General features: G+C 37.4%; 6 protein-coding genes across 10 annotated transcripts; 3 read left to right on the top strand and 3 right to left on the bottom strand.

The window, feature by feature from the left end:
* Positions 1-17888: 17888 nt before the first annotated feature.
* LOC307155088 (beta-galactoside-binding lectin-like) lies at positions 17889-22713 on the bottom strand. The gene is made up of 4 exons (XM_079865451.1): positions 22406-22713; positions 20123-20202; positions 19871-20042; positions 17889-18388 (listed from the first exon to the last, which is right to left on the bottom strand). Exons 1-4 carry the CDS (start codon positions 22409-22411, stop codon positions 18242-18244), a joined length of 405 nt encoding a protein of 134 aa, XP_079721577.1. The 5' UTR covers positions 22412-22713; the 3' UTR covers positions 17889-18241.
* Positions 22714-30228: 7515 nt separating this feature from the next.
* Positions 30229-33320, top strand: eef2kmt (eukaryotic elongation factor 2 lysine methyltransferase). Of its 2 annotated transcripts, XM_079865238.1 has the most exons (8): positions 30229-30440; positions 30545-30607; positions 30675-30755; positions 30855-30956; positions 31460-31593; positions 32496-32743; positions 32934-33083; positions 33187-33320. In XM_079865238.1, exons 1-8 carry the CDS (start codon positions 30354-30356, stop codon positions 33285-33287), a joined length of 966 nt encoding a protein of 321 aa, XP_079721364.1. In that variant the 5' UTR covers positions 30229-30353; the 3' UTR covers positions 33288-33320. The 2 variants fall into 2 exon arrangements, with proteins under 2 accessions (XP_079721364.1, XP_079721365.1); XM_079865239.1 differs by lacking the exon at positions 30675-30755.
* Positions 33321-33322: 2 nt separating this feature from the next.
* On the bottom strand, positions 33323-36663 carry alg1 (ALG1 chitobiosyldiphosphodolichol beta-mannosyltransferase). The gene is made up of 13 exons (XM_079865228.1): positions 36359-36663; positions 36091-36168; positions 35891-35994; positions 35642-35790; positions 35464-35553; positions 35231-35341; positions 34971-35092; positions 34840-34878; positions 34338-34397; positions 34148-34258; positions 33901-34015; positions 33739-33814; positions 33323-33660 (listed from the first exon to the last, which is right to left on the bottom strand). Exons 1-13 carry the CDS (start codon positions 36630-36632, stop codon positions 33523-33525), a joined length of 1467 nt encoding a protein of 488 aa, XP_079721354.1. The 5' UTR covers positions 36633-36663; the 3' UTR covers positions 33323-33522.
* Positions 36664-37373: 710 nt separating this feature from the next.
* Positions 37374-40158, top strand: cUnh16orf89 (chromosome Un C16orf89 homolog). Of its 2 annotated transcripts, XM_079889293.1 has the most exons (8): positions 37374-37614; positions 38254-38406; positions 38488-38638; positions 38728-38845; positions 39255-39417; positions 39504-39608; positions 39714-39791; positions 39879-40158. In XM_079889293.1, the coding sequence occupies exons 1-8, from the start codon at positions 37446-37448 to the stop codon at positions 39980-39982; spliced, it is 1041 nt and encodes a 346-aa protein (XP_079745419.1). In that variant the 5' UTR covers positions 37374-37445; the 3' UTR covers positions 39983-40158. The 2 variants fall into 2 exon arrangements, with proteins under 2 accessions (XP_079745419.1, XP_079745418.1); XM_079889292.1 differs by having other exon boundaries at positions 39504-39791; positions 39879-40006.
* Positions 40159-40162: 4 nt separating this feature from the next.
* Positions 40163-50158, bottom strand: ift70 (intraflagellar transport 70). Its single transcript, XM_079889282.1, has 19 exons — positions 49960-50158; positions 49737-49802; positions 49370-49579; positions 48791-48847; positions 48514-48649; positions 48115-48219; positions 47910-48038; positions 47574-47623; positions 45570-45722; positions 45369-45434; positions 45027-45080; positions 44866-44931; positions 44640-44716; positions 44245-44455; positions 43471-43542; positions 43231-43334; positions 42734-42812; positions 42094-42223; positions 40163-40771 (listed from the first exon to the last, which is right to left on the bottom strand). Exons 1-19 carry the CDS (start codon positions 50011-50013, stop codon positions 40635-40637), a joined length of 1956 nt encoding a protein of 651 aa, XP_079745408.1. The 5' UTR covers positions 50014-50158; the 3' UTR covers positions 40163-40634.
* LOC307168988 (uncharacterized protein) lies at positions 49505-52907 on the top strand. Of its 3 annotated transcripts, XM_079889311.1 has the most exons (5): positions 49505-49654; positions 50713-50815; positions 51303-51436; positions 51631-51760; positions 52082-52907. In XM_079889311.1, the coding sequence occupies exons 3-5, from the start codon at positions 51334-51336 to the stop codon at positions 52281-52283; spliced, it is 435 nt and encodes a 144-aa protein (XP_079745437.1). In that variant the 5' UTR covers positions 49505-49654; positions 50713-50815; positions 51303-51333; the 3' UTR covers positions 52284-52907. The 3 variants fall into 3 exon arrangements, with proteins under 3 accessions (XP_079745437.1, XP_079745435.1, XP_079745436.1); XM_079889309.1 differs by lacking the exon at positions 49505-49654 and having other exon boundaries at positions 50667-50815; XM_079889310.1 differs by lacking the exon at positions 49505-49654 and having other exon boundaries at positions 50736-50815; positions 51316-51436.
* Positions 52908-70727: the final 17820 nt, after the last annotated feature.

The following is a 70727-nucleotide window of genomic DNA, read 5'->3' on the forward strand; positions in this document are numbered from 1 at the left end:
TAGCCTGTATGTCACCTTACCATATGATAGATAATGACACACTACTGTTCAAAAGTGTGGGGTCAGTTAGATTTTTGTTTTTTATAATTATTATTTTCCTTTTAAGAATTTTCTGAAAAGTTATTTTAATGTTATTTATTCAAATAAATGGCGTTATTTTGAGCTTTCCATTAAAAGAATCCTTAAAAAGGATCATGGTTTACAAAAAATATTAAGCAGCACACCTGTTTTCAACATTGATAATAACAAGAAATGTTTTTGAACACCAAATGAACATATTAGAATGATATCTGAAGGATCATGTGACACTGGAAAATCTTAATTGTCAGCAGCCATTACTCCAGTCTTAAAAGTAACAAATTACATTTATCTTAAAATAAATTAAAAACAATTATTTTAAATTGTAATAATATAATATTACTGTAATAAAATGACTATTTTAGTGTATTTCTGATCAAATAAATGCAGCCTTGGTGTGACTAAAAAACATTTAAAAAATGTAAAATTTAAAGATAATATTGTACGTATAATTTGACTGGGAAGAAATTATAAATGTTTTTTAGAAGTCAAACTGAAACAGATTTAAATAAACGTATAGGCTATAACTAATATATGAAGAACATTTATATTACTTTTTTTTTTTAATTATGCTTGAGTATGAATTGTCTTAAAATGCTGGAAATTCCTTCTTAAATTTTTCATATAGTAAGTAGGCTACATTAAGTAAATTTTACATAAATGCTACCCCATGTGTGAAAATGACAAAAAGCATTTAGAAATATCAGTCATTGTTTTTAAAGCCAGTGTGATATAAACTCATACACACCAGTATAATCTACGCTTACACAGTCTCCTATGCTCTTAATCAAAACACTCACCAATCACAACACAGCAACAATCTTATAAACACCAACAAAGCACTGAGCTTCACCAGCCTGATAAATAATGACAAAGTATTATAGATACTCAACAGACTCATATACAGCAACGCAAAGCAAAGCAGCAGTCCAATACACATGTATCTACAACAAAGCAGCATATAGCTATATTATAGCCTGATACAGCCAGGCAAAAGCATTCCGACTGCAGTTTGTGCATGAGGAACACTGAGGCCCACACGCATATCAATGTGGTCGATCACTCTGGTGCAGAAATCTGAAGTCACGCTGTCTAAATATAGAGCTAGAGTTTATGTAAGTCTAGGTGAATAACTCCTTTCCACAGATTCCTTCTCACACACCCGCCCTCTCTTTTTCACTCTGTACCTCAAATCACATCTCAATAACCTATGGTTGTTAAAAATACAATCAAACAGAAAGTACAATATAGATTTCAATCATATCTGAATAGTACTTAATATACAAGCGTGTTGTTTTTGGCTTTAATAAACAGGACGTTTTTATTCATTTTTTATCATTTCTAGCTCTTATAGCACACAAACATTCACTGACATGCTCACTCCTGTGCTGTGTAATCTCCTCTATATTCAGCGATGTGGGAAATTGCTCTTAGTAAGGGTGGGTGATAGGGTGTAATATCTATAATGACATACTGTGGCATCACTGCTGTCAAACATATTAACCTGATTACACTCACACTAGCCTCATCAAACAGGAATGGCAAAATCTTTGCCATCTGTTGAATGATAAAGCAGGAGCACATAGCGTTGAAGAGAAGTAGAAGTGCTACTTGAGTTGAATATATAAAAAATATTCAGACTTTATTAATACCTGCTCATGTGAGATAATAACAGAGACTTTATGTTTATGTTAAACTAAATTACATTTCTGTGCCCTCTGCTCCTTTGTGAAAATGTTTACTTTCCTCAGTCGGAATCTATCCAACCTGATTTCAGATTCTAAAATTATGTTTATATGAACCCTAAATGTTGCACTCCGCTTCACATATTTGTTTATATGTGCATTACATGTATTCTAAACAAAACTTCGGCGCATGCACCAAGATGTCACCAGAGCTACAGTCACATTTTTGCCTTGGTGGCATGTCTAAAACATAAGCTGACATATACGTCAGAAGAGCTTTTTTATCAAATATTTAGGAAACATTCAGTCTCCTCCACTGACCTGTTTGTAAAATGTAAATAAACAAGCGCATTTGTTAGAAGTACATTTCATGTAAACATACGCAATCACAACACTGTGCATGTGAGCAAGGTATTTTTGAATCCGATTGAGAATAGTCTGATTTAAGCGTTTACATTAGGGCTGCACAATATATAGAAATATAGCAAATGTACATATCGTGTCATGCATATCGCAGCGGCTTGCAATATCTGAATGATTTTAATAGGCTAATTCAAAATGTCGCGAAAAGTCAAAGTTTTAGGTCGTCGCATATAGCAGAGAATAGACTGGGCACGAGACTGTAGCTTACGTGTGACTCGCTTGATGTTAAAGAGTTATTAAGCTGCAGAAAACATCTCACTGTGGTACTCATGCTGTCTGACACACACCTGAAGCATGCGCACAGAAAGCCACCTCTCGGACAGCGTGCAATACAGAAATTCAGTTCTCTTTTGCAGCTTATTGCACTCCAAAGGTCAAATACACACACAGTTATATTTATGTGAAGACCATGCAGTGTTTCATTTTTACATTTGATTATTCAAGTTTCTATTGTTTCTTACTTGAATTATTCCTGTTAAATATATCTAATGTAGGCATACCCGAAAGACTTAGGCCTAAAGTCCCTGTAAAGTCAAAATGAAGTATGTGTTCTGAGTTTGTCACACCACAGAAAAATGTGTTATTAGCCACCCAGCCAAATTTGAATGACAAAAAAAGCCGCCAAGTAAATAAAATAAGATATCAAAATCTTGAAAAAATGAGCAGTATTCTCTGCTCTCAAACCCTGGGGGCGTGTCTGCTGGCTGCGCTGAAACCATGCCCACTCGCGGGAAGCAGCTTAATTGGATTTACAAAGCCATACATGTTTGACCCTCCAGAGCCAGAATAAAAAAGTTTATAAAACTGTGTAAAATGATCACTACAGAGGCGGGTGTTGGTGGTGATCCTCAGCTCTTCACAAAATTAATCCACCTCATTTTGATCGATCTGTTTTGTAAGTGATCGCATCCAGGTAATACGCATTTCCGTGACGAAGGCATAGCTAGCTAGCAAACTGTAGGCTGTAGTAACTAAGGCCTCGTTTACACTGTCAGTGAAATGTGACCCAATTCCGATTTTTAGCTCATATGTGACACAGATCGGATGTGTTCTATGACCGTGTAAACTGGAAAAAAACGCATGCATTCGGATATTTCGAGATCGGTTTCAGGCCTCATTCATATGTGGAAATAAATCGGATATGTGCCAATGCGACTGTCATGTAAACAGGCAGATCGGATTTTCTGAGGCATTAGGCAACGTCTCCGCGGTTTAATGACGAGAGAAACCCCGACGCACATCTGCAAAGGGACGGATGGCCCAACAAAACGTTGTGTCATCGTAGGAGAGGAATGTGGACAGGGGCACGGGAAGTGTTTTCACAGGATTGTAAATGTAACGAAAATTTGAGTACATTTACATTTATTCATTTTAAGCATTTAGTAATTTATTTGTAATAAACACTTTAAGTGGGCTATTTAAAAAGTGTTAGGACTATTTACATGTTCAATTATATTTTTAAAACATACGCGCAGAGTGTGACGTCATATTGTGTGTGCATAGAAAGAATTCGTCCGCAGCCGCTCAAAAAAGAAAAAGAAAATCATCCACAGCTGCTCTACTCCTGAGCACAACTCCACTGTCAGTGTTGTGTAAGTACAGGCTCTAGGCAGTTTTTTGTGTTCATTTCTATTTCCTGTCACTGTGCAGGCTCTTTATTGTATGACAGTGAACAGCCCAATAACGCCTTTATTTTAAGGCTTAATTTATGTCCCGTAGATCGGTCCGTTGCCTTACGAATGAAAGCAGTATCAATAATGTCAAATATGTGATGTGCAGTCAAGTTCGGGTGTGTGTATGCTGTTTTAACGAGTGTTCTCACCGATACGCTTGTGATTCGTGGAGTTTTAACGAGTTTTATAGGCAAAGTGGTGTTTGGCAACTTCGCATATCGCAGAGCATGAAGCATATTTCGTGTTCGTCCATATGTGCAAGAGAATTTAACCCTTTAAGCATGCGTGATATGTTTCAGATAGTAGCCTATGGCAAGTGTAAACACATGAATCGGATATAGGCAACAGATCAGAATTGGGCATCAAGACCTGCAGTGTAAACGAGGCCTAATAGGACAGTACTCGCGATTGAGCGGTGAACTGATGCGAATGTGCTCTAGTTATATTGCTAGGGCCGGGGCCAGGAGTTCAGTGGCTCCAGTGCGTCATCGAGCCACCGTTTTAGCCCCGCCCAAAAAATCCTGAACACAACAATGGTGAAAAACTGTTTATCGATCTAACCCCACAATTCAGTTCTTCACAGTTAACAGTCTTTGTAATGTGTTTTAGCAATACATTTCTAACATTTATAATGTGTTTAAAAAATTGTTTTTAGAAATGCCTTTACAGGGACTTTAAAGCACGTCTTATTTCATTTGTATATATTTGTTTTATTGTATTTGTCCTATTGTTTTTAATTTGCCTTTTTGTTCTTTTTTTTTAATAATGAAGATAAGTTTAAATAAAAATAACTAACCATCCACCCCTAATTTCATGTGCTTTTGTTTACCTGGATGTTCTTGATGTTCTAGTGTCTGTGAATATTAAACCGCAAAAAGACTATTTAAATATGAATGCTGCATGTTCTGTGTGTCTCTGCGTGAATGAATGGCACAGACGCGCGGTTTCATTTACCACACACACTGAAGCATGCGTGACACTGGCTGTATTTTCAGATCTTCAGAACTTCATCTCCACAGCATTTTACCATTTAATTTTAGAAAAACTATTGTCATATCATAAACACAGAAACTCAAAGGTCTTCATGGCAACCTGTCAAAATAAAAGTTTGGTTTAACTTGAAGATAGAAATATATTACTGTTGTACAGTAGAATTTAGCTATGTCTCAATGTAATAATAATACTAGCATTAATAATAATTATTCCATGTTTTAATTTTAACAGTAAAGCTCTGTTGTGCAGCACTTTGTTTAACAAAAAAAAAAGTTTAATTTCATATGATTAAAAGCTAAATTAAATTAATGTTTTATGCTTTCATTTGATTGCCAGAAAAAATTAAATACACAATGCAGATTTTCTGAAAAAAACAAAGCATTTCATAGAAATGAATTTATTTTATTAATAAATTGTTGTTTTTATTAATTCAATTAATTAGACATGCATTTTGATTATTAAAATTTAATGAAATCATTCCAATTGAATCCAGAAAACTTAAAACAGAAAACAATGAATTTGGTAAACAAAACGCAATTAGATTTTTATTTTATTTTATTTTTTTACGCATTTCATAGGGCCCTAAAAATGTGTTATTTTTTTTTATAAATTGCTGTTAAATTGTATAAGTTTTATGATTTCAATTAATTAGACATGCTTTTTGATTACTAAAATTTAATTTAACCATTAAAGGAGCTGTATGTAAGATTGTGGCCAAAACTGGTACTGCAATCACTTTCAAATTACTGTAGAGCGGTGTATCCCCTCCCCCTCCCCCTGACTCGAGGTTGCCAGATAGGCTGCAGGATCCAGCACAAACGTTTATAGCTGCAGCTGTGGTAACTAGAGCAGAGCTGGCAACCCGGATGCCGAAACACAACTGACTTCGTGATTGGTAGATAGGTGGAGGGTGGGGCATCAGGCCAAAACACAACATGACAACATCAACATCAGTTGAGGGCTGCAACTTCACTTTTAAATGACAATATCCTGGCCGGACTACTGTTGTCAGTGATATAAGTATTTGAAATGAACATGATTTCTTAATGTCTAGTGACATATCAGGGCCATTTTATGATTAATTGAAATACATTTCTTACATACAGCTCCTTTAAAATGGAGTCTGAAAAAAATTAAACGAAAAAGAAAACGGAATCTAGAAAGATTTAAACAGAACGACTGAATTTGGAACAAAATAAAACAGATTTCATAGGGCCCTATAAATATAATTTAAATTGATCTCATACACTTAAAGAAATACCGCATCGCATATCGCATTATTTAACAAGTTATCGCATTTCAAATTTTTCTTTAATATCATGCAGCCCTGATATTATTTTAGGTTTCAACCCGAAAATTTCATTTGGATCAAGTTCAATCAAATCAACTGAAGTGTAGCTTTACAAGAAGGCTTTTCAGTGCACTTGAACCATCAATCTGATAATAAATGTATCTTATGAAAGCATTTGAGTGGTCAGCTTTTAAAAGGTCGAACTGATGAGAATTAAATAACGCTAATCATGTCTTAATGAGAGTGATTAGGCAGGTGGGCTTTTCAAAGCAAAACGCTACTCCAACTGATGAATTCAATCTTCACTCACTCTTATTGTCACTCTCTTGCTGTCACTCAAGGCATGCACACAGATAAGTAGATAAACACATATCCGAGTGGGAAAGGGGAGGAGGTGAGGACAGGGCCGAGGAAGAGAGGAGAAACACGAAGGAAAAGAGAGGTCTTAAGACAGGGCTAAAAATATCTGGTTGCTGAACTCAATGCGTTCACGCTTTCATGGAGCTCTCACACACACACACACACAAAGACAGACAGAGACCCAAACAAAAAAAAAAACAGTTGTCTATTCTGAAAATTTCTCTCTGACATATAAAACAAGGTGAGTTACAAACATCTTCATCTCACTGATACAACACACACCCACACAATCCCTATACTAGTACATACACCTGCACAGAGCTAAACAGAGGAATTTAGTGAAGCATGGAACAGAAAAAAGAAAGTAGATATGCACGTCTTGAAAGAAAAAACAGAGCTTTGCAAGGCAGCAATATAAACATGTTAAAGATGCCTTTAAGTTTTAGCTTTCTTTAGTTATGGAAATGTTGCCTGTCTTGTTTTCAGTCGCCTGTATATGATTTTCATGGAGACCCTTGAAGTGACATTGTGATGAAAAACAGTCAATGCTTTTGCGTTCTCACGCAAATGTTTGCGTTCCTCCGTGAAACTTTGTGTATCCTCGCAAAACATTAGTTAGTTTTGAGCGAACGCAAAGAAAAAAACTAAAACAAAAAAAGTCCTATCACTCATTGCAGGTGGTTAGAACAAAAACATGGATCTACTTGAAAATATCTCTTATTGCTTGTTGCTTTACTGCATGCTGTCTAGTTAGGAAAAAGTGTAAAGGGGTGTGGTCACATTTAAAATTTTCACAGGTGAAATAGTCATTTAAATAGGAATCCATGTGACCCGGACCATGTCACCTAGGCCAAAAGATTTCCCCATGCAGATATTGCAAGTTCAAGATTAGTCACGTTGAGCAACAGAAAGCTTGTTTTCAAAGTGACTGCTGTGTGAGCTACACTAATCACTACAACATTGACAACAGAAAACTGACCTTTTTTTTTGTCAGCACCTTAAACTATCTACAAAAGGACTTTGATACACTGGGTTTGTACCAATTTTCAAAATTATGTTTTTCTAGGCAAAGCAACATTTCCACAAGCAAAAGACAAAGGTGCAAACGACAGGGAGGAGAAAGGCAATGAGTGGGAGAAACATGGGATTTATAGTACGATAGGGAGAACAAGAAAGCAGTGAAATGGGTCGTCATGGCATCCAAACCCTGCACTTTCCCAGGGAGATGACCTATGACCTTAGTGAGCTGATTACCATGCACACACCTGAGACAAAAAAACAAACACTCCATTCACACACACACACACACACACACATACCATATGTCTGTCTCCATCACACTGTTTCTCATGAGTAATCATACACAACACAAAGTAACAGACAGCAGTCTCTCTGTGTATGTGTGTGGCTTCTCTTGAGTTATGAGAAGAGACTGCTGGGACAGAATTTCAAGCTGGAGAAACAAAAATCGCATTTATTGCATGTTGGGGACCAGCATCTAAAACACAACATGGCTGTGCTTAATCTGGTCCTTTCAGCAGGGCAAAATAGCAGACCTACAGCTCCCGGAATAAATTCTTAATGCCGTTCAGATCTCAACAAGACATACTGTAGACCTGGTGGAAGCCTGCGTACTTCATTGTCAAAGGGGTCAGGATTTCATATAAAGCACAAAAAAGCATAATGTATTTGCTTAGTTGCAAATGAGTCCTGTTTGTCTTCCCACTCCATTTGTTTGCATTATCTTACATCAGATTACATGATTACGAGCCAGACACAGACATAAGCCTTATTCGGACGGGATTAACTTTACAAGAGTAGATGGAGTAATGTAATTTTACCACAGGATGTCTGTAATATTAATGGCCAATTCGCACGGGATAAGATATCTCAGTAAAACTAGCAGAAGTGGGAGGGGTAACTCGATTTGCGCATCACCGTCACCCTCCTGTCGTCATGTGCGTATTACGTTGCTTCCTGATATCACGTGCACAAACACACATAACCTATTATGTCTGGTCGAACGATGTATTAATTAACTTCAGATTGGATTGTGTTGATAATAGGCACTTACCTAACGCTAAAAGATGTTTCGTGCCTCTAACAAGTGCTTTCAATCTTCTTTCTGATCTGAATGTTATGTGGAAAACACTTTTTTGCCACAGACTCATCCCAGCGTCTAGAACGCAACTGAATGCTTTTTCAAGCGTCTCCATACTTGAAAAAACACAGAAAACTACTTTTAAACAGGAAATGAAGAAATATTTACGTACATATTTACAGCGGGTCTATTCGCACGGGATTAGTATCACCTGAGGTAATTTTTCCAGACTTTTTTACTGAAGGTAAAAGTCGCCGCAATCTTTACTGACATTGTCCGTAATGATTACTGAGATGGCACATTTGGACGGGACAAAAATCACAGAGAAGCTCTGGTAATTATTACTTTACCCCACCTCTCCATGTTAAACTAGTCCCGTTCGAATAGGGCTCTACAGTACATTGGTGATACTGCAGTAAATTACAGCCACCGAGGTCTAGTGACAAGATCTGATGAGGCCGAGTCAAGTGCATCGGGACGTGAAAGACAGACTGCAATAGGGAGATGCAGAGAGGAAGGAGGATGGAACCGAGAAAAAAAAAAGGCATTGAAAAAAAGAAAGCTTGATCCAGAAAAGGTGGAATAGTAAAGAGATTTAAGAGCATACAAAAAGGTTGATGATAACACGAAGAGAGAAGAGAGAACCAGAAAGGCCAGCAGCTCTTAATTACTATGGACAGAACACCCCGTATCGCTGAAACAAACAGCTCTTCTTATCAGCCAGCAAAGCAGCACATCAAGCTAGGAGCCTTAGGCAGCACCACCCAGGAAAAATTCCTCTCTCCATCCCACCACTGCAGCCTGAGTCCAGCGGCTACAACCACCATGGCAGGTCATGGACTAGCTTCTCTCTGCCTTCCAGCTTTGCACTGAATAAATGAGTCAATTACAGGCTTTTGATCAAAGCTAAGGGCAACAAGGCACTCCCGCTCTATATACTGTAACACGACAGGCATGTGGATGTCCTCAGAGTCTGACTACTGCTTAAAATAACACTCGTGTCATTCCAAAGCCATAAGGCTTTCGTTCATTTACAAAACAAAACTGCATGCTTGAGCTTCTGTTTAACATATATGAGTGCGCTATGTATGTTTGCTGATCAATGTTTATGAGAGTAAAAGTATAAATTAAGTTAAACTAAATTAAATCATATAGCAAGGTGATTGTGTCTCTTCAGAAGACTTGATTCATATGGATTTCTTTTGCAATCGATTTATGAACGTTTTGAAGTATCAGAGTTTGAGTAAATAGACTTGTAATGGAGGGACAGAAATGTATCACATTTCATTAAAAATATCTAAATGATGAACAATAGTGAACAAAGTTTTATAAGTTTGACTTCGGGCCAACATGAGGGTGAGTAATTGATGACAGAATTTTCATTTTGGGGTGAACTAACCCTTTAAACACACACCTCGCCTTGATAAAGGCACACTCCTCTCCGATAGACTTGGCTGAGTGGGTCTGTGTAGGACTTAGACCTCCCGAGCTTCAGTGGGGTATGAACACACAGTCATCCATCTCACTTAGACTCAACCCCACACCCATGCACCGACGTAACGGATGGGTCCCATTATCGCCTTACTCTCTCACTGCCACTAAACACATTTCTCTGCACTGGTTACTTATTCTATTTATTTTTCCTGTCAGGACTCTGACATTGTCACTCCATCCGTTTAAATGGATAATGCATATGCAGTCTTTTTGCGTGGCTGTGGAAGAGAAAAAGAAAGAGGCAGACTTAAATGATTTTTGATTTGTTAAAATAAGAATTCAGTGTTCGGATTATGTTGCGTGAGGACATAGACAGAAACCACAGTGATGATGAGACACGAGACAGGTAAACGAGAACGTAATTGTACAGATCAGATCATAGACTTTTGTAAAGGGTATAACCATATTATTTTTTTACAGGAATGAAATGAGGCAGTAAGGAGGGATAGAAGTGCAGTGTGCTCAATGGATTGTACTGTCAACATATCAAAAAGTAAACAGTTTTCTAAAATATTTCAGTAGAAAAATTCCATAAAACAGTTATGAAAATCACAAGTAATCTAGGACCTTTAAAGCCTCATCCCTCACAGCCTCATTTTCAGCTGAGTAAAATTCAATATGACATCTACCCCAACTAAGGCCTATGACACTGCACAAAAGGTACACCCTGAGAAATAGGAATGAAAAAAAAAAACAATGTCACACAATATACAAATGGCCAAAAGGAAAAGAACTATGCAAAGACCATTGATGCAAATATTGTAACTTGTTCTTGGTTTCCTAGTGGCATCTAGTGGTTTTTCGAAACTGTATTTTATGTCAAGAGGTAGAATTTTTTATTTTCACAATTAACATCAACAGCATAGGCAATGGACATAAAAGGAACTGGTGAGGATAGAAAATTCCTCTTTTTATGGGATGTGAGAGAAATTTGTATCACTTCAGCAATAAATAAACTAAAATAAATTCTAAGTACTAAGGCCAGCCCATTCCTCAAGCTGGCTGCAATCTGATTCATCATAGTAGTTAAGAGAGCGTAAAATGAAGAAATCATCGCAATGATTGCCCCATTAACTTGATTTTCTGCTCCTTAATTATAATAATTAGTATAATCTTACAGTATATACAGTATCTCACAAAAGTGAGTACACCCCTCACATTTCAGCAAACATTTTAGTATATCTTCTCAAGGGAAAATACTATAGAAATGAAACTTGGATATATTTTAGAGTAGTCAATGTGCTGCTTGTATAGCAGTATATATTTACTGTCCTCTGAAAATAACTCAACATACAGCCATTATTGTCAAAATAGCTGGCAACAAAAGTGAGTACACCCTAAGTGATAATAGCTGTACGTCGTTTAACCATGCAAAGCCACATGTCCTATTCGTCATGTTCATGTTTTTGTCTGCTTGACAGGACCATACAAATTGTCACAGTACATGTTGGAATCCATGTTTCCCTCAATGAAGCACAGCTCCCCAGTACCAGGAGCACTCATGCAGCCCCAGACCATGATGCTACCACCACCATACTCGACTGTAGGCAAGGCACATTTCTCTTGGTTCTCCAAACCAGGGCATCGCCACACATGCTGGACACCATCTGAGCCAAACAACTTTATCTTAGTCTCATCAGACCACAGGACATGGTTCCAGTAATTCATGCTTCAGAAGAGGCTTCCTTCTGGGACGACGGCCATGCAAACCGACTTGTTGCAGTGTGTGGCGTATGGTCTTAGCACTGACAAGCTGACCTTCCGCTTCTGCAACCTCTAAAGCAATGCTGGCAGCACTCATGCGTCTGTTTTTTTAAACCAGCTTCTGAACCTGACGCACAGCTCGAGGACTCATCTTCTTTGATGGACCCTTGCAAAGCCAGTCTTGGAAAACCTCTATATGACCCTGGCCTGCACTGTAACTCAGTTTCAAGGTGTTACCAATCTTCTTATAGCTTAGGTCAACGTTGTGGAGAGCAACAATTCTAATTCTCAAATTCTTAGAAAGTTCTTTGCCAAGAGGTGCCATGTTGAACATCCAGTGGTCAGTATGAGAGAACTGTACTCAAAGCACAAATTTGAAATGCTCTTATACAAGATACACATCAAGCAGACAAAAACATGAACATGATGAACAGGACATGTGGCTTTGCATGGTTAAACGACGTACAGCTATTATCACTTAGGGTGTACTCACTTTTGTTGCCAGCTATTTTGACAATAATGGCTGTATGTTGAGTTATTTTCAGAGGACAGTAAATATATACTGCTATACAAGCAGCACATTGACTACTCTAAAATATATCCAAGTTTCATTTCTGTAGTATTTTTTCCCTTGAGAAGATATACTAAAATGTTTGCTGAAATGTGAGGGGTGTACTCACTTTCGTGAGATACTGTATGCTTTGATCAACTGGTCAAAATTATATAGTTCATTTTAGAATGACATACACTCCATTGCTTAGACTTAAAAAATAACTATATAAAAAATTATTTAGTTCCACAACAAAGACTTTCTTCAAGCGTCACACATCACAGTATCTCTTTCACAAGAGTGAGTATTATTTCATTTATGTGATAACACGTTCAGACAGCTAATCTCTTGTCTTGCCCCTTGCCTGTACTGCTGTGGCTGGCATTGCAGACGATGATTTAGGGTAAATGCCACCGTCTGACCTCAGTGAATGTTAAAACATGCTAATAACCACTGCACATCTCTGCGCACATGCCCAGGACAGACCGTCCTTCCCGATTATGCATGTCCACTTTCAACACTCAGAATGTCAGCTCTCCATGGAAACCAGACCCCTGAATTGCATCCAGTCAATGACAGAAGACATTCCATGGCAATGAATTAACATCCAGTAGAACAAAGTGATCAAAGGAAATACAAAAACAGAGACAGGGGAGTCCCAGTATTTGTGAATTTGCTATTATGAAACTGTAACAGAATGAATACTTTTCTGAAGCAGTAATGTTAGCTATTCTTTTTGGAGAGAAATGCACATTCCTGAATTAATCCTTAAAAAAACTTTGTCTGACATTATTATAAACATAGGGTCAGATATTCAAATAAAATGACTCTTTCTTCTGCTTTACATGGACAGTTTGCAAATTAAAAATGTTCTAAGTTTCCTATGGTGCAAAAATCCAGAGAGGCAGAGAAAGTGAGTGAAATCACTAAAATAATTATAATAATTAATAATTCGTTACATTTATACAGCACTTTCTTGGCACTCAAAGCGCTCTACATAGAAGGGGGGAATCTCCTCAACCACCACCAATGTGCAGCATCCACCTGCATGATGGACGGCAGTCATAGTGCACCAGAACGCCCAGAACACACCAGCTTATTGGCGGAGAGGAGACAGAGTGATGAAGCCAATCAGTATGGGGATGATTAGGAAGGCACTTTACTATACTGTTAAAAAGACAAGATATCGCAGTGGACATTCAGTATAGTGTCCCTGTCACTATACTGGGGCGTTAGGACCCACACAGACCACAGGTTGAGCACCCCTGCTGGCCTCACTAACACCTCTTCCAGCAGCAACCTAGTTTTCCCAGGAGGTCTCCCATCCAGGTACTAACCAGCCTCAACCCTGCTTAGCTTCAGTGGGCAACCAGTCTTGGGCTACAGGGTGATATGGCTGCTGGCATATATAGTACGAGTATAGTATATAATATATAATGTAGTATGAAAAAGTATGAGTATGACAAAGTACGAGTATGAATATGTGACACTGTGACAGGCACAAGTTAATCATAGCATTTCCAATCAACATGATCATGTTATTCCAGCAAGAACAGAAATCACTTACCAGCCAGGGTTATATCATAGCTTACTATCGCTCAATACCTGTCAGGTAGCTGATGCTGAAGCTGTGCACATAGCTCTGTTGATGAATACGTAAAACAGCAGAGAAATCTTCTGTCATGGTTCATCAGTACTAAAAACAAAAACAATGTATAGTGATACAAACTGTAATGATTTGTAATGAAAGCTGCAATTGAACAAAAAGCACAAGAACATACCATAATATCTTAAGTCTGAATATTTGCAGATCAAATACATTAAACTAAAATAACCCAAAACATCTTACTACTTAACGTACTAAGTAACGTACTATATTAACATTAGCAGCCAGAATTAGTCAGAATTAATGCTGCGTTCTATTATTTATCCGTGTCGGAGTTCCGACTAGAAAGACAGACGTTGCCTAGCAACACGCACCAACACGCCCCCTTTCCTCGGATTTTGCCGCTCGGAAGTTTGGACAACCGTGAGGACACCGAGCAAGAATTCCGAGACGGAATCCAAGATGGCTGCGCCCTGTGTGACTTGTTTTCATTGTTTGTGTACCGCTTTGGTTGTTTAAATGACGTTGTTTAAATTTTAATCACTCGTCTACTGCGTCCGTGTCACTGCCTGTGGGTGTGGGAATCGGTCTTGTTGTGAGTGCAATATTGAATGAAGCCTTGTTTCAAACAGGTGTTACTAACGTGGCAAGCGTTGCTAACAGAAGGTAAACTAGTTACTAGGTGAAGCACATAGTGCTACTTATTTTGGAGCGCCTGGTACTCGGCCAGAGCTACATAGCAACAGCTTTCCGGGTGGCGTCCATGTTTTTCTCCGACTCGGACGCGCAAAACATACCAGAAGCGTTGAAGTGACGTCATATCCGAGGTCCGAGTCGGTTCGTTGACAATAATAGAACGCACCATAACCCATTTATAAAACGGTAAACAGTTCCAGTTCTTAATTCTGATTGGTCAATAGCTGTGTTTTATTCACGATAAAAACAGATGACAGCTTCACCCAACGGTTCTGTGCACACCGTTGGGTGAAGCAACGTAAAGTTAAACATTTGTTCTCATTGATATTGTTCATTGAGGCTTACTGTATTTATGTAGAGTAGTAGAGTATTGTGTGTGAGAGAGTGAGTGTATTACCTGCATTTATAGCATTTTCTTTCAGGTCAGTCCTATGTTCATAATAAAAAAATCCGTTTGAATGTCCACTGCGATATCTTGTATTTTTAACAGGTAACGTTAAGTTAATGTGTTTTCCCGTGTCCTGACACAGCGCTAGGTGTTATATTTTTTTATTTTTGACACAGCGCTAGTCAAAGCGTCTTTCTCCGTCTTCAAAACAAGTTTTAGTCCTTTCAATATAAAAGTCTTCTACTGACTGACTCGCTCATAAAGACAGTCTTTGCTGCCATCTAATGGCGTAATAATGTAATATAATAATGTTGCTGTTCAGGGTCAGGGACTATTTTTTCCAGCGGAAGGAAGACTTTTAGTGATTTTACTTCATGAAATTAGCATTGATACATATTTGTTGGCTTTAATATTTGTATTTTGTGGTAATTGTTTTATAAAAGCACTTACCAAAGTGCTTTTATAAAACGGTTACCACCACAAAATACACATATTAAGGCTTGAGGCTTATAGTGCTGTATCGTGAATAAGTCACGGCTGAAGGGGTTGCATGATACACGATCATCTCGTAACGTTACCTTATTGCTTAAGTTACATATCTGTTTTCCAGTGTCAAAATAGTTTAATGTCTTTCATGTAAACAACTAGACTAAGCTAATATTAATTCTTACCACTGGAACACCACTGCTTCTCTCCATTTTTTTTAGCTTCCAATGAACATCCATCGTATTCATATTTCCTTTCATTATCCTCTTTAGTAAGATTGTTGTCCTATAACTTCAGTCAGAGCCGTTTATATTTGAATTGTACTAACGTGCGCGTATTTCTAAAGGGTTAAGGTTCTTGTCATGTTCGCGCGCAAAATTATGGGACAAATAGCAGAACAAGCGGGGAAAACAGCTTTTTTACAAGTTGACGTCACAGTCGTTATCTTGCAGTCGCCCAGTGGTTTTTCGCCTCTCATTTGGCGCTTTTTAAATTAGGCCTATAATTTATTTTATTTTCATTTATTTAAATTGAAAGGCTATGTATGTTTGTTCTCTCATATTTGTTACATGTGAACGTTTTTGTTGCTGCTCTTTAATGTTCTCCTGCACTGTAAAAAAAAAAAAAATCTAACTTGCCAAATGTTCTTCTAACAAATGTGAAAAAAAGAAGCAGTGATGATCGAGTCAGTTCATCAGAGTGAACTAAACAAGAATAGGCCTACTTTAATAACAAAAGTTGTTTTGTTGACCTTATTCCCAAATATTTGCCCAAAATTGAGTTATATGAGCAAAAAATGTACGTTCAACAATGCTGTGTCAGTACCCAGCATGCATTTCAGCTTGAAAAAAACTGATGTGGTAACCATTATTTTAAAATAATCATTGCTTTGCATTTACTGGCTTCATTATGCTGCTGCTGTTGTCGCTTATATGGTTCAGAGTTCATATTTTTACTGAATTAACATGTTGATCATCACCATGTTTATATCACTGCAACTTTTGTGTTCAATATATTTAACAGGGTTAAATGTTGTCCCCTAGTTTTAAGGGGCAAATAATGTTAATAATATCATGTTAGTTTTAAAGATGAAAGGCCAATGACTGTAGCCCCTTGTGTTACTAAATGCAAAACAATGACAAGAATTGTTAACTGGAGTGAATTAGTTGAATTAACATAAGTTGAATGTGATGGGTAGATTTTTTTTGTAGTTAGGTCAACTTTTATTTTTTTACAATGGGTGCATTATAATTTCTGTTTCTTTAAAAAAAAGACAAGTTGTATAATTGGGGCTCTGAATACATAATGTACATTCTTGTAATAGTGGTACATGTGTTTAATTTATTGACTATAACTACACTTTTAACTGTGATATACTTTAGCTTTCCTACAGTGTGTTTCATGCAGTCTAAAATGTAAGTGGGAAAAAATACCAGTTGACACTTCAAAGGTTAAAATCAAGGTACTGAACAGTTTACCCTTGGCCAAGACTGAATTTGAGGCATACAATATGTCCGATTTACATAAGAGATTCTGTGAAGGCTATTCATCTCCCAAAGCCAAGAGGTGTTGCGATCTGAAGTGTGTATATTTTAAAAGATTTCTTTAGCAGTACAGGAAATATGCAGGTCATTGGCTTCTTCCTTTTGAAGAGATAGTATACAATATCATTGCCATTGAATGGATCGATTGATAGTTTTCTCTCCTTTGCAGTAGTTCAGGTTTTCTTTACTTTCACAAGCCAGAACAAAGCCAAAGTTAATTTCTTGGCATATGATTAAAACAAAAACAATTGAATCTTATGGAAATCATTGATATACAGGTGGAAAAAACATTTGAACTTCTATGAAAAACATATTGGAAGTTATAATGATACTCATTTACAATACATTGCACTCACTAACTTCACTAACTGTTAGTAATGGTACATTTTCAACCAATACTTAATCACATACCATTGAAATATAACACTTCACATAAGCAACAGTTTATGTCTTTTTTACTATTCCCCATAAATAGTTTGATGTATCCAAGTATGACTAAACTGAAGACTTTTTAAGATAATAATTTATGCCATGATTCTGTTGTTTCTAACCACAGAAGAAAAAAAAAAGCCAACTTCACAAAACCCTTGAATTGTGCTGTTTAGTTTCTCATGCACTGAATATTTAATTCATGTCATGAATGACCTATTTTAAACTGGCAGTGGGACTTCCTATTTCTGTTTGTATGATAAGCACCTGATGGAATTAAAGCTTTTGATTCATTCTCAATCTTCTCCATCTGTTTGTTTAACAACAACATGAAAAATTAATTTCTGCTTGAACACATTAAACAGACAAAAAGACCAAGAGGCGTAGTTTATTGGTGAAAACAGGATATTATTTTTATTTATATCTGCCAACAGCTATAGATTGTGAATTTGTTTTAGTTACAAACCAGATTTAAGAACATGATACTGTATCATATAAAAGCAGTTGATAATCTCTAATAATGGTTTACAAGTAGGCCTAACTCTAAAGCTCATGGAAATTTATTGTAGTTGCGCTCCCTCTAGTGGTTAAGATAGACAGTGCCACAGCAAAATTAGAATGCTGATTTGGCATAGAAATAATAAGATTGTGATTGAGAGACTGGATAAGTGACAAAATAAGGCAAAGAATCATTTAGCATTCAGGATACAACAGTGAGCCTTCTTTTTATTTTGATTAATCTACTTGATCTCAACCCCATGGATCCTGGCTTCGCCTTCAAAGTGCATGTACTTGTACTTCTCAGCACCATGACGGTTAGGGAAGTGCATTTGAGAACCATCAGAAAAAGTCACCAGGAAATCCTCATTGGTGAATGTGATTTTTATCTAAAGGAAGAAAAGAAACAAGAGAGTATGCTTGTTAAAGAGGACCTATTATGCCCTTTTACAAAAGCCCTCGTTCATGTTTTTTGAACATTTAAGTATGAAAACCTATTCTAGTAGAGCCCAAAAACAAAATCATGTTGACATTACTGACAGACTGGGAAGAGAGATGCTGCAACATTCTGTTTAGTTCCTGTCTCTATGAAGCGCCCTTTCTCTTAAAGGACAAGTTCGGTATTTTACACTTAAAGCCCTGTTTACAGATCATTTCTGATGAAATAGGATGGTTAAAATTAAAATTTGGACAGATGCTGCTGTCCCGAGAATTTTAGGTTTCTTTCGCTTTCCCCCAAACCTCCAGAATGGGTGTATAGGTGCACTGGAACAATCCTTCCTAATACGCATTAAACTTTCGTTTACAAAGACGTGAAACTCACCGAGTGGTCAGGGGTGTTCACTGATATGCTCACACAAAAATCGCTGCAAAATATGCTTTCCAACAGGTTTTATCGTAGTTTTTGTCTCCTCCATTGACTTGTATTGGATGTGATGTGAGGCATGGTATTACTCCGCGCGGAAACTGAAATGGGGTTGTTTTCTTCTTCTTCTTCTTGTGTTTTTTTTTTTACGGCGGATCGCAAACTGAAATGCCAGTGGTTTGCTTGCAAAGGTGCATTATCGCCACCAACTGGGCTGGAGTGTCTATTATTCAAGCTCTCAACGGAAGAATGTACGGGTGTGAGACGTTTGGAAAAATAGGTCCACAGTTTTACAACGAATGGTAAAACACCTGTTGGAAAGCATATTTTGCAGCGATTTTTGTGAACATATCAGTGAACACCCCTGACCACTCGGTGAGTTTCACGTCTTTGTAAACGAAAGTTTAATGTGTATTAGGAAGGATTGTTCGAGTGCACCTATACACCCATTCTGGAGGTTTTGGGGAACGCGAAAGAAACCTAAAATTCTCGGGACAGCAGCATTTGTCCAAATTTTAATCTTAACCGTTCTATTTCACCAGAAACGATCTGTAAACAGGGCTTTAAGTGTAAAATACCGAACTTGTCCTTTAAAGCACAATGTGCTCTGATTGGTCAACCGCTTCAAGTGTGTTATGGAAATGTCGCGATCCTTACCATAATGGTGAGTTTGAACACACTTCTAACGCAATTCAACCAGGCCACCCTTCAATCAGGAATTATTTAAATGAGGAATATTGTGACGTGTTTGTTCCCAGAAAAAAACTCAAGACTACAATTGAGTCGTTTCAGGGAGTCAATTTGAGCTTTGTAACTTTGCAGACCTTTTCCATGCTCAAACAGAAACAGTAAACACTACTAAAGAAAGTTGAAAATTTAACAAAGCATAGGTCGCACAATATAAGGAGCCATTACATTTCATCCACAGCCCATTTTATCATCATTATCTTTATGTTTAAACTCAAACAGCAGTTTCATTAAGATATATGAAAGTCTTGTGTCTTGCCTGGAAATCCTCATTCTGATTAAATGGAAAGTTGCTCTCCCTTAGCTCCTCGCACCAGCTGCCGTTCTGGAATGAATTGCACACTATAGTGCGCTGGTCACCATGGGCATCAAAACGAGGGTTTACGTGTAGAGCGATGTCCTCGGCACTGTGACCAATGTTAATGGCAAAACTGCAATAGAGCAAATGAGAGACATAACTCCTGTTGCTGTTAACATCCTAAATTCGAAAAGTTACTTTGCGGTGGCTTACTTTGTAGAATCAGCCTTGGGGACTCCTGTAATTGTCAAAGTCTGTCCCACCTTGAAGGACATATTCTTCACAAGCACACCCTGTTAGACAGAGTGAGAGCTCATGTTACTCTTTATTCTAAGAGTAATTTGATTTTTGTATATCTCACCGACTGTTTTATTTGGGATATACACTATTAGTATGAATAGCAGAACATGTGTATCCACTTAAATTTGAGTTGTACAGCTGGGCACTGTGCCTGGTTTTCCCTAGAGACCAAAGAGAGACTGCAGCTGTAATGATGGAGTGCACAGAATCAGCCTCACAAAAGCAATGCTGTCAAATTTTCCAATGCGTTGAAAGGAAAATCCTGGTCCAATGGTAAATGGCAAAGAGCCAGACTTGAACTTTCAAAAAACTGCAGATGTGGCATGGTTGCTCTATTGGAAAACCTCTGTTCTACAAGATGGATATAAGAAGAGCTGTATCTTAAAGTCACCCTGAAATTAAAATGGTCAATTCTTACTTCTTTTATGGAATATTTGCAGTATTCATTATGAATGATTTATCTGTGCACAACATTATTTCTATAAAATTCATGTGCCTTCGTAATCTTCAATCAAAATAACTTGCCCTCCCTCTTGCAGTGACATCTCTTCTCTGAAGACGTGTTTACTGGCGTGAAGGCGGGATCAACCTGTCACTCACATGACATCACAGCAATAGCAAACCACAATGATCCAATCAACTTCCGATGGACAAAATCACCCCCCTACATTTGTTCTTGTTCAAGAAGCCGTTTCACTTGGATATATGTCACAATAGGGAAGAAAAGACCATTGCAACTTCCGTTTCATGACGACTTTAATCATTCAATCTTTGAAAACTAGTGGCCATGCCATCTCTGTGCAGATCTGGTGTAAGTTGAGAAGCCATATTGGGTCAGCAGCTGCAAAATCACAAGCTGAATTATACAAGGGGTCTATTGTGATTAACAGCTGCCAAGGAAAGTAGATTTTTATAGCTGTAGCTGGCTGAATAGTGGAGAGGAAAGATGGTCAAAAGAGAGATAGGAGGAGGAAAAGAAGGGAAAAGGGTACTTAGACTGAGAATGTAAAAAGATAGATGTGTAACAGAGGTGAATTCTTTCCACATTAGTAACTGTAAACCAGCTCTCAGACAGAAGCTATGCTGCAGAACGACACTCTCAGAGCAGTGCGATATGCCTCACTCTTTCATTCTCTACTTTCTAAACTGCTTACTTTAACTGCAAAAGGGAAGCTGGCTGGTGAAGTTCAGTCTTAGCATTGCATTGCTGAGTCACACTAATTTCTCTGAGCTAAGAGTGAGAGTGAGCTAAAGGGTCTCCTTTTCAATGTCCCTGCGTCTGTATGGTTTCAGACCATAGTTGGGCTTGAATTGGCCAGTCTTGCATCATCTGTAGAAATGCCAGAGGATTGAACATGTTAAGGTATGATGAATTACCCTAAAATGCAGAAGGGTTACATACTACATTGCAAACCCAATAGCCTAAGGCTATGAAGCTAACCTCTGTCCTAAACTTAGCATAATTCTATTTCTATTATTTGATTATGGCTGCATTGCTCAATGAAAAGGCTCACATATAAAGCTAAATTCAATGACTCTAAATAAAATTAAAAAAATTGTAAAAAAAATCTGTATGAATTTCTTTCTTCTGCTGAACACAAAGGAAGATATTTTGAATGTGGTAGATAGTTGATGTACCCCATTGACTTCCATGGTATTTTTTCCCTACTATGGAAGTCAATGTGGTACATCAACTGTCTGGTTACCCACATTCTTCAAAATATCTTCCTTTGTGTTCAGCAGAAGAAAGAAACTCATACAGGTTTGAAAAAAACTGACAGAATTTTCATTTTTAAATGAAATATTCATTCAACTGAGGTAACTCAGCTTTTATGAATTGCATTTCCTATTATTTATTAAATATAAACGTAATGTCACTGACCAGAACAACATTATGATAGAAATGGATCTGATGATGGAACTATATGAGCATTTGAGATGTGAGTTCACACCCATTAACAATGCACGTGAGGGCGCTTCACACACTATGCACCATACAGACAAAAAACACCAATATACATATCAGCTGCTATACAAGTAGGCTAAATACGTTCATAAGTACTGTATAATTTGATGCAACTTATAAAATGGAGCATGCATTCTGACGCTCTCTTGCCTACAAACAAATACAGACAATTTGACAAAATATAGGCCAATATGAATAATGAAGCGACGATGCGTTCTAAGATTACTCACGTCCATTTTGACTTCCTTTGAGACCCACAATGAAGTGAAATGAAGTGTCTGGGAGAAAGTTTCGCTGTGTGGAGGGCTTCTTATGACCACTGCGAACTAGGAGTGTTCAGATCTTCAGATGACCGATCTTTATTCTGCCCAATTGCAATTCTTTGTCTGCTCTACCTCGACCAATCGCAAAAGAGGCATGCGGAGTTACTTTATGCAGTCTATTTCTAGGCATACCCTGGTAATACGCTATAAATACATGTAACTAATTAAAACAAGCGACTTTAACCACAATGAATGCTGGTGTACGTTGCGAGTAGATCATAATTAATGTAATTATACGCCTGGCTGTAGCCCATAACTAATCTACTTAAGCTTTATTAAAATAATTGGCTTCAGTTTCCAAGGCGATTAAACACGTAATAGGCTACAATTGACAGGCTTATGAAGAGATTGAAAAATGTCACACGTTGTAAAATATATTGATCATATTGACAATTAGTAATGATGAGCTGGTATCGTAGGTGATGTATTTGTGGTGTGAGTGCTGGAATACCCAGTATTTTGGATCTGATGACATAAGGGTGTGGCACTGACCATTTGCGCTGCTTTGCGAAACTGACTAGCATTTTCACATGATCGTGTCATTTGCTTATTAATCTAAACAGTACAACCAAGAATTTCAGCATATTAGCAGCAGGTTTGTTTTGAAAGTAAGCCTAACAGCAAAAACAAAACAAAGAAGGCTCCAGGATGTGACTTCAGTGTCACAAGATAGACTGACCGCAAAATGAGGAAATGCTTTGGAGAAGCAGACCCCCAAAGGGCTATATGCAATTTAGTGCTGCACGATTAATCATCGCAATCGCGATGTCAAGCCTACGCGATTATATGACGCAAAATGCTGCGATTTTATATGAAATAAACAAATTAGGGCTGTTAATGCAATTATTGTTATTGCAATTATTAACAGCATCTGTTAATTTTTGTCATCCTTTGGCTAGTGTTACATGATCCCGCTCTTATTCATGCAAATGCTTTTAATTTAAACCATTCATGCGCGACAAGACAAAAAAGAGCGCGCTGCCTGTGAATATCCTGACTAGCCGCGTTTCCATTACAGATTTGCGCAAATGTTTTGCGCTATTATCTAAATATCGATAAAAAACTATTGCGAAATGACGGCGTTTCCATTAACCGATGTTATGCGACTAAAACGTCATTTTTTCTCTCGTGATAAGTCATTCCAAAAATCACGGCAACTGACGTTGGTTTATATAATATCACAGCCACCGCATTAGACATTATTATTATTAATGGAACATTATTATTAACACGTGGCGTGTTATCCAAGCATTAATGGCAGGGAAAGACCCTTATAATGCGAACGACATGGAGTTTCTGGGTGTTTCGCCCTCATTTCTGCTCCGAGGTTTTGATTGTGGCATTTCTTTGAGATTTAGAATCCAGAATTCCTATAGTCTAATTATTTATTTTTTTAATGAATTTAATAAAGAACTCTGTCTCGTATTCTGTCCAAACGATCCATACGGGATATTTTGTGTCCATTCGTTTTTCCTTTTTTAACCCGTAATTGAAAAACGAAAATGAACGGTTGTTGTCTTTTTAAAACGCAAAGTTGAGCACCAAAATTTTAATTTGAACTGGCTACACCAACTGCTGCACAAAAAAGTAAATATCGACGAATTTTCAGATTTTTGTTTATGACTTTTTGCCCCTTAACATTTAAAATAGTCACAAATTAATATGGAAAACATGTCGATTTTACTGGTTTTCTAAGACCAAATTAGAACCTGGAATTGATGTTTTCCCGCAGTGCTGAATGAGAAGAGCCATTAATATTAGGCTATTAATAAACTGTTTTTCTTGGCTAAAATCACATCTCCATCTCCGCTCCGCTGTTAAGCAGATGCGCTTTTAGAGAGAAATGCACCTTTCATACGAATTACAAAATCAGAAGGTATTAGCTTTCGATTCGAATTTGTTCGTTTTAAAGTGAACATTTCAAGCTTTAGCCTATATTTTGTTTCAGTTCTCGCGCTCCAGTTTACGGAGATCATGAAAGTGCGTCTGATTGTTTTCTTTTACTTTACAAAAGCACAACGTTTTATTTTGTTATTGTGAGTTTACACAAATAAAAGTGGTTGAGAATAATGTATTATTATTTTCTGTATGACCAGAAATGATAGAGTATTTTTAAGTTGTTTCCACTGTTGATAGGAAAATGCAAGTGCTCACGCCCGCGCCTCCGTGCCATGCAGTGCGCGCTCCACACTCAGCTTTGTTCTTTTTTTGCATAAAAGCGTCTTCTAAATATAGCCTATTAAATGTTAAAATAAAATAATATAAAATAATTATTAGGCCTATTTGCGTAGCTATACATAGACCTCAAACACACCGCGTCTTCTAAGTCAGGTGACTGTAAATGCGCAAAAACTGTTTCCATTGCAGTTTTGCGAAATATTCCTTTTTCGAATTGCCTGAAAAACCACCTCATGAGAGCGTAAAAACTTTTTTGCGATAAATGGGAGTTTTTGCGAAATTGACGTGTTTCCATGTGCGTATTTTCAATTCGCAATTTCAATTTGCGCAATTTGAAGGGTAATGGAAACGCGGCTATCAGTAGCAATGGAAACAGTTTTTGCGCATTTACAGTCACCTGACTTAGAAGACGCGGTGTGTTTGAGGTCCATGTATCTACGCAAATAATAATAATTTTATATTATTTTATTATAACATTTAATAGGCTATATTTAGAAGATGCTTTTATGCAAAAAGGAACCAAGCTGAGTGTGGAGCGCGCACTGCATGACACGGAGGCGCGAGCGCGAACACTTGCATTTTCCTATCAACAGTGGAAACAACTTAAAATACTCTATCATTTCTGGTCATACAGAAAATAATAATACATTATTCTCAACTACTTTTATTTGTGTAAACTCACAATAACAAGAAAACGTTGTGCTTTTGTAAAATAAAAGAAAACAATCAGACGCACTTTCATGATCTCCGTAAACTGGAGCGCGAGAACTGAAACAAAATATAGCCTGTGTAGGCTAAAGCTTGAAATGTCCACTTTAAAACGAACAAATTCGAATCAAAGGGTAATACCTTCTGATTGTGTAATCCGTCTGCTTAGCAGCGGAGATGGAGATGTGATTTTAGCCAAAACAATAGTTTATTAATAATATTAATGGCTCTTCTCACTGCGGGAAAAACATTTTTCACTGCGGGAAAAACATCAATTCCAAGTTCTAATTTGGCCTTAGAAAACCAGTAAAATCGACATGTTTTCCATATTAATTTGTGAATATTTTAAATGTTTAATAAAGGGGCAAAAAGTCATAAACAAAAATCTGAAAATTCGTCGATATTTACTTTTTTGCGCAGCAGTTGTAGCCAGTTCAAATTAAAATTTTGGTGTTCAACTTTGCATTTTAAAAAGACAACAACCGTTTATTTTTCGTTTTTCAATTACGGGTTAAAAAAGGAAAAAACGAATGGATACAAAAGTAGCCTACATGGATCGTTTGGACAGAATACGAGACAGAGTTCTTTATTAAATTAATAAAAGAAACAATAATTAGCCTAGGAATACTGGATTCTAAATCTCAAAGAAATGCCACAATCAAAACCTCGGAGCAGAAATGAGGGCAAAAACACCCAGAAACTCCTTAGGCTTTATGTGTCGTTCGCAGTATAAGGGTCTTTCCCTGCCATTAATGCTTGGATAACACGCCACATTTCCTTCCATTAATAATAATAATGTCTAATGCGGTGGCTGTGATATTATATAAACCAACGTCCGTTGCCTTGATTTTTGGAATGACTTATCGCGAGAGAAAAAAGGACGTTTAGTCGCATAACATCGGTTAATGGAAACGCCGTCATTTCGCAATAGTTTTTTATCGATATTTAGATAATAGCGCAAAACATTTGCGCAAATCTGTAATGGAAACGCGGCTACGACACACAGAAAGACTCGCGCTATAGTGCGTGCGCACAAGACAGCACGCCCTACTCTTTCGCGCTTGAACGAACAATTATGCCAAAATGTCTTTTTGTCGATCTTCATAACAAGAGCAGTCTTATGAACGTGAAGAGTTGTGACTCGTTGAGGCGCGTGTGAGATCCGCGTCTCTGTCAGCAGCGGCTGGTCTTAAAGGGACAGTACACAGTAGCCACTACCCAGATAGCAAGGTGACATTGATTAAATGTTGAAATTCCATCAGAATCATCATTTTGGTTGAGGTTGAAAATACAATGCTAAATAATATTGGATCAATGTTGAAAAATCAATGCTAAAATAATATTGGAACAATGTTGAAAATTCAATGTTAAAATAATATTGAATCAATGTTGATAATTCAATGTTTTTCGGTGTTGAAAAGACAAACATTGAATCAATGTTGATAATTCAATGTTTTTCAGTGTTGAAAAGACAAACATTGAATCAATGTTGATTTTTGGTCAGCTTAAATTTCTCCACTGGTTGCCTAGACAATCCTAACATTGGTTGCCAACCGCCAATCAGATCGAAGCGTGGATAACAGTCAACAGAATTCAAACGCGGCTAACAGATTTCAAGCGCGAAACAGACAGACGAAGCATTCGGGCAACGACAGAGTGATTTTTAGAGGTAAGTTAATCTTAAATCTCTAATCTTTCATTTCTCATTTTTATGTATCTATATTTCTTACAACTTATTTGCTTTTCCTGGGTGAGTCGGAATGAACTGCTATGTTAAATTTATTAATAACATGAACAAACCAACGGCCGGGATTTTCCCATATTGAATTTCAATTTGTCTTTTACCAAACGTCATCGTGGGTAAAACTAACAGTGGGTAAATTGTTAATTTTCATTCTTGTGTGAACTAACCCTTAAGTCAAAAAAGGCGCAATTAAGCGTGAGTTCATAACGTTAGTTGGACGTTAATGGAGACAAATGGGAGACGACGGGCACGACAGCTAATATAATTTTTGTATTCCAATAATAGCTAGCTATTTATTTATTTTTATCCATGATGATATAGCGTTTCCAGAACTTCCAAAAATGGGTAAAAAATATAGAAATAACAGCTGTAATAGGGTCTATACTAAAATTAATTAAATAGTAAAATAAATTCAAATGATTTTGAATTCAGGGTATTTTTCAAAATTTCAAGTTTCACTTAATTTTGTAGTACATTTGTCATTTATAATTAGTCATATTTCCAAATATTTTCTAATTGTGTTTTGTTTTGTTTAGATGCCTTACAACAGCAGGCGGCAGAGGAAAAAGGAGGCCTCAGAGCCTCAGAGTTTATTTTTTTCTGTTTCGGTACAAAGATGGCTCCGTTACGCCCCTGAACGGCTTGGGGGTATTGCTCTTGGTGGAAACCCCTGAGTTCATTAGAATTACAGTATGGTATTTTACCCAAGTAACGTTAGAGGTAAGTGTGCATTTGCCTATTAGAGCAGCCCCTTCTCTGCCTAACGTTACGTTTTAATTGTTTTAAAACCTACCTATTTTATTTAGTATATTGATTATTTTCTTTGGTTGGTGTTATTAATTTATATCTGAGTTCTGATTTCTGTTCTAGTTCTTTTTTTATGGTAGCTATGTTGTTCTTATTTTTGTTTTATTTTATAATGCATGTTATATCTTTTTTTTATAGAATGCATGCTATATTGTTTAATGTTGTTCTTCTGTAAAGTACTTTGGTCTGTTCTAAATGTGATACATAAATAAAATTGAACTTTAAATATTTATCAGAGTAATGTTTTATTCTTTCTTACCGTAGTAACTTACTGCACTGTCTTTGTCACCACAAAATGCATTTTTTTTCTGAATGTGAAATTTCATGTTCAGTTTTGGGGGCATAAATAAATACATTTGCTTGTAAACTGAAGGATGTAGTTTACTTTGAATGACATTTTGATTAAAAAACATATTTAATTGCAACCCAACTGTTACTCCATAACACCTACATGGTTTCTGTCTGAAAGGAGTCATTTAAAAATGCACAGTACAAGCATGATAAACTAGCATAGAATCTTGCTGTACATGAAGTGAGATTGATTTTATGTTGATTCAATGTTAAATAAGTGATTTAATTATGGTTGAAATAATATTGATTTTATGACCATATTGATTGATTTTTCATCGTTGATATAACATTATTTCAGGGTGCAAACCTGATGAAAAATCAATGTTAAATTTCAACATTGATTCAATGATCTTTTGGTTAATGCATTAACATTGATTCAATGTAGATTCAATGTTGGTCTGCTATCTGGGTAATGATCTCTGTTGTTAAAGTTGATCAAATAACAAAGGGAACAGAGAAAAACACTCACTGCTCTTGACTGAAGAACTTTTGTAACTTTAATAAGGATTAGTCTATATATAATTTATAATTAATGCAGCGCAGACTTTGATGTTATATTTTTGAAGCCTGAAGGGCCCTACACACCGGGACGAATATCGGCGCGCGTTATTCGCCAGCGTTTTTCAACGCGTTTTTTGTGTTCACACCCAAGCGATTTTCGCTGACGATGAGCCGAGTGAACATGCAAATTCATTCCCTGACATTAGATGGCGCTTAATGTAAAACAGAAACCACTCCATAACAGTTCTCTTTTATCAAGATTTTTGTAGTCGCTGTCGCGTTTGTCATATAGTTCTTTATGTTCCGACACCAACGAGACCAGCAGCTCTACATTCATCTAGCCTTGCATCTTCCTCGTCTTATTTCTTCCAGGCAGTGTAGACGCTACTTGGTGTATATCTTCTTCGCCATTACGTATGTGCTCGGAAAAACCGTTTTGTGTTTGAGCGCCCCCAAGTTGTGTTTTACTGTAACTTCAGAAGCTCCAGATACATTGAACAAAAGCGCCAATCTCATTGGTCGGATAGTTTTTGACGCGGCGCGTCAAACCAAAAAAACGAACCCGAGGCGTTTTTTAAAAAATGACGCTTTTACGCGTGGCGTTTTTCGCGCCGGTGTGCACACTCACATTGGCGCCCTTTGTTTAGTCGAGGCGTTAAACGTCGGCGAATATCGCGCGCGAAATTCGTCCCGGTGTGAACAGGCCTTTATGTTTAAAAAATATAGCTTTTCAATTGTAATGACGGAATTACTGTTGGATGGCTATAATAATGTTTAAAATTGTGTGTGTGTGTGTGTGTGTGTGTGTGTGTGTGTGTGTGTGTGTGTGTGTTCGATGTACACGAATACATCGAGAAATACACATTTCAGCATCTGTGTGCATTTTCCTTGTTGACTCATGAAATATGACATTTCCCCCAAATCGTGCAGCCCTAATGCAGTTTGAAAGAAACAATGTCAGTTTACACAGTCAATTTTTCAGTTTTATTGAGTTTTAAACAGTGATTTATTTATGCCATTTTTTCCCCAATCGAAAACACTGATTAACTATAGGGTAAAAAAAACAACAACAAAAAAAAAAAAAACAACTGAACAACGGAGAAAATGAAAAATAATAGCCTAACTGATCTCAGGATTTCGGTTTTGTTATCTGGTCAGTCAGAGAATATATTTAGAACGTATTATACAATTATGCACAAGCAATAAAATGTTTTGGCAGCAGCAGCCTCAGATAATTGCATGCCCATCTTAATCATCATCATTATCATGCCAGATGTAGAACACTTTCTAATAAATGGTTCAACATTAATAGGCTTACATTTATAAGACACTTTTAGAAAATAACAGAAAACTACTTGCTGAGATTCACGTGGGCGAGGCACATTATTCTGCTGCACAACCAACCCGACGGTGGCGCTCGAACCACAACATTTTTGGACTCACACACACGAAGAAATTCACCATGGAATCGCACATGCATCTTCCGCATACCTGCTCATTCTCTAGTAATATCAGTAGCCAGCATATTTGGGTGTTTTAAAGAGATTAGCTATATAAGAGGAAGGAATGGGCCACAAAACTAGAAAAGACGTCATACATTCCTTTCAAGTGAACTTCTTCGCTATGGGTCTTTTAAATACATTTCCATGGGATGTAAGTAGCACATTGACTTGCCACATCAGTGTATTAAACATTACTTACGATTGTTTTTTTTATGTCTTCTTTTGTTCCATGATTAACGCAATATGTTTTTGTAGTCTTTAGACAAAGAACTTGAAACTTCAAAAACTTCAGACATCATAATGGACATTCTTCAGGAGGTAAAGAAGCTACTGTGAAAGTGAACGAATGAGTCTATTAATACAATTAAAGTAACTTTTTTTGCAGACATGTTTGCATCCCATTTGTCTCAAGAATCCCCCCTCTTTAAAATACAGAAGACGCTTCCTAACAGAATTGATAAAAAGGGTTGGCTTTGTTTCTTTACATAACTTATAAAACATGTTTTACACTTTTTCTACTGATTTTGAGATACTGCTTGTTTAATTTGAAGAATTATTTTTGTAGCATGAGATGATAGCTGCTGAACCTCTGGATGAACTGTATGAAGCGCTTGGCAAGCTCATGTGTGCTCAGGAGGAGGATGTATGCTACAAAACCTACTTTCTGGTAAGTTAGATCATATTAGAACTGGACCTTATTCCTTAACAGTTACAATATGTGACCGTGGACCACAAAACCAGTCACATGGGTCAATTTTCTGAAATTGAGATTTATACATCATATGATATCTGAATAAATAAGCTTTCCATTGATGTATGGTTTGTTAGAATAGGACAATATTTGGCACTATCGGAAAATCTGGAATCTGAGGGTGCAGAAAAATCAAAACATTGAGAAAATCACCTTTAAAGTTGTCCATTTATGTTCGCAATTGTGCTGCATTCACTCACAAAAATAAACGTTTTATATATTTACAGTAGGAAACTTACAAAATATCTTCATGGAACATGATCTTTACTTAATATCCTAATGATTTTTGGCATAAAAGAAAAATCAATAATTTTGACCCATACAATGTATTGTTGGCTATTGCCACAAATATACCCGTGCTACTTGTGACTGGTTTTGTGATCCAGGGACACATATCAGAAAGTGTTCTATCTCAAAAGCCAACAGGAGATGCAGTTAGTCTAGCAGAGAACGTGGCCCTCATCGCTCAGGGCACCACAGGTCTGGTTACCTGGGAGGCCGCCCTGTACCTGGCTGAATGGGCTCTGGAAAATACACACATCTTCAAAAGCAAGCAAGTCTGACACTTCACAGCTCTCTGGTTGATTACATTTGTTGTTTCTTTATGTTATATCATTTTATGTTATACAGTGGATATACATCCAAAAATCTGAGACAACACTGAAAATCTGGGATTACCGCCATTTAATGTAATATGTGATATTTTAGAGTTTTGAGGGGGGGGGGGGGAAGAAATGTGTAATACAATTAATTAGAAATACTATTGCTCGGTCATTAATCAAGTAAAAAAAAAAAAAAGTCACTTAAATTGATAATATAATTAGTAATTTAAAATTGTATTTAATTATATATACACTACTGTTCAAAGGTTTGGGGTCAGAAAGTTTTTGGTTGGATACATTAAATTGATCAAAAGTGACTCACTGACTTTTACATTTTACAATACAAAATGTATTCCCAATGAATACTGTTATTTTGAACATTATATTCAAAGAATCTTTAAAGAAATGTATCATGGTTTCTACACACACACGAAAAAAATTAGGCAGCACAACTGTGTTCAACATTGATAGTAAGAAGTCAAATCAGCATATTAGAATGATTTCTGAATTATCATGTGACTGAAGACTGGAGTAATGATGCTGAAAATTTTGATTTGGCGTCACATGAATAAATTAAACTACTTTAAAATAGAAAATAGAATAAAATGCTATTTTAATTTGTAATAAGATTTCACAATAAAGCAAATCCTTGGCAAGCATAAGATTTCTTTCAAAAACATTAAAAAAAAAACCTTACCGACCCCAAACTTTTGAACAGTAGCGTATGAGAAACAAGAACAGAGTGACAAGCTACTTATGAATGTCTGAATAAAGTGAAGTGACTTTATTTTGTTAATTGTTTAAATTATTACATTTATGCTGCCATAAATTTACATTTGGGCTGTACATGCAGGACAGTGCTAGAGCTGGGCAGTGGAATTGGACTTACGGGCATTGTAGTATGTCGATCATCCAGCCTAACCAAATACATCTTCAGCGACTGCCATCAAACTGTGCTTCAGAGGCTGAAGGACAATATCACAAACTGCTTAACTAACTCTGACAGCAACAGTGCGTCAGTGAGCGTGGAGGAACTGCACTGGGAAAATGTGTCTGATGAACAGCTGCAAAGAATACAGGCCAACACCATCATTGCTGCAGGTGACACAAAACATGTGTTTTGTATATTACACACATAAAATGTGAATATTTTCATTCACAAATGAAATACTTTCAAGATTACACGCATTATACTTACAAATGTGATTTATTCTAATTTAATGATTTGAAGGTCTCTGAATAACATATATTGTCTGAGAAGTCTTCAGTAACATTGCTCTGTTTGAACCAGATGTGGTGTACGATCCTGACATAATTGCTTGTTTGGTGAAGCTGTTGAGCAGGCTTCTAAACTGCAAAGTTCAAGAAAACCATCCTGATGTTTACATTGCATCTACTGTACGTAACCCACAGACATATGACTGTTTCAAGGAAGAATTGGGTAGGTTTCATACTTACTTTTCTATTCCATTACACTATTGGTTTAAAACATTTTCATTATTCCTGATTCTTCATAATAAATGAAACATTTCATTTATTTACAGAAAGGGCTGGACTGAGACATGTCATCATTAAAGATTCTGTTGCTCAAGTATTTCCATACAACCGAGCCTCCACTATAGAAATGATCAAAATATATGTATGACAAAAACGATCTCTTTGTAATAAAGTGTTTATTTACATATTATTTACAAGGAAAGTGTGCTTTTTAATCTCATATTCAAGTCTTTCCCAGTAGCACTACTGCAATCCTGATTGTCCCATTGTGGGGACAGTTAGCTTAAAAATATGTACCCTGTGCAAATACCTGACAGTAAGTTTCCATAGAATGGGAGTCAAAGGATTTGAGAGGATGCTACATGAGCCCATCACCTAGATGGTCAGTCGCAGTGCTCTTTAATAAGCGGAAGGACGTTTTGGTCCCAATTCTCATTCCAGCGCTGCTGCCCACTTTCCCTTAGATTCTTCCTGAAGATGCCCAGTTTCCCCTGATCACCAGGGAAGTCTGAAAACAGAAGCTACATAGATACCAGAATTAGCCGTGAGCATTTATCACAATTGTCAAAAGACAAAAGTCTTGATTTTAAATGTCTTGCCTTTAACTGTTGAGACAGCTCATTGGAGTCTTTGAAAATAAGCCCATTCTCCTCGTGTTTCACCAACTCATGCAAGCTAACAAGATACAGATAATGAGCAGATGTAATTGTTCCCTGCATGACACCTAACATATGTTAGCATAACGGATCTCACAATCTTACCACTGAAAGTGTATGGCACAGACTGGCAGACAACATCCAAACATGTCAACCACTTTCATCGGAAGGTCAAGACCACTGGAGGATTTGTGCAAGCAGACCCCAAGATCAGCAGAACCTGTGCCGAAAAACATCAGAGAACAGCAAGCTCATGTAAATACATGTATTTTAAGCCAAAACAACCAGGGGTCCACAAAATGTGAAAACCTGGCCTATGAAGTTTAAATGGTTGATGATGAGTTCCGCGTACCAAGTAAAACTGGATAATCCTCTGCTTCCAGCCATGGAGTGCAAATCTTGACGTGTTGAAATTCTTTAGAGTCAATCAGCTTCTTGTAATACTCCTTCTGAGGACCTTTACCTGTATTGACAAATCAAAGTGTTTGAAACATACAAACACAGGCTGAACATGTATTCATATTAGACTCAGTGTTGTGTACCTGTAATCACGCAGACCAATGATGGAAGTTTGTCCTCTTCCTCAACAAACTTCTCATACTCTATTGGAGATGGAAATAAATCAGATGTTGGAGATTACATAGTCTAATAGGTTTTAAAATATTGAAAAGATTAATATATAATAAAAACACTAATATTGTAAAATATTATTTATATTAGAATTTAAAATAAGAGTTTTCTATTTTAATATATTTTTAAAATTTAATTGTGATGGCAAAGTTGAATCTTTCAGTGTAACGTGATCCTGTTTTGTTTTTTCTTTTCATTAATGTTGAAAACAGTGCTGCTTAATTTTTTTTTGTATAATACACTTTTTTAGGTTCTTTGATTAATAGAAAGTTCAAAAGAACACAATTTATTTGGATTTTATTTTCTTTTAATGCATCCTTGCTGAATAAACATACTAATTTGTTTTAAACTTTTTACTAACTTCAAACTTTTGAACAGTAGTGTATATGGAGAGATAAAAACAATAATAATAACCTTGAAGGGCTTGTAAAAGAATTGAGAAGTCTTCATCCTCTGTTAGAGAACATAAATAATGAAGAGTTATGACATTTCAATTAAGCGAACAAAGGACAACATCCCTATAGCTCAGTGTAGACGGCACTGACCCGTCCAGCTGGTGCTGCTGATAAGCAGAGCAGGTCGTCCAGCAGAGCGCGTCACAGCACCTGTATGAGTGTTTCGCTCTGTGAAGGCTGTCAGTTCCATGTGCTCCTTAGTGACATCAGAACTAAGAAGTTATAAAGAGGAATATGTAAAGCACTAATAAAATGACAAAACCTAAATGGGAACAGAGCTGACTGGTATTAACTACTATTTGTGCGATTTAATGGAATAAGAGCAAATGGCTCAACATGAAAATACTTACCTAGGCCTAAATGGTGAATAAACACTGCTCATTCTGACAAACAGCTCATGTTGAAGTTTCAGAGGTGTTTCTCTGAATATCGAGGGTGGCTTGTCATATAATGTGGTTGCCCTACAATTGCAAGATTAATAAAACTGGCTTGTCTTGTAAAGAAATGAAAGTTTTATTATTATTACTATTATTTGATTTAATAAAAAATTATAATAATAAATAAAAATTTACATTAAACATACTCAATATTCCAGTTCTTCCGAAGATCTTCCCTCATTGCGTTAGTGACACATAAGTTATGATCCGAGAAACATCCAAAGAGTTTCTCATACCTGCCAACAACACAAAGCACAGTTCAGACATTTTCCAAATGCCACTTAAAATAGTGTCTTTAAGAGATATTTTTCATGTGTTACTTACCATTTTGCCACCTTAACAATTAGATGATTCTCCCCATGAGTAAGAGCCATTATGGAGTATCCATAGTTGTGCCAGTCTATGATGAACTGGTTTCCCCTGAAACGACTGGCCACCCATGCCACTGCTATAGCTGGCAGTCCTGGAGGGTTCTATGGAATGCACAGATGTGACTTAAAATTTCACTTAATAATTCACTTAAAATAAGACATAATCAGATATCAAAAGGACTTGTTAAAATAGACAAGACACCTGCATAAGGATATAGCCTTGGTCCTCAATCTTCATCAACACATAGAACAGCTGGAAAGACTGGAGTATCACCTTTGAAACATACCTAAAAATTTTGGGGCCAACTGAAAGGAAAATGAAGATTACATTCTTTATATCAGAACGACTGTCCATGGTCTGTTGTGCTTGCAAATATTCTTTATATTATATGTTTGTATTACCTCTAAGCCCCATTAGTTCTGAAATAGGAAGTATGTCTATCCTGTCATCCTCAAGAATGTCTTGATGAGGTTTAGAACCTATGTGAGCAAAATGCCAGTGTTAGGGGTGCTAAAAACTAGCACTGTGACCTGTATAATGCATATCTACGTGATTTGTCGTTTATTAGCATGCCTTACAGACATGGGGGCTACATTTATGGGCATTTGGTATCATGCATAAAAGCAAAAAATGATGCAATGAGAAGTGCATGCGTTAAAATATATATACCAAGAAAGCCAATTAAGGTGACACTGTATCCATGTCTGCTGAGAGAGAGCGCATGATACTGCATGCGAGGACTGCGCCCTATATCTCCCAGCACCAACACGCAAACGTTCAAATGTGCAAGTTCATCTCGTCCCCTTAATCCACTGGCTAGTATAAAAATAAGCACCACTACAGCGACCGGTAGAAGAGCCCACGATAAGCTTAGCCCCGATAAAAGTCCTAAAACAACCAATGAAACTGTCACCACAGCTACTGCCGCATTGGCATCCGCCATTGTGTTTTCCTGATTATGACGTGGCTTAAAGTAGGACATGAAATTTAAAGAGACACGAACCACAGCAAATACACCTATTAATTGCATTAACATTCTTAAACAGCATGTCAGTCATGTCGTTCGTACATTTTGAAGGGATTTTGATGTTAATAATCGCTAAAAGTATACAGTTCCTAACAACAAATTAATTAAACAAACATTTTATTTTTAATAATTTTGAATGTCATAATTCACTGTATGCTTTTATTATCATTGCACACATTGTATAACGAAACTAGTGCAAACATTTCGGTGCTTTACGAGCGACATTATTTACATATGTAGCCTACAACATAAAAAAAGTAAATATTAGAAACACTAACAAATTTGTAAATTTCAAACAATTTAACAACCTACCAAAAATAACTGGTCACAGGTAAAACAGATAATATAATAAACTACTAAAATATTATATTTGGGGCTTGCAAATATTATTAGCATATTATTATTCCAGATGTTTTTGATGTTATCGTCAATGGAGAAAGATGCTTTATGATGTATACAAACAAAGAAAGAAAGAAAGAAAGAAAGAAAGAAAGAAAGAAAGAAAGAAAGAAAGAAAGAAAGAAAGAAAGAAAGAAATTAGTATTTTTAATCAAAAGCAATTATTCAAACTATGTGGCACCCCACGGTTTCAGGGGACCTGAGTCACGTGATGGATTTGCTTTGTCAAACAGCTTCGCCTTTTAAATAAGGAAAAAAGCTACTGGATAGACTACTCGTCCATTAACGTTTTGCCCCGTTTGTTTTTTAATATTCTATATAGCTCTTAAAATGTGGTTTCCTTTCCTTGTACTTATCTTTCTCTCGTCTACAATTGATTTATCAAACCAGGATGTGATTGATAACATACTTATGAGTTTATCCAAGGGAATAACATACTTTGATATGCAGGGCAGAAACATCAACCTGGACGGTGTTGTTGGATACATAATACTTCAAGGTAAACCATTATGTTACAGTTTGAATCTATTCAAACAGCTTAGCATTATGTGTTTTAAAACACGTAAATAATTAAACTTTTTTTTATTGATTAGCCTATTATAAGTTTGCAATGTGCAGAACAAAAACATCTATCATGTAGCTTTTCAAGAGTCTTATTTTAATGGACCGATTTGCTTGACACTGGACTCGGTTGTAAAATTAACTGAGCTCAGTTCGTTTCAGGATTGTCGATGTTTAATGGAATATGTCTATCAGTAATTCGAGTCTGTTGAGGTTCTGCTCGCGCAATATATGTTGTCTTTTGGCGCCACTTGGGCTGTTAAGCTATAGCCCAACCATATTTTTTCTTAATGACTTTTTAAACAAAACACTAAAGTTTTTTTATGATTATATTTGTGATATGTCAAATCTATTCCGGTTTCTGTAATCTTTCTAATTACTGCACGTTGTCTGAGTTGTTTGCAGATTTATAAAGTAAATGTTTAGAACCTCAACGTTTTATGTTGACCTCCTTTCTAGGGTTCAGTGCTTTATTAGAGGGCTCAACCCCTCCCCCCAATAATCTGATGGTTTTTTGAAGTAAATAATCCATCGAGGTTCACCATAGCCGTATCGTATGTCTGTTTATATAATTTAGCGCAGCTGCGGGAGGCAACACGAACTTGGCCGCATTCGGATTTTCTGAGTCTCTCTCAGCGCGCAGCTGCTGTTTCGATGCTGAAGAGACTGAACAAGAGCCTTTCTACTGCCGTCAACGCTCTTCAGGAGACAGACCCCAATTACTTCAAAGGTAACACTCTTTGAAAAGAAACCCTATTCAAAAGCCAATCTAATAATGACATAGAAAACCTGAACTGTTTCTCCTGAGCAGAGTTTGAGCCCATTTTGCACAGCTCCTTTTGGTCCCTGCCTGCAGAATGGGGCTCCACAGACCCCTCGCTGGTTTATACCTCAGTGAGGTCTATGGAGTGCTATGATGAGCACCTGAGTGACAAGTGCATGACTCTCCTTCTAGGAACATGGTAAGACGCTTGTAGAATAGATTAAAAATACAATCAAAAGGGTATAAATATCAGTCAATAAGGTAGCCTAACTGTTATTTTATTGAAAGGAAAGACAATGGAACCCCATGTATTGTGACCAAGTCCTGTAGAGACACAATGACACAGTTTGGATGTCCACACTATTCCCTGTCCCACCAGCTGCTGTACTTCATGATAGGAACAATGGTAACCACTCTTTTAGTCTTTAGTATAAGCAAATGATTGTTTACCTTTTGTTAAAGGCATAGTTCACCCAAAACAAATATTTACTCTCACCCTCAAGTTGTTCCAAACCTGTATGAGTTTCTTTCTTCTGTTGAACACAAAAGAAGATATTTTTAAGAATGTTGGTAAGCAAACATTTGATGGTCCCCATTTACTTCCATATAGGGAAAAAATACTATGGATGTCATTGGGGACCATCAAATGTTTGATTACCAACATTCTTTAAAATATCTTCTTTTGTGTAGGGTGAGTAAGTGATGACAAAATATTCATTTTTGGGTGAACGATCCCTTTAAGATAAAGTATAGCACATTTCTGGTGTACTTTGAAGTAAATCTGTGTATCTTCAGTCTGACACTTGTGTCCTCAGAAAGGGTGCTCCAGAATGCTCAAGGGGGACCTGAGATTGTCTCGTGTCAACATAACTGTGGAACATTATAAGAAAATCTTCTGCACCAACATGATAAAAAGCAACCAGGACATTTTCAAGAATGGTCTTACTGGCCAAATGCAGGACATCTTCATAGAAAACAGTTAGTATATGCTATAGAGTGAATAAATGAATGGAGAAAAATTCTTATAACATCCACTTAATGCATTTTTTTATTTTTTTTTACAGTTCTTTTATGTGGTTTAGAGGGATTCTCAGACTTCTATAAACTGGACTGGTTACAGTCTATTTTAACATGGCAAGACCAAGAAGTGGGTTGTTTTGGCAAAGAAGGTGAGTTAAATCATGTTAAATATACACTTAAAAATATCCTAATCCTAATGAACGGTTTAAATGACCTTTTAAACTGTCAATTGCGATATTGTTTTTCCCCCTCAGAGGACATCTCCCAGATCTTTGAGGAATTTCTGGATGCACCCCACAAACGGGTGAAAAGAAGGGAAAAAACGCTGACAGGTGTTAGTTTTAAAAATGAAGAATTACTTCATTAACATGACACAGTTGTACCATCTGAAACTAACTCGTATATGTTTCTTTTCATAGATGGCTGCTCAAGTCATATGACAGGAGTTGCAGTGAGCACATTAGGAGGTTTTCTCAACTATTACCTTTCAGAACAGGACATAACGAAGAGACCCTTAATTTAAGGGCCATGCTTAATGAGATAATGGTCCCAGAACCCGATTTCCTTCTTTATCAGGCTTTAGATGTATTTGGTATTTATTCTTTCCTCTATGATCACTTATCTGTGAATGTGTGATAGATTTAATGCTGTCTAGGTGAAAACACATGATGCAAAAAAGGGCAAAATAGCCAGGAAAACTTTTACAGGAAAATACCTTTTAATAAAATCAAATTAACAAAATGTATACTTTATAATAAATAAAGAAAATCTACTATGATACATTTTTTATTCTGAGGAAAAATAACCAAACTGTACAATTCTAATGCCTCCCATGTTAAAGCATTGAGCAAAAAAGGTTAAATAGAGGCATAATTTTAACATGAACAGAGCTTAGTTTAATGAAAACAAAAATGCCCTTCTTTGGTTAATATTTTCTCTTTCATGTTTGGAGGGAGTGAACCCCTGTGGGCTCATTATTACAGAGAATGCATGCTTAAAAATGCATGTTTGACTTCAGTCCAGACACAGCATGATCTCTCCAAAGCTGCTTAGAAAGTAGCCATGTTGAAATGTCTTAATAGTCAAACCATCATCTATGCCAGTGAGAAAATTGTGGCCTGTGATGAATATTTTCCCAATATCTTGTTCTAATATAGATATTTGATGTGTAAGGATTACTCATTCCATCCTGTGACTTCATAGAAGAGAGCTTTTATCAGGCGAGATTCATATGTGACAGTGTTCTTGCCAATGTGCATGCGGTCCTCCTCCAGAGGCTGCTCTATGATGGCAGGCACATCTTTACCGTACACTAGAGGGGAGGGTTAAAAAAGTAATTAGTCCCATGGAGAATCTCAGGATTGAAAATTAATTAGCATCTCAGCTTTCAAAAAACAGCACTTCATCCCCACTGATTTACACAATCAAAACAACAGTGAACTCATAATCACTGGATTAGATTTTGATGCTTTCCGTATTACAGGAGGATTATAGCTTTGCGCTGGCACAGTCCAGCTACATTTGAATACAGAACCTGTTTTAGAGGTAGGGGAGAGCCGGGACAGTTGAAACACTTTTCAGATAAATGTCGTTTTCTAAGATAAGGTTACAGATAGATTGTTTATTTTTTTGTGATTAACAACTCTCACATGTGTTCTCTTAGTATCATGTGTTATTCGGTACAAATTTTAATTTCAATTTCAAATTTTAATTTCAAGTTTCAATTGCAACACAGGGGTGGGACGGATGAAACATAACAGTTTAAACGGCAACTTTTCATCTAATGCTTATTTTTGTGAACAATACCTTATTAAGTAACTTATGTGCATACTGTTACAAACATATTTTGTAATTTATTTTAATTTAAAGGTTCACATTAACCATTTTTGTTATGTCACCCAATAAACAATAGGCGATAAGCCTATGCTCATTTTGTAATCTTTCTAATAGGCTATTTTGACGAAGATAGACAAATCCGTTTACAATTCATTTTCTTACATTTCTTCCTTGAGTCATATTGAGTGTTTGCTAGTTGATTAGCCTGTTATTATGAAGAGAACGAGGTCAACCAGAAGACGATAAATGAAATTTATTGAAGATTGGACAATTGATGATTATTACAGAGATAGCATGTGTTGCGTAATTGAAAATTAATTTGCATTAAAAGAAACACAAGTCTAGAAACAGTATATGATTCTATGAACAGTATAGGCTATGACCAGGTTTAACGGGCAGGATGCGCGGTCGGGACGGCTCTTTTGCCCTTAAACTAAAAAAATCTGATATTGCACACTTAAGGGTGTGTTGCAGTACTAATACACCTGCCGTATTATCATTACAATGGCACATGAAACAATAAATCCAACTTGTCAGTCAAAAAAAGTACCGCACGAAAGAATTCACTTACCGCACTCAAAAACAGCTTTGCGGCTTTAACTCCAAAACGCCACGACGTAAGAGAAGAAATGTTTTCGCGGGTATCGGCATTGCGTGCTGTATGTGCTAACGAAATTTGATTTGATTGATTTGGTTTTCAAGGAAATCTCAGTGTTTCATCTATCCCTGCGTTTCAATCGTCCCGGCTCTCCCCTACTATATGTGGGATCAGACCACTTCTTTAGAGGAAATACTTACATTCACAGTGCTCAAGGAACTGAATGCACTCTTGCACCACTGGATCCCTGAGCATGATCATGTGTTTGGCCATGTTTTCCAGTAGTGAGAGAAAACATCTCTTAGCATAGAACCACGTGTCTGTTCCAAGCTAGAAACACAGGACGTCATTGTCATCCCAAGCACAAATAACTATATATTATCACATGGCAATCACATCAGTAAAACCAGAAAACATCGGTTGAACTTGAGGCTAAAGAACTTGTCACCCTAAGAAATTCAACATGTTTAGAAAGCATCTAATCAAACATGATTTTTTGGGGGCGATTTAAAAGTACATAGTCAGTACAGACTCCTGGGTGACAGGAGACCAAAGGCAGAGATGGGGTGCAAAAGGAAGTGCAGTAGCAATCCAGTGTTGTACATCTGCTACAGTGTCATGAGAGCGAGAATGCTGAGGTCTTTGAGTAACACTGTTTATGCAGCTGGATACAGTCAAGACCTCTTCAATAGATATTTGTGAATACACAAAAATAACATGCTGAGGACGGTAACGCTAGACTGAGAGAAATACAGCAAGTAAGGAATATGAAAGTTTATGTGCTGTCTGAACACACTAAAAATGGCTTTTATTAAAAACATTCAATTAAATATTGATTACCTTTTTGTTGTATGGCTCAAGACTCTTTATGACACGAGAAATACCAAAGTCATAGTTCCCTTTAGCACAGTACAAAGTCCTGTAAGAAATGATGTATTATAAGTATTACAGATAATCATTCTAATATGCTGTTATAAATGTTGATAACAGCTGCTTAATGTTTTTGTGGAAACTGTGATCTTTGTTTTCAGGATTATTTGATGAATAAAAAGTTCAATTTGAAATAGAAATCCTATCTTTTTTAACTGTCTCCTTTGATCAATTTAATGCATCTCTCTGTCTAAAGTATTCATTTTCTTAAAAAAAAGAAGAAGATACTGACCACAAACTTTTGAACAGTAGCGTAATTTACACAGACTGTTCTCATAATGTCATTGGTTTATAATGAAATTTCAGATAGAAAAAGTAAAGTGAAAAATAGTACCTGTTCACACTGGATTAGATACAAAATGTTATTATGGGTTGATTTAACAATTATGTAAAAATATTGTACGTACCCGATTACAAGGTTTACAATACACAGATGAAATACTTTTTTGTCTGGCTCTTCATAAGAGATCTGCTCCTCTTCTTTCTCTATCTTCCTCATCAGTTCCTCTGCCTGTACACACACAGAGGTGGACCAGAAGGTTAAAATAAAATTAAATAAAAAAAACACAGAAAGATAGAAATATGATGAAACAAGGCTGCTCCAATTAGTATCAATATTTATATTGAAATAAGATTCAAATTTTTACCTCTTCATTTTGGCTGGTCATGATGTATGACACGCACAGGTTAGCAAGAACAATCGCACTAACGTTAAGGATCTACGGGACAAAATGTGCCAATCAATTTCAAGGATTCTAATAACAGACACTCTTTAAAAAAAAAAAAGAAGAAGAAACATCATGCTGCAAACTCCATGCAGTCACACAGCAAGACTCCAAGAGTCACAGATCGTTTTACCGAGGGTTTTGTTTTGCAGGGACACTCTTGAATGTTACACTGTTCCAGCTAGCAAGCAGAGGAGCAAAGAACATGTTTTTATTTTTAAATGTTTAGATTTGTTATATAATTGTCTGCTGTGCCAAGTACTTCAACATAGAAATGTGACCCACCATCACAGGAAATCTTATACACAATAAATCCATGAGTCATCAAAGATGAACTACATGTCTTCAGATTCCTCTTGAGTTCAGTGTTACCATCTTATTTTAATTTGTTTAAAAACACATCTGGATCCCACTGTTTACGCTAAATACTACTGGTTGTTTTTTAATGACCAATCCAAATACAGATATTTGCAGATATACATAGAACTGATGAAATGTCACTAATTTTACACAATATTTACTGATTTATATTAAAAAAAGGGAACAATCTGTTTTCAAACTAAATTATACTTCTGATTTTCTAAATTTCCGTACTCCAGAGTGCAGACTTTCTGAGGACTGACTTTATTTCGTAAGTTGCCATTCTTATTTTCATCTACGATAAAAGAAAAGCGCATTCAGCAACATCATACTTACATTATCATAATGCTTCTTAACGATGGGCTCATAGAAACCAATGGCTTCTTTATATTTGTTATCTTGCATGAAGAGCACATGAGCAACATTAAGTTTCCAAGTATCATGCTCATTGCAGAACTCCAGTGACTTGTGGAAGATTTTTTCCACCATGCTGTAGTTCTCGCGGTTCCAGTAGATTTTGGCCTGTGCCATTAGCACAGGAATGTACCTTAAAAAAAAAAGTCACGAAAAACACTGACACGTATTTATATACAGAGAACATTTTACATTCATTTACATAAATTAAGTAAGGAACAGAAATCTAAGAATGAAGCTTTAGCAATCTCTTCTTATGAAAGTTGCTTTGGATAAAAGCATCTAAACGCATAAATGTAAATGAATCTTAAGTTTACCTCTCAAGAACCTCGTCATAGTCTTGGACATATTTTTTTAAGGATTCGTCATCCCGATTATGCCTTGCTTCCTGCACCTTAAAGGAAAGAGATTTTAGTTTCTAAATTCGAATTAGCCTTTTCAGTGTCAGACACGTTGATTTAATGGTGTATTCAGGGAGTAATATTTGACACAAGCAGACATAAATACTGTGAATTCTTATAAGGGAAAATGCCAAGCTGTAACCTGTTTTGTAACCTTGCGTAGTTGCTCAGTCAGTTTTCCAGCAATTTCATCAAATTTTCGGAAAGCCTACATCACATACAAAGTTAAATTCATTAAAAAACAAAAAACAAATGCTCACTAGGTACTTGCCAACTCAAAAAATTCTGCAAAAGATCACTTACTTCCTCAGGTGCTGTCTGGCATGTGATCATGGCATCCAAGAACTCATAGAGGTACTATAAAGGAGAATACAAAAATGAGCCCAATAGTCTTGATGCGAGGTCAGACTGATGTCAATATGAATGAGGCAGCTCTGTAATTATCACCTGGTGTGTTATTACTTGCAAATGCCATATGGCCACATGAATCAATGTAGATGTTATTAATGGAATGACTATTTGGGCTAATAAAAAGTAGAGACTTGTTTCTACATGATTGCATTTTCTAATTCTAAAATTGCTAACTGTGCACATACAACAGAGCTGATGGGAAATAAAATCGCTACGAAATAATTTCTGCTTTACCGGCGTGAGAAACGTGTAAGTGAGATGAGCATTTTCAGCCAAGACATCTGCGGCAAGGTCAAAGTACTAGAGATGGAAAAAGCAAAGAAATCTCACTTCTTGAAAGAAAAATACAATATAGTTTCTTTAAAGCTGAGTTGCATAATTTCTATGCCACTAACCAATTGGTTTCCTGAACACTCATCAATGAAGTACGCTCACCTCATATTTACAGTAAAGCAATAATAAATTGCCAAAAGTGATAGGAGGGAAGGGGTTTTGCTGAAGGAGAAAAGCAAGTTTCTCAAAACCCTCTGTGGGCTTGGTGTCAATGTTCATTAGGGCCTGGTTGTGAAGAGTGACTGGATCCAGCTCCTAAATGTAAAAAAAGAGATACAAACAATGGGCATAATCATCATTTCTATGGTTGATAGACTTCCAAAATAAAATCATTTCTTACACACAGAAAGAGACAAAAAGAGCAAAATAAGTATTACTGCTATTGACATAAATTAGCTTTAAATTGTCATATGTACTAATGGTAAACCATCACAGTGACATTCTGGTACACTAGAGGGCAGCATATGTTCGCTTGTGCATTTCTCAAAAGAGATATGCATGAAGAGTTATTTTTCAACAAACTAACAGTGAAATTACACTGTATTATTGTTAGTTCAATCCAAAATTCTTTATCTTTCTATATAGGATCTCTTTCAATGAAATAGCATAACCATGTGAATATTGTATAGGCCTAGCATTTGCGCTGGTGCATTCCTTGCGCTAGTCCTAGCCACAGATGTAGTGTTTAAAAATATCTGTCCTACAGGAAGAAACAGTGTATTTAATGAGTGCTTATGTAAGATGGATCACTGTTTGGACTCATTAACTTTTAGGTGCCAGCACAAACTAGCACAAAAACATGTCCCTGCAGCCCACCATCATTCCAGCCAGCAGGTGTGAGCTTACCAGCTCTCACAATACAAACCCCTGCAGAAAAGGATTAAACCTGCACCGGAATCACAATAACAGCAAATTCCCAGTGCATAACTACAGACAATCTTCTAAGTATTTGGAAAAATTCAACTTATATTGCACTATTCAAGTAAAACTGACTTGGTTGTTTTCTTTCTTCTGAAATGGGCGGCACATGGTCTGTCAATATAGGATAAAAGTTCTGCAAGTGTGCATGTGAACTGGCATGCCTATGACATTGATTCACAAGAGGCTATCCTGCAAGAGTGAGCACGCTCAGATCAAACAGCATAACTAATGAAGAAAATATTCTCTTGACAGGCATCTCATCTTATCTGGCAGCCTTTGTTTTCGGCATTGCTACAGAAATGAGAAGAACTAAATCACCTGGAAATATACTGTAATAAAACAGTAATGTGCTATGAATACATTAACTGGTGCTTTTGGTGGTCAGATTACAATCGGACAGCACTTGAATGCATTTAAAGTCAAGTGTAAATCAGATTCTGTGTGGATCACTGATTTCAATTGACGAAGTATAAATGCCACTCGGTATAAATGCAAATGCATTTTGATTAAAGCAATATCTAATGATCACGTTGATTAAATATCATATAATGAGGTGGCGCTACAAATAATAATGATCCATCACTTTGATGGACTAGGTTGTAAATTTTTTCATCATGCTCTATTTTTATCAGTCTTTAAAGAGCTTTTGCAGCTTCTTCTCTTTTTATTCTGCTAGCAAAGTATGAATAAGTCAACAGACACTGAGGTCTTGCAATCTGCTCACCCAATTTAATGAACAATATTCCATAAATTATTTCACTCGACTACACTTAAAATCTCAAATTTCTCTCCCCAAATCCTTGGTCACGTTTCCCTCATGATCTGTTTTTTTTTTTTTTTTTGCAGAAGCACTTTAAAATGTACCTTTTTCCTTTTTCTTCTGATCTAATCCCTATTAGCATCCTTTACTTTTTAGCGGGACAGCACAATAGACCAGATACTGTATGAAAAAAAAAAATACTGTTTTACTGTAAACCATTTTGCTTTTAAAAATTCTGTAAATGCCAGAAAACATATGGTAAATGCAACATCTGATGCAATATGCAAGTGCTGTTTTCCTAAAGAATGGATAAGTGCGAACAGACACATTTGAATGCAGTTCTGCTAAACAATATCCAGAAACTATCCGAATAGGAAATGCATGCAAATGCCAAGTGTCAAGTGCCAAGGTGACATTTTTAGTACCTCCTCTGATCTGGGGGGCATGTCAGTCAGTGCTTCTTGTGCTGCAGCATCTGGAAAAAGATTTAGAGATAAGAGGCCAGTATCACTGAATTACATTCACTGAAGTTCAATAGTAGTAACTGCTAGAGTAAGCAGTCAAAACAGAGCACTGTATCACCCCATGCTAAATTTTGCACAAAGGCACTGAGCAAAACACTGAATCCTGGGAGGCCATAGATTATTCTAATGGATTTGCGGTTTATTATACACTATGAATAAATAGAGTGCACATCAAAAAGTATATGATAGGAAGGCGCCAAAGTGAAACATCATGTCGGATGGTTTATCTATACTTACAGTTCTTCAGCTGGTATTCAATAGCTGCTTTCAGATTAAAGGCTTCAATCAAAGCGGTTTCATGCAGGACAAGGGTGTTGCCGACACTTCTTACATCAATGCCTTCTGTTGTCATTCCAATAGAGAGTTCTATAGACATAAGAATCATCCACTGAAATGAACTGTATAACATTGCACATCTTAAAAGATTTTCTGTTACACATACCTGGATGCTCTCTGATTCCACGTTCAATAATTTCCGCAATATATTTGAGTGCTGAAGCGTACTGCTTTAAACTGTAGTAACAGAGTGCTATATTGTACGCCAGATCTGTAATAAAAAAAAACAGTCAGACATAGTCCAGCACAGCTAGTTTTAGAAAACATCACAGTGTGTCAAAAGTTCTCCATACCGCATTCATTTCCATAAAAATCTAAATTACTACCTTTACGCAGTGTGGTCAACCAGTCAATGTTATGTTTTGCTACTCTTGGCAAAAAAAATTACTGGGAGAGACCAGTTTGTGCGTTTGTGTGTTTTGTCTATTAAGCTCCTGCATGTAGACACCACAAACACACACAGTTATAATTCAACGGAACCAGTGCTAAAGAAGCTCAAGCTCACCTGGCTGGTAGCCCAATACGTTCATGGAGGACATAAACTTTTTGCAAGCCTCTTCATACTCGCCCTCCTTATAAAGCAAACATCCGAGATCCACATCGTAGTCTGGATCATCCTGAGGCAACTGCTCAACCAGAGTCTGGAGAAGCAATACCAAATATTCCAACAAAATAAACAGTCGTTCATGTGGTCAGATGGTGATTCATTTTCCACATGGAAGAAGGAGAGGGTTTGGAATGGAATGAGGGTTAAAAAATGATGGAAGAAAGAAAGATGTTACCTTTGCTCCCGAAAAATCTTCCTCTCCATATTTAATGGCAGCTTGCAGTTTGATCATCTGTTTAGAAAAAGGATGAATAATGTTTTTTATTTTTTTAAATATTATTATTTTTAAAAGGGATACAGTGTGACATGTTATGATCTCCACAGTATAAACAAAAAAGAACTGTTATTTTAACTGCCACTACTGTTTAAAAATGTGGGGATGTAATATTTTTAAAATGTTTTTAAAAATAAGCCCCTTATGCTCACCAAGGCTGCATTTATTAAAAAAATTGGGGCTTCTCCTCTGATCTTTACAGATGCTGAGCTTCTTTGTGACTTTAATCACTCATGATGAATCTTCTAACATTTATCATAAAATGCAAAATTTACCATAAAAATCTAGGATACCTTGTAGGAATCCCAGAACTGTGGAGAACTCCTCAAAATAAGGCACCAAAAATAAACAATTTAAAAAATGAACAAAAACCTCTTTTTGTGACAACTGCAGTTTCGAGATAGATGGTCACATCTACAAATTTGATGCAGCAAGCAACTGCAAAACAGGTTTAAGGTTATTTGCAGATGGGTGTGTTACCTTAGTATGACTAGCTGTGCTGTCTAAGAGAAACGTAGCCTTCATGGCCTCTGGGAATGCACACGCTCCATATAGAGACTGGGCGTAGTAAAGTTTGTAGTCTTCCACCTCTGGGTGAAGCTGTGTCAGCTGTTCATAACACTCTGCTGCATTAGTGAAGTCCTGCATGTGATAGTAGCAGTAGCCTAGGAGAGACAGAGCAGCCCTGGACTGGACATAAACAGAGATTGTCAGATCAAATATCAATATACTATGGATATATAAAGGAATATATATATATATATGGTAAGGTTTCCTTAACAAAAGAGAGCACAACTGAAAGCAAAGGACGTTTGATTCAATGTAAAGAATGACTCCTGTAACTTACTTTAGTGTGTTTCTGATGTTCTTTGCTCAGAATATGAATTGCGTCTCCATATCGCCCTTCTTTGATCTTATAAAGAAAGAAATAAGGATTAGTAAAAAGCCAATAATTTCGATAAAACGACACACGCTTCGCTAAAAGCAAGCAAATAGCTTAAGAGAACAGTTAACTTAGTAACGTTAACTAAGCTAGCCTGTTAGCTTGAGCAGCTAAGTTAATCACTGACCATTCTGTACACGGTGGCCGTGTATTCGCCGTCCTTAATCGTTGTTAGCGGCATTATTGAACACAATCGCTACATGTATCTTTATCCCATAAACAAAAACGTCAAGATTAATAAGGTTAAAGATGCAGCCTTCTGTGTTTTCAGAGACACGACGCAACCGTGCTGTCGCTTAGCAACCGTTTCAAAAACGGATGTGACATATTCATATCATTATTCTGCAGAGGCTGAAAGACAATGTGCTAACATACAACATTGGAATATGCTGTACATTTCTTCATTTTATATAGCCTATAGGCTATAAACAATTATACACAAACAAAACGTATATACAAACAAAACATGCCAGCTTCTGTGGCATTTTTCATGTGTTAACAATTTATTTTTTGCTAAAAGCTCTCAAACTATATTTCCATACAGACTTTTAAAATGAAAGAGGCTCCCTTTATAATTCTCTACTAAAAAATAATAAAAACGTGTCAGGCTACAAAACAGCAGCAAACAAACATAAATAAAAGCAAAAAAGGTGCAATACAATTTTTCTTTTTGTATTATTTCACATATATGGCAATGACAGAACACACTCTTAAAGTGCATGCTAACTTTCTAAGCACAGAAGTCATAAATAAGCAAACGAATCCTTACAGAACTATTTGAACCTCAAGGGAGAGTTTTGACATTCAAACCATAGTGGCTTGCTCGTACAAGCCAAGTGTTTGGAAAAGATGTGTGTGATGAGGGAATGTTTTAAAACAGGAGGGAGTGTTTTTCAGTCTTGGGACAGACTGGTGCAGCTACCCAGACACAGAACTGCAGGGGCACTTGAAAAGAGCACACATCTTCCCAAACTCTCTGACTGGTAAGTAAACATGGGTATTTAGACCTGCACAATTCTATAATTCCAAGAATCTAGAATCTGTTTTGGCTCTTCGTATCAGTTTAAAAAATGTTAAATGCATTTTATATATTCATATATTGTTTTTGTTTTTTTAATATATATATACAGTATATATATATTGTTTATTTCTTTTTTATTCTATTTTTACATGTACATTGTTTTATAAAATGTAGCCTTCTTACAGACCATGAAGAAAATTTCATGCATAGCTATCAAGCAAGTCTGCACAGATTGTGCCCTGAAACCAAATACAGTGTTTATGCACCAATATTATTTTTAGGATTAAGATTAATAGTGAGTTTAGCACAGGACTTGATTTATCTCTCAGTAAACATACATCATCTGCTTAGTAGATTAGAAGAAAAGACCTGGGCAGTCATTTCAACATTTTCTTGGGGAAGAAATTTGCTTTCACATAATCTTTTTTTTGTTTTGTTTTTGGTTGTAGGCTACTTGTGCAGGGAACGTCAAGATCTAGGATGAGTTTCATAGTGAAACTATTGTTCCTGACCATGACCGTGGTCGTAGTCTGTGGTCAGAGGAGACGTGTTGCAAAAGAGGAGTGGAACTACAGAGACGGCTGTGAGCGGATGTCTTTTTGTTTAATAAAACACATACTGGTTCATTTATGCATTGATATGTTTTGCTTCTATGCTATGAAGTGTGGTTTCACAATTTTTTGGTTCATATGAACCTAAAAAAGACCGCTAGGTAATATTACTGCTGTTTCGTCTGATAAAAAAATGTAAAATATATATTGCTGTTCGGTTCCTCAGCTGAGAAAGTAAACATGCGAGGAGTAGCAAATCTGACTCAAGTGCTTGATGACTGGAGGTTTGACATCCTGAACCAAGTTAAAGGACTCCTGCAGAACGACCATCAGTCATTGCTGCCTGACTACTCCAGGTAGACTTTCATGAGGTTCAATGTGTTACATCAAACTCTCAGATTCAGGCATTCTTTCTTTCCACAGACAGAAAACAGCAGGAACACAACATTGTTATTTTGGTATCTGCAGTTATGTTAAAACGTGGACTGTGTTCTTTTTTAGAGCTGAACATTTCATTATACTGGAAACTAGCTAAATCTTTTATGTGCTTAATGGGGAACTTCCTGGCTCCTTATGGTTTGGAAACTATTCATATTCCTCAAAGTACTTTTCCAACCAGCGACTGTGCTATAGTGTTATTGCTTCTCATATTTCTTTCTCTCTTTAACTCTACATAGGATCCAACCTCTCTCTGAGGCGCTAGACGACTTGTACAAGGAGTTCAATGCCCTGAAAACTCATCTTGGTGAGCTGACCGAGAAGTTTGGACCATTGGAAACCTTTATCGATGAACTGAAGACAGAGAGGGCCAGCGCGAGCGCAGCACCTGCTAACCCGGTGCGCAGACGGGTCATTAAGAAGATGCCTGTTGTCTCCTAAAAAGCTCTGCGCTTGAGTATAGAGCTGGATCTCTCTTAACAGCAAACGACTATCATATAGATTCGTTTCGCAGTCTTTCTTTGAGCTTCTCACTCTTTTGGCATCTTGTTGCTGTATGTTGCTGGGAAACAGGTAATAAACACTATGCTGAACTGAATGTCCCTCTATGTGGTTTATCTGAAAGCAGCAATTTAAAATGTGACAGCCTGCTCATAATTAACATTGCAAAAAACACAGCTGTTACCACGGGACTTATTTTTAGAATACTTCTATTACTCCTAAACAAAAAGAAACAAATATATGCATTTGTTATTCAGCACAAGAGTATTACATTTCACTGACTTTAATCTGTATTTGGAATTAGTCTGTATGAGTATATTCAAATATGCATGACTGTCAGTGAAGTGATATGTGCATTCGCAGCTCTCAAAATGATCAATGACTCATGCAGGTATAAACTGATTATGTACAAGCTAAGAACTTTCAGGAACAAAATAAATTTTGTTTTTCCCATTGTGTATTAATGCTTATAATCTGATGAGCATGGTAATTAGATGCTTAATATCTCTTGACTCATATTTGCCATCTCATGTAAGCTATAATAAATTCAGTCTGTTGCATTCACTCCTAAGTTTCGGTGTGTTAGCTAACTTTTGACATTATCTATCTATCTATCTATCTATCTATCTATCTATCTATCTATCTATCTATCTATCTATCTATCTATCTATCTATCTATCTATCTATCTATCTATCTATCTATCTATCCAAAGACCAGGCAGCATTAGACAAAAGGTAAATGTTCCTATTTGACACTGTTTATAACATCCTTTATAACCAGTGACTTAATTACTATAATTCAAAATGTACCCCCTCATTACAATGTACAAATAAGAGTCAGCGCTATCATTTATTGACTCTATCACAGTTTTAATCAGAGCTCCCTAACAGCAGAACTGCATATACAGAGGCCTATACAAGTACACATTTGAACATCAAAGCCAAATAATGTTTTTCATTGCATAGATCAAAAATGATCAAACCTCAAATCAAATAGAGTAGTTCTTATATAACGCAAAGACATTATTTCATTCGTTAGGTGTGTCTAAAGTGTCCAAATACATTTTATGGCCCTATATACTATACACAGGGCCTCATTTATGAAACGATTTATGTAAATTGTTCATAAAACCATGCTTATGTAAATTGTTACATTTAATTCTGCTTGAGTTTCACAGACCAAAGACTGTGATGGTTAAATGTGACCACCAGGAGGAAATACAATGTTGTGTCTCTCTGTGGGTATTAAAAAGTGGTTAGGACACTGTGGCCATGAAGTCATGTACAGCTCAAATAATCCAAGTAATTCCAGAGTTACCATACCACATCTTTTATGTTCGTTATATATGTCCAAAAGGAACAACACCAATGGACAACGTCAGCAAAATATATTAAAATAGCTGTACACTTGATGACAAAGACATATCATAAATCATAAATCTCAGAAGGAAGTCTCTTACATCTTTGAAAATTTATGAAGCATCTCACTCAAAGGAGGGCAGAAAAATGGTTACACAGCCCTACATTGTATAATCATCTCTTATTCCCATAAGTATCTTGAGCTGTAAATTCATTTTCATGACTGTAATCCATCACTGGTGAAATGGAATCTGAAAGTTATTAAAAGTCTTGTGTGACTGTATCAAGTACCTTCGTTGGTTGCTTCTCAACATTAAAGCATTATGTTGCGGCGTACCACCCATACTGTAGCACACAGACTAACAAAAATCTGGACATAGTTTATAATGTTTTTTAAAAATCCAGTCATTTATTCACTCTCATTTCATTCCAACTCTGTATGATGTCTTTCTGTAGAAAATAAATTAAGATGTTAGGAAGAATGTTCATGCTCTTTTCCATACAATAATAGTAGATTGCATCAACAATGACAAAAAGTGCCACAAAATCACAATAAAAGTAGTCCATTTGTTTTGCATGTAGTAAAGCAAGTCATATGGGTTTGGAACAACATGACGTTGAGTAAATAATGGTATTTTGAGGGCACTATCTCTAAGAATGGCCTTGTAATAAGTCTGACTGTAGATAATCAGTTTATCAGAAAGCATTTCATATTAGAGATGTTTTAGTGAATTTTACTCAAAGAACAATGAAACACAAGATATGTAAGACAAATTGCCCTGGAAATAACCATACTTTAAGGAGCAGTGGTCCTCAATGCACCTTAAAAATCTGAGGTTTTTGTCTTATACTCTTATAATTGCTTTTGGTAGATCAAATGCTTTATTATTATTACATATTTGCAAACAGTCAAATGCACATGGTAAATTTAGATATGATAAGCCTCATAAAATATGAATCTGTGATCACTTTTGATTTAAGACTGAAAAAAAAAAAAAAAAAAAAAAAAAACCTTTCAAACCAGGGTCAAAGCAAGGCATTTGAATCATTTTGAACATTTATAAATTATATGGCTTGTACACTTGGAAAGCCTTTAACCTTGAGTCATAGACCACTTACTTCATGCAAGTCTCATAGTTCTGGGAAAATGTCCATAAGGGGCATCTTTTATTGATTTCTCACTCATTTACAGAGCGCAATTGTAAAATTGAGATGGCGATTTTAAGAAGTTGGGAAGGACAGTAACTGCACTGGAATGATAAAGTTCCACATTTATTAGTTTCTGTTGAGCTCTCTAGTTTAATTCAAGGCCAGTGCCCAGACATAGCACTTAAAAAAAGCACCTCCTACTGCAAGCTAAGTGAACTACAATGTATGCTTGAAAGATCTCTGGGGACTGACTCTGAGGGTATTTGGTATTACTGTCATAAATCCATAATAGATTCATATTGGATATATGGCAGCAATGTAGTTATGATTTCAAGAAGCTATCAAGTAGAGAAATCAATGCGTTTGATATCATAAATTAATACCAAATTTAAATAATATTTTAACATATACTGGGAATTTCAATCAGGTAAAATAGTTTTACAGAGGGATTCCACCAATTAGTTTTGGATCTCAATTTAATTTTTGTGACAAAGTACAAAGTTAAATTAATTTAAGAGGTAAAGGTAAAGAGAAGGTAAAGTTCAAATGCTCTTTGCTTCTCACATTTAATGCATTAGGCAGAATAAATATGTATTGTACAAGTATACAACTGTAAAAATAGCTTTGCAAAGTAAGCATCACAAAATAAAGTGTGTAAATACATTAATATTGTTCTATATATATAGTATTTTTATAGAACAAGGATTTGTCCCTACTCTATCTTTTTATACACCAAGGACTAAAAAGGATGGAGATCCCTGCTATATTTCAAACTATTCAGCACAGTTTTTCTCTGTTTACCTCATGAAGAGAAGCTACATGCCGTTCTTGGAAAATCTTCTTGTAAGTGGTGTTGTCCTTTCTTGGACATCTTTATGTAACGGTCATACAGTCAACCCCCATGAGAGAGGGCACATAAAAAGCAGCGACAGACACGCTTTAAGTCTTGACTGAGTTCCAATCAAAGTGCACATCTTGACCAAAGATTTAACAAGCTCTTGGAGACTGAGAAGTTAATCCAAAGATATTGGAGTTCTTACAACTATAGACGCTGCCAAGACGACACAATCTCAAGAATAATGTTAACTCATTTCCGGGTTCAACACCAAAGCAACAAACTGCAATAACCTCGACCTAAAAGGCCAAATCAAGAGCATTATTAGATTTTAACATCCATTTGAATGAGGAAAAGGGATTATTTAAAGAAATGCCTGGACAAACATTCAACATCTCTGGGTTTGTGAGCATTTTGAATTTAATTGAGTAGTGCATCATTCTTGGTATTTGTGCCAGTCGGACTCACTGTGACCCTATACAGAAGCTAAGAATGGTCTATTTACTGTTGACTGAAAGACTGGCAGAGCTGAATCTGAATGTAGAAATATAGATAAATTGAAAACATAAACATGGTTTTACTTCCTGTCATTGAACTTAGGTAAGATATTTAACTCATAACCACTAAAATGATGGTAAAGATACTGTAATTCTATAAGCTTGATCTTTCATGCCATATGCTTTGGGCCACATAACTGTATGTTACTAAAAATAATAAAGTCCAAACATATGGGATTTGACATGCAATAGCTCAGGATTTCATTGTTATTTAATTTTAAAGGATCCGTAAAATCCTTAGCTATAGTAAAGCAAAAACAAAAAAACAGACAAACAAAGATTGCATTTGAGGATTTTCAATGGGACATCAAATAGTACCAGCTTTTATATGAAAAGAAAATATTGTATGGTAGACAGACATGACAGATCAAAATACAAGTGAAATAACAGATGTAAAAGTTACAAGAAAATTTAAAAGTACTACTTTTGTCAATATTGTAAACACAATATTATACTGTAAGTTACTTTGTCTATTTTTGCTTTGCCAACAAAAAACAGATCCTAAGGAAAGTTGCAAATGAATCAGTTTTCAGTTCATTTTTTTTCTGAAAGATTCAGTTGAGTGAATGATTCAATGACTCGTTTATTAAGACCCTGACATTCAATTGTTTAGTTTCTGAATTAATCAGTCAGTTAACAAGTTGGTTGATGATTCTCACTCATAAAGACAGTCACTTGTCACCATCATTTGGTGTAACGAGAGCAAGTCAGTAAAATCTCCACCACTTCAAACAATCCAAAAAGTAATATTAGCCTATACACAGTATTTCATATACAGTTTAAACAAATGTACAATGTACATTGTAGCATTAAAGTCCCTGTGAACCGGAAGTTGCAAACGACTTTTCTCCAGTGTTGTGACGTATTTTCAAGTGAAACGGAATATTGAACAGAGGGCAGGGTTTTACTTTAGCGCTCCTCCTCTCCATCTCTGCTCATAGCAGACAACGGTTTGAGGGGAGTGGTTAAGCGTTTTCAACCCAAGCCGTTAAACTGACGTCATCAGAAAAGGAATGTAATTCCAGACCGGAAGTAACTTTTCAGATTTTGATTAAAAATTACCACGGCAAACAATTTTTTTCTGTGTATTGACTTGCGCGGATTAATTGTTCACCACAAGACTAGTAATATGCGCCAACAAAGTAAATAGGGTCAATTTTGATTTCATGTCAACTTTAAAAATGTATTGTAGCCTATCATAGAAAGCCCATGTTGAGAGTAAAAGAAAATTCTAAATAGCATTGCTTAAACAAAACAATTGATAGTGACAGATGTGTGCAATTCATAATAGTTGACAATTAATGTTGCAGGGATTTTTATATCTAATACATTGGATAAAGCAGTGTGCTATTGTCAATGTTTAGACAAAAAACTCAATCACAATAAGTCAGAGCAGATTTCATGGAAGTTAATTCTTATAATTGTGAAATGAACACTTTCATCTTGGAGTGTTTAAATAGGTGATCAAAAAACAATACCACACTGGACATTAATTCTGAGTTAAAGAAGTTTCTGGTTGCACTTGACTGAGAGAGATCATCTCAGAGAGAGATAATTGTCTCAAACAGCTGTGCCGGGGATTAATCGAATAAAAGGGAGATGGAAAGGAGATTAAGTGGTCCCCTTCTTTCACAGCTCTCAACTTCAAGAACGTCTTTGCAGTCTTGTAAAAAGATTATAACTGTTTGACATGATGGTGATGGAGGCTCAGCCTGCTGTCATCTGCTTTGATAAAAAAAAAACAATAAAAAAAAAAACAAGATGGAGACAGGGAATTAGATCAAAAACCCTGTAGATTCTCTAATTTCAAATGGACATATACAGACAGAGATAAGCACATATGTTTAACAGAACCATACATTTAGTTTTGCTATATGTCAGATTGTGACAAACTAGATGCTGAATGCTTGGAGATTGCTAGAGTTCTCAGGAAGTTTTGCTTTTTTCTGAGCTGTTGTCATTGAATTTTCTCAAAAATGACATACCCTTTTGGAAAACATCTTGGAGAAATGCCAGGTGACTAAGAGATACTGAAAGGCAACGCTGTGTTGTTAAACTGTCTCCGTGAAGGTATGGTTCCTTAGCACACTATGAATCCGAAAGCTTGATAATTATCATTTAATCTGAGAAGCGACCTGCTGTAGTGGTCTGGGGGTATGTTCCTGTAAAACCCATGTTTTGGGCCAACAGGGTCAAAAGATGGGATGATTCACACTGGAAATTTAAGGAATTAAAGAAATGTAGGATTTTGTAGTATTTGATCATATGACAGTGCATATAATTAAAACAGTAGCCTTCGATTTATACGAAATAGTTTTTTTTTTTTGCTACAACAACGAAAACAGTTCCAAACAAAATAAAAGCATCAATTGAAATGCATCTCCAAGCAACACACAATGTTTTGTTCTTAAATAAATCAGTTTGGTTCAAATTAATTAATGAATGAATTATTCAAGACTAACTCATACAGAAGTTCACTTGTTGCCAACTACTGGCGTATGTGACCTGCAGAAAGAGTCACTGTACAACATAAACCACTAATGACAAATTAAATGATACAAACAATGAAATATATTATTAGCTATATTTAATTGAGATTTATTGTAGTATTACAATAGAATAGCAATACATAAAGCCCATTTATTAGGGTATAAGGCCACAAGTCTATAAGACTTGGCTGTCTATTCCCTCTTTACATGAACTTTATGAACAATGCCTGAAGAAATGACATCCAAGAATGCATTTCACCCTGGAATTGTATTTATTTATTTTCCAGATAAATACGTAAAAATGCTTTTGTGGTGTGTTGATCTTATTTATTGGGAATAAAAGTGGATGGATGGTAAATTTCAAGCTTTGACTGACAAGGGTACAAGGCCAATCTGACGGGTTGATTGGGAGGCAAAGATAGCATCAGGTTACTGAAAGGCACTATTAAATGAAATGAGGTGGCAAATTTTATAGGGTGGACAAATTCCATTTGCTGTTTTAGCCACACGTGAAATGAGTTTTGAGGAAACAGTCCCTACCCGAGCAAGATGCTCCGCCATGCTCTCTTTCTCATAAGAAGATTTAAGGGGGATGAGGATTGGATTACAAACTGCTGTGTACATCATTCCTGCTGACGGAGATCTGAGGAACAAATTACTTTACTTTAAATTATGGTGCTCAAATGACACTTTGCATTTTCATGCACTGTAAGACTGTATTGTTGACATAATAATGAGAATATTATGACCCTAAAACAATGTGCTAAGCAGGTAAAAAAAAAGTAATGTCCACAAGAATTTCAAATGATTTTCCATTAAAACACTAATTACCAAACTTTCAGTAGCCAAGGTTACAGGTCCTTTAAAATTCATTATGTTCTGAAAAAAGCTTGGTATACAATGATGTGATCAGAAATTTAAGGTGAGGTTTAGACAATTAGCAAGCCAACTCTCATTAACCTTTTCAAATGTAACAGCAAATTAGGACCGATCTTGTATATTCAATTATGCATGAGAAGTCCCTATTTTTCAGCTCAACCACATTTTCTGTCAACCCATTTGTTTAAAGATTTCCATTTTAAAACAGTGCTTTAAATCCCCTCTGCCTGTGGTGCTGTAATTAATGACAGAAAAGGACAGGGAAGAGATGTGCAAATTGACTTTTCAGGTATTTCATTAAAATGCCGGTTGCCCACAGGAGTGTCCGCTGATCCGATGAGAGCAGCCATACTCCCAGACAGATCTGAGGCAGCGGTAATAAATTCATAGGACTGGGACTCACAGGAACAGCAACACAAGTCTCTGCTTGAGCCATTCAATTTTACAGAAGCTCCCCTCAAAGGGACTATGCGAAGGTACATAATGATTTCGGTAGGGATAGCTGTTAACTGTGGTTTTATGATAAGAATATGGTAGAAATAGGTGTCAGAACCATCAGATAAACTATCATCTAAAATTAGATGCCAATATGTACTTCATTGTACCCAAGAAAGGCGGTGGGTTACGACCAATCTTGGACCTGCGAGTCTTGAATCGGGCCCTTCACAAGCTTCCGTTCAAGATGCTAACGCAGAAACGCGTTTTCGAATGCATCCGTCCCCGAGATTGGTTTGCAACGATCGATCTGAAGGATGCGTACTTTCATGTCTCCATCCTCCCACGACACAGGCCATTCCTGCACTTTGCGTTCGAGGGTTGAGTGTATCAGTACAAAGTCCTACTCTTCAGGCTGGCCCTGTCGCCCCACGTCTTTACGAAGGTCGCGGAGGCGGCCATTGCTCCCATGAGAGAGCATGGTGTTCATGTCCTCAACTATCTCGATGACTGGCTGATACTAGCTCAGTCTTGGGAGCAGTTGTGTGAACACAGGGACTTGTTGCTCCAACATGTCAGCAGTTGGGTCTTCGGGTCAACTGGGAAAAGAGCAAACTCGCCCCCGTGCAAAGGATCTCTTTTCTTGGTATGGAGCTGGACTCGGTCCAACAGACGGTACACCTCACAGAGGAACGTGTCCGGTCAGTGCTGAACTCCTTGAATACTGTCAAGAGCAGAACAGTGGTCCCACTGAAAACTTTTCAGAGGCTCCTGGGGCATATGGCAGCCGCAGTAACGCCTCTCAACTTGCTCCATATGAGACTGCTTCAGCACTCGCTTCACGGCCGAGTCCAAAGGTGGGCGTGGCAGAGTGACAATCACCCCGGCCTGCCGCCAAACCCTCATCCCGTGGTCTGACCCTTCGTTTCACTGCGACCGTTGCGTACATCAACCATCAAGGTGGTCTTCGCTCCCGTCGCATGTCGCAATTCGCCCCCCACCTCCTCCTATGGAGTCAGAAGCATTTGAGGTCGCTTCGTGCCACTTATATTCCCGGCCTGCTCAATCGTGCTGCCGATGAGCTCTCACGACAGCCTGTGGCCCAGGGAGAGTGGAGACTCCAACTCCAGGCGGTCCAGCTGATCTGGGACCACTTCGGGGCCCCACAGATCGATCTGCTTGCCTCTCCGGACTCGTCCCATTGCCAGTTGTTATACTCCCTGACTGAGGGGACCCTCGGCACGGATGCGCTGACACACAGCTGGCCCCGGGGCCTCTGCAAGCATGCATTTCCCCCAGTGAGCCTTCTTGCACAGACACTGTGCAAAGTCAGGGAGGAAGAGGAGCAGGTCTTGCTAGTTTCCCCTTATTGGCTCAACCGGACTTGGTTCCCCGAACTGATGCTCCTCTCAAAAGCCCCTCCCTGGCCCATTCCTCTGAGGGAGGACCTTCTCTCTCAGGGACGGGGCACCGTATGGCACCCGTGTCCAGACCTCTGGAAACTCCATGTCTGGTCCCTTGAGGAGGCATGCTTACGCCCTGAAGTGGAACCTGTTTGTTGAGTGGTGTTCTTATCACCGAGAAGACCTCCGAAGATGTTCGATCGGTTCTGTGCTTTCCTTCCTGCAAGAGATGTTGGAGCGAGGGCTGTCTCCCTCCAACCTCAAAGTGTATGTTGCCTCTATTGCCGCACATCACGCTGCAGTTGATGGGAGATCCTTGGGGAAGCACGACCTGATCGTCAGGTTCCTGAGTGGTGCGAGGGACAGAATCCGCTTCGCCCCCCCCCCTCTATACCCTCTTGGGACTTGTCTCTGGTGCTGACAGCACTGCAGAGACCTCACAGTTCTCCTGCTTGCTTTGGCCTCCATCAAGAGGGTGGTAGACCTGCATGCATTTTCGGTCAACGAATTGTGCCTGGAATTCGGGCCGGCCGACTCTCACTTAATCCTGAGACCCCGGCCTGGATATGTGCCCAAGGTTCCTACCACTTTCTTTCGTGACCAGGTGGCGAACCTGCAAGCACACTGCACCATACCCCCCCACCCCCACCACCCCACCATGTAGCTTCTTCCTGGGCGCTGGCACAGGGTGCCTCGCTGACAGATATTTGTAGAGCTGCTGACTGGGCGACACCAAACACGTTCGCTAGATTCTAGCCTATGTGTCGAGACGGTAGCTTTCCGTGTGCTCTCTTCGCATAGAAGTCAGCCAACACTGTAAGCCCCGCTCGAAGTGTTGGCTTGCTGCGCCATTCCCCTCCTACAGACTGGTTACGCGCGCCATTTTTGCTCCAGTAGAGTTCCTCTTAGCTGAACCCTGTTGAGCTCCTCCACACCCATCGGCAACGGACGTGGCAGAGCATCTGTTGCCAGGCCTATCACTCTTATGGACTGTGTTAGGCTGTGTCCCATATGTTGTGATCCTTACGGCAATCCTATATCTGTATTCTTCCACGATACGGCTCCTTGCGGCGAGCCCGTGTCTTTCCCTTGGCAGAGCCCCCTCTGCCGTCTCTGACCGGTGTTGTCTCCCCCCTGCATAGGCCGGAGCCACCTCAGTGACATTCCATATGTTGTACTGCCCGGAAACGCCAAGTCCATATGTGTACCTCCACATGATACCTCCCTTCGGGCAGGATGTGGCTTCTGCAGCATCTCCCTTTCCACTGAAACAGCACGCTTTCCCAGTGTTATCCAAGTCTGTCTGAGTGGGTCATGCGGAACAGCAGTGGACTTCCCTGGCCTAAGCCCTGTCCCATCTCCGCCTCAATAATGAGGGGGATCAGACCGAACTGAAAGGGAACGTCTCGGTTACGTATGTAACCCTATTTCCCTGAAGGAGGGAACGGAGATGTAGTCTCGACGCCACTATTGCTGGACCACCGCTGACTCTGGGCTCCGCTCGGCTCCTCAGCGAAAAACAACTGGTGTGTGTACACTTCCGTATTTATATACCCATGCTGCGGGGCGGAGCATGAGATGCAAATCTTGCATGCCATTATGCATTAGCTCGTTTTATCAGTACTCGAAGATAACAGGCTCCTTAAGCATGATCCCAATCAGTACGGTACATCCGACTACGTCTCCGTTCCCTCCTTTAGGGAACGAGGGTTACATACGTAACCGAGACGTTTTCTTGTTTTACCATGATTTCAAATTATAAAATTGTCTTTAATCATGCCACTGTAAGAAATGTATTTGTCACCACTGTAATTGGTTTGAAGTCACCATAATGATGATTAGTGTTCCATTTGCTTGTTATCTTGGACCCTCTGTATTCGTTTTCAAATTTCTGTTCTAGCCAAGTCAGAAATTTTACAAATAAAAAACATTTGTTAAAATTATGAAAAGCTACAATATAAAATAGTTTAGTCAAACTATTCTTGGCATGAATATGAAGATTTTCTTTTTGTGTTATTTAAGCATAAAGATTTACCAATAACTTATTTCAAATTCATAACTGTTTGTAGATGGATCTTTCACAATATTTAAATAACTGATGATCTTTGAAAGATGACATCATAAGCATCACCTAATGATGCACAGACATCAATACTTGACATACAAAACACAACAATGGGGACTCTCAACAAATAATAAAAATACTCATACAACATAAACTGACATTACTGTCAAGGGTGGTTGCAGGAAGGCAGACGAAGATGAAGAATAAAGTTCCAATACGAAGTTTAATGATGATAATAAAAAATAATAATCAGACAAGGACAACACACACTAAATGCAACGCAGACTGCAGAGAATAGAGAATAGAGAATAGACAGAGAATGAATGTGAGGGATCAACTTATATAAGACAAATATTAATAGAACACAGCTGACCTGGCACATATGAACTAATAATGACGGTAACTATGGAGACAGACGAGTGGCAGGAGTCAGAACAAGGAATGTGACAAATGAAAATGGACTGAAAGTCCATGAACAAAACTAAACAGTATGGTGACCTTTACAAAATAATCCAACAACACAAACTGCTAAAAGCAGACAAAAATAAGTTCTGCAGCACAGATAAAACTAACAAGAATCAAGAAACTCTGCAGCATATCTATTCATGCCGCACTGCATGCTAGGTACCTTCATAGTACATATGCACTGTAGAAATGCAGTATGATGTTGTTTGTTTACAGTAAATTGTGTTTTCCTATACTGTAAACTCACAGTAAAACCAATTTGGGTTTTTTTTGTTTTTCAACTGCACTTTTTTAGTGCAGTTACACACAAGAAAAGTCCTGCTGTGGAATTACTGTGAAAGTAATGCAATTATTAACCTGGAATATACTGTAATTTCACACTAAAATGTTTAACAGTGTACAACTTACCCCAGCATGAGTTACAACCTACTCCGGTAGGGTAGATTGCAAAGGCACACCATGTATTTGACATCAGCTTATAAGGGCTATAAAGGGTTATAAGGGGTGACTTCTTTCAGAGGTTTGAATTGGTGTCTTTTGTAGTAAACAAATGTGGGTAATTTGTAAGTTTAAGCCCTCTAGCTCAAAAACTCAGGGAGTTACAGAGGCTGGAGAAAATGGTGTTGCAACCAAATCTGGTCTCCCCTATGGCGACAATAACACAATTCAAGGTTTAAAAGGGCTGCAAGCCTGCAACATCATACTTTGGTAAAATTGTAAACTTCATATAATGTAATCATAGAAAAATGTGCTTTAAAATTTCCAGAACCTATATTGTCCCCTACTTGTGTAAAGTGCAATAAAGACATGCTCGCTGTCTTTTTCAGTTACATCATGGCAGTGGCCATATTCGTGCTTGTTTGTGCCAGGGCCGTATTTTACTTGTCGAATCACTAAGCTTGACACAGATAAATGGCACAAGCAAACACAAAGTCCTGGACTCTTTCCAGACCAGGGATCAGGGGAGAATCTTTTGCTGTTAAAACCCTGATCTCCCACCTCAGAAGAAATGTACGATGATGCCACGAAACGTCAGGAAGAGAGATGGTTTTCTAGTGAGGTTTTTCTGTTATTTTCAGAAGAGCTAATTATGTCAAAAGCGCCTTGCTGAAATCCACAGTAAACAGAAGTCTACAACTGATGTCATCTTCTTTAATCATTATGCCTAAAACCAGCTCTACATAAAGCTGAGAGATTGCAGCTGACCTCTGACGCAAGATGTGATAGGTTCAGTGATTCGTACACAATAAAGTATGCCAATCCAGACTATTTTTGGAACATCCAGCTATGATTGACGTTTGTAGTTGATCATGACGCAGACTGTGTGCAGCCAATGCAACTTTTATAGACTCTCAGAGCAAAAATAAATAAATATCAAAATAAATAAATAATTACAAAAAAAAGAATAAAAATATATAAATTGTAGAAGCAGAATACAGTCAACTTTTTTTATTTTTTTATTACCTCAGTAGACTTGTATCAACAAGTCTGAAGAAATTCCCAGTGGGAAGCGGAAAACGCCTGCTGAAAATAGCACCTGACATGCCGAAGGACTCCTGCTCTGACCCAAATGAAGGACACAGATCCATCAAAGCACCTGCCTGCTTTGTTAACACCCTCACAGTCAAACAGATGCCTGGCACTGCAGGACCAGGCCCTCCCCCAGCTCATATTCATAACCTGCTCACGGAACTGGAGCAGGCGGCACTGCACCTTTAGCAGCGTGTGGGCCAGAGAACGTGATGCATCGCAGACCCCAGGGACATTTCGCACCTTGGTCATTAGCATGCAGACTTTTTATCCAAGCGTTTGGACAGAATGCAGCGCAGGAGGAGCTGCGACCGCTCAAGAGAAGCACTCCCTCATCCTCATGCTTCTGTATGGCCTCTTTAATTACGGCTCAGGCTGAGATTAGACACTTGCTACAAATGGGATGGCTTGAAGAGTATGGCAGAAGGTGTGTGTTATATGCGTGTCTCCATCACTCAGAGTTTCACGTCCATTTGGGATGACGGAAGGAATTAATTGGAAAAACAAGTTTTTTTCCTCCAAACCGAACTTTAGTGAAGACAAAAATAGCAAAGACATGCAAGAGAGCCTTTCCTAGAACTTCAGTAGATGGCGAACACACTAAAGTGCTTGTTTTTTGTCCGTCCGGTATAATAGACAGGCACATGTCCAAAGCACCGAGTGTAATTTCTGGCACTTTCACAAACTAAAAATCACTGGACGGTTTTCAAGTCCCTTTAATGTATTACAATTTTTTTTTTTTTTAGAACTTAACTCAAATTGTGAATAGGCTCTTTCTGTATAACAGTGCAAAAAAGGGTAGTTTTACATGTTTATTAAAATGCTTGAATAATTGTTTTAACTGTGCACTTTATCATCAACTAAACTGTTCTGTTGAAAAGGCCAGCTTTGCATATAGTGAGACATTAGCGCCCCCTTGTGACTTTAAAACGCATTATTCTGATGACTCAGTATTTTTCCCTTTAAAGGCATACTATGCAGTTTTCCGCATAGAGTCGCTGTGGAGTACTTGTATTTAACGTTACTGTTGTAAATACCACTCACGCAGTGCAGTCTCTGCACTCACGACCTGATCCCCTCCCCCCTGTATACGACATCGAACAGGCACAGATAGCCTCTGAAGATGTCTACTGCTGAGGTAATGTTTCACGATTTCATACAAATATGCCAGCTAAAGTTTGCATAAGCACAGTACACATGCCATACGAAACCTGAACCAGACAAAGGACTACTTGATAAATACACATCACAACACCTGAGTTCAGCTGGTAAACTTGCTCATGAGGCAAGCTGGGCAATAAAACATAACGCAAAAACACGTAAGAGAAACAAGTGTTTGTTATCAAGTCTGCTAACAGCGCTGCTAATCAATAGCTAGCTAGACATATGTGGAAATTAGTGGACTGGTCTTATTATCAACAATGGATGAATGAACAACTTCGTAAAAAATTACATACGACAAGCAAGCGCAACAACATACAACATAGAACGCAAGCAAGTTTACAAATAAGAGATTTACTTACTAGTTCATCAACAAGAACGCCAGGTCAACATCGCTGATGCATCCTTAACTGCTTTTTAGCTCTCGCCAACGAGTGAAAGCCTGACCGAGTGGGACTCTTGTGTCTCACTTTCTCGTTTTCTTTTCCTTTGACTCTTCCGCCCGCGTTTTCTTCGTCGACTCTGCCATGATTCATGTCTGAAATGCGTGCTAGTGTCTTCCATAGAGGCTGCTTCATTTGTTGTTGATGTATGTGACGTTGAGCCGTAAAGCAAGTCGTGATTCTCGCAAGATCTGGCAGTGCGTCACCTCTCAAACTTGCATTGCTGGTTTTGCCAGTGACTTCACAAAATCGACGCCCCTCCCACGATTGGTGAGTGACAGCAGCGTTTCAACACAGACCCGCCCTCGCTCGTGAGCAAGCTGTCTGTCATCATAATCCGCACGTCATTGTTGATACCCTCACTGGAGCGCTGTCTATGAGCAGAATGGCGTCTGCGATTGTTCTTCGGTGTAATAAGGAACACAGCAGTCATTTTGATGTTCCTAAATCCGAACCGTTGAAGACGCAGTGGCCAGTTTTGTTTTTGAAGGGATATGCCCAAGGATTGATGCGGGGATTCCCTCACGGGGATTCCCCACGATTGTCCATGCTTTCATGTTTGCACGAATCATTTCACACCAGACAGCTTTACAAAGGAGAAAAAACGGATCGGTACCAACGTGTTCCTGCTGAACCTCCAGAAGTGAGTGTAATGTTTTATTAACCTTTATATTAATATTTATATTAATCTTTGCAAATTTGCAAACCTTGCTGCACGCTTCAGATGAATGTATCTAAGGTTTACACTCAGGGTACATTACAGCATGTTTTCTATGTACGACGTTCTCAATATAATTCATAATCCCACGTTTATAATGAACAAGGCGTTATGGATATTGTGTTATTATTTCAAACGTGTATGCACAGAACAGAGGGGCGGGGTGAGCAAAGCTCATTATCATTTAAAGACACATGCACTGAAACGGTGTGCTGAAAACAGAGCTGTTTTTGAGTGTTTAGTGTTTTCTTACAATACTAATGAGAATTTTTAATTAAAGTATATTACAAACTTTTAATTTAAACCCTAAAGAATCATATTAGCTTGTACAAAAATGGCATTATATGACCCCTTTAAGGTACAAATCTTGCATAGTGTGCCTTTAACGGTTTTATATTAACAGGACACAGTTCGGAGAGCTCGTATAAAGACTTTGCTAGTGTCCCGCTGTTATTGTTCTTGTTGCAGAGTGCGTTCATATATAAGTGAGTGATTTTGTTTATGTTATTCATTATCTTTAAAGAGCTGTAATTTGATTGTAAGATTGATTGTATCTGCGTTAGTTAGTTATAATCGCGTATGCAACACGCATTGTCTATTGCATCATCCATATACAGCGCTAGTGAAAGCATACAGAGACAGCTATATATTGATATTTATGTATAATATTGTAATTATGAGTCCCTTTGAGTCATTTGGGTATGTGTATGTTCTTATTTACTGTGAAAGGGAGATTGACATTATTTAAACCATATCGATTCCCATGAGCTCACGTGTCAGAGAACGTGATGTCATTTTTCTTGAGTGCCAATCTAATCCCTACATGTCTGAATCGATTGCTATGTGTATAATTATGTACATAATATGTATTGTTGAGAAGTTGTGTGTCCCTAAGCTTCAAGGTGCCAAGCATGTGCCACACCCCTCTTAGCTTGTTAATTTTCCTATTAACTTCTAGCTCCACCCACCTGATCTTAAACCAATTAGGACACTATCAGGCTTTATAAATTGCACCTGTGCCCACAGCACCTTCATTCTGGTGCACATGGATGCACTGTGCAGAGGACTGAGTTCTTTCTCCTTTGTTTTTTCCTGCGTGTGCGTATTTGACCATGTAAGTGCTTTGTTTGACACTTAACTACTATTCTGTATTTCTTAAGTTTATCCTAAATGTGTTTATTTTGCTGTATTTCCTGCTTAGGCATGTTCTTTAGTTATTTACATATGTATTTGAGATTATAGTATGAGTAGATGGCCTCATGTATTGTTCAAATTACTTTATTTCCTATGAATTCAATGTTATGTTTATTGTAAACTAAAACATTGTATTTCTGTTCTTTGTAATACATGTGCACACATACACCCCTACATGCACACATATCCAATACCTGATTTGGAAAGAAAATAAAGACCTTAACATCAGAGTGACTAGACTGGACCTGTTCTTACTGACAGCCCCATTGGCTTCAAGCTAGCTACCTAAGCATCCTCTTACTCCTTTTCATGTATAATTGACTGATTGAGTTAAGTCTTGTTATTACTGTTCATTACTAATTTAGTATTATTATTTTCTGTGTTTAGAACCACTCATACTACGTTACACTCCAAACTACTCTGCCATACCCTCTACTAATTGTACTACAATTGTTCACTCAACCCAATTCTACGACTTTAAATGCTTCTACAAGCCTCAATCCATTAAAGTGTACTTCGTCTCTGACTGGACGACATATGTCTGCTCAATATCCACCAGCACCACACTAGTCTACCCCACAAATGGTCCTTCGAGTCAGAGTGAGGAGCTGTCATAAGAATGATGCATCAAAAGCCCATACACGGACAATGTGTCCCGGGATTTGACCCGGGATTGTTTGATTTTGGTTCATTCACACTACCAGTGATTTTCCAGAATCTATGAGTGCGTTCACACTAGGGTTGCAAAGGGGCGGAAAATTTCCTGTAAATTTCCGGAAAGTTTCCGGTAAATTTCCATGGGAAGTTAAGCTGGGGAATTTTGGAAATATTCATTACCATGGCAACCGCATGTGCGTCCACTCTGAAAGTAACTGAACACATAAGAGACGGATAGATACATTATTTAAGGTTATTTCTATTCGTTAGAATATTGATATATGAACTTGTTGTCAAGTAAGCCCCGTTGCGAGCATGTGCGTCTCTCTAAACTTTCAGTGTGCTGCACTGCTCTAGTTGACTTCTGCACCTTCCCCCCCGAAAATATCACGTTAATTTTGAAAACGTAATTCCTTTTGTGGATCCTCTTGGTCATTCTTCATGTTTCTTTGACAAATATCAGTGTCTCAGTCTCGCGCACGCTACATGTGAGTTAACCACGCCTACTTATTTACATGTTGCGGTATACACGGAATAAAAAAATCTGTTACGGTTGACATTTTCTTCCGTGGTAACGATATATACCGTCATACCGCCCAGCCCTACTTATGTGGTAAGTAAAGTTATGCTAGCTTATTTAGCATTTAACTTATCAGCTTGCTATCTACTAGATGAATACATTAGTATGTGATATTTGCAATTCAAACATTTAATAAAAATATTTCCCCATAATATCATCAAAACTTACTTCACTTTGTTTAGTCCACAGGCTCAAATGTGTGCCTTCAATAGTCTTGTGCTTTGGGCTTCTGTACATGTGATGGATTCATGCACAGTGCCAGTAGGGGGTGTGGTCTCAATAGCCATGCAGTAAGCAGTGTGCTATGTGTGTGTGATTGAGGAATGGCATGGATATTCAAGTGTGGCATCTTTTTGTTTTAGTCAAGATTATGCTAAAATATACTTTCCTCAACTATATTTAAGTTCCCTATGAAGAGCCAACCCTCAACTTTGAAAATCCCAGTTTATTCCCGTTTATTCCCAT

Source organism: Squalius cephalus, assembly GCF_949319135.1.
Source record: "Squalius cephalus genome assembly, chromosome: 1".
Lineage (NCBI taxonomy): Eukaryota > Metazoa > Chordata > Actinopteri > Cypriniformes > Leuciscidae > Squalius > Squalius cephalus.

Bases quoted from the DNA above. Each gene is read 5' to 3' on its own strand.
- LOC307155088 (XM_079865451.1), bottom strand. The intron at 20,043-20,122 runs GTAAGCCACCGC...GCTCTATTGCAG, and splicing joins CCCAAGGCTGATTCTACAAA to TTTTGCCATTAACATTGGTC. The intron at 18,389-19,870 runs GCAAGACACAAG...TTCTTCCTTTAG, and splicing joins ATCAGAATGAGGATTTCCAG to ATAAAAATCACATTCACCAA.
- eef2kmt (XM_079865238.1), top strand. From the start codon at position 30,354: ATGGGCCACAAAACTAGAAAAGACGTCATACATTCCTTTCAAGTGAAC. The intron at 30,608-30,674 runs GTAAAGAAGCTA...CTTTTTTTGCAG, and splicing joins TAATGGACATTCTTCAGGAG to ACATGTTTGCATCCCATTTG. The intron at 31,594-32,495 runs GCAAGTCTGACA...CTGTACATGCAG, and splicing joins ACACACATCTTCAAAAGCAA to GACAGTGCTAGAGCTGGGCA.
- alg1 (XM_079865228.1), bottom strand. From the start codon at position 36,632: ATGGCGGATGCCAATGCGGCAGTAGCTGTGGTGACAGTTTCATTGGTT. The intron at 35,791-35,890 runs GTGTCTTGTCTA...TGCATTCCATAG, and splicing joins AAGGCTATATCCTTATGCAG to AACCCTCCAGGACTGCCAGC. The intron at 33,815-33,900 runs GTAAGATTGTGA...GTATCTTGTTAG, and splicing joins TGTGCCATACACTTTCAGTG to CTTGCATGAGTTGGTGAAAC.
- cUnh16orf89 (XM_079889292.1), top strand. From the start codon at position 37,446: ATGTGGTTTCCTTTCCTTGTACTTATCTTTCTCTCGTCTACAATTGAT. The intron at 38,407-38,487 runs GTAACACTCTTT...TCTCCTGAGCAG, and splicing joins AGACCCCAATTACTTCAAAG to AGTTTGAGCCCATTTTGCAC. The intron at 39,792-39,878 runs GTGTTAGTTTTA...TTCTTTTCATAG, and splicing joins AAGGGAAAAAACGCTGACAG to ATGGCTGCTCAAGTCATATG.
- ift70 (XM_079889282.1), bottom strand. From the start codon at position 50,013: ATGCCGCTAACAACGATTAAGGACGGCGAATACACGGCCACCGTGTAC. The intron at 48,039-48,114 runs GTATGTGTAACA...TTATGTCTATAG, and splicing joins TGGAATCAGAGAGCATCCAG to AACTCTCTATTGGAATGACA. The intron at 43,543-44,244 runs GTAAGTATGATG...TTTGTCCCGTAG, and splicing joins TTAAGAAGCATTATGATAAT to ATCCTTAACGTTAGTGCGAT.
- LOC307168988 (XM_079889309.1), top strand. From the start codon at position 50,682: ATGTGTGTGATGAGGGAATGTTTTAAAACAGGAGGGAGTGTTTTTCAG. The intron at 51,437-51,630 runs GTGAGCGGATGT...TCGGTTCCTCAG, and splicing joins GTGGAACTACAGAGACGGCT to CTGAGAAAGTAAACATGCGA. The intron at 51,761-52,081 runs GTAGACTTTCAT...AACTCTACATAG, and splicing joins TTGCTGCCTGACTACTCCAG to GATCCAACCTCTCTCTGAGG.